Raw genomic sequence first — 65,822 nt, forward strand, 5'->3', positions numbered from 1 at the left:
GTTTAGAACCACCTATCGAAGGTGTTGTCATGGTAACATATGGAAGTGGCAATATACCTGATTCCAGAACAGACCTGATTACAGCCATCAGAGAAGCCGTGCAGAGGGGCGTGGTCATAGTAACGTGTTGCCCTTGTCGTGGAGGCCCGCATGATGTTTCCATGCAGTTAGTTGAACAGGTACTGTACCATCATTAGGGAGATTAAGAGTCACGTTTACAGCAAACGGCAAACGTCAGATTCAAGTTGACAATTTCTCAGAATAGAAAATAAGCAGATAAAAACAGCTCAGAATAATTCTTATGGATAAAACTGGCGTGAAGCTACTTATTTTTGTGGTAGAAGTAATAAACAGTTAACGAAAATTAAGGGGAAACTTGGTCACGTGGTGCAAATTCACGTTTGCCATTTGGGAAAAAGGTGAATCTCAATCTCTCTATTGTGTATGATGAAACCGCTGTCCTCAACTGGATAAGCACCGGTCTGCCGAACGGAGGCCACTGGTTCAAATCCTGGCCGAACCGACACTCAGGGTCTTACTGAGGAGTAAGTACTGCCTTTGTAATGAGGCCTTCCAAAGGGTAGAAGCTACAGGCGACATGGCCCCGAGAACTGGCGAATATCCTCTCAAAACGCACCAACAATCGACAGAAAGGGAGGAAAGAATTTTGACAGCGACAATCCATTTTTAAGTAGTGAAACTGACATCTGTTCACTTTTGCATTTGGCTCATTTTCGGCTGCGAAATAATAAACTTTCCTCCGTTATTTCCAAACATTTTATCTTTGGACCGTTTTCTAATGATGGTATTGTTCAAGAACGGTCCATCGAGGAAGACAGGCTAAAATAGCAATAATTCCTTCTAGGCGCTATATCTGCCTATCTATACTTATGCTGAGCCCACAGCGACATTTTCGGCCTAGCTAAAATGCGATATGTCTCAGAAAAGACCGAAAAAGCGACAGTACACCTTCCCTTGGAAGGCCTCTGTAATGACATCTGCAAACGGTAAAACTTTCTAGGCTTCTCGGATAAAGACGAAAACCGCAGGTCCCGTCTCACAGTCCTTGCAAATGTAATAAATTCTGTCGGACGTTAACGAACCCACACACGTTTAGTTAAGAGTGGAGGACTTAATCCCCAGTGTAGTGGTCTATCTCAATTTTACACTCACATTAGGGGGCATCATTACTCATTACTTCATTAACCCGTCTGTCTTGTAAGTTATCCATGAAAGTGCTGATCTCGAAGAGACCAAACATCTTGCAATCCCCTACTACCTCTGTAATATTGACACCTCCAAAATGCGCATACTGGGTTCTGTTCTTTGGTCGGTGTCCGTATTAAGAAGGTTTGACTGTGTGTAGTTTTTTGGTTTTACTATTTTTAAGGAAAAATCTCTTAAAACCGCTAATATCTCACTTGTGTTTGCCTTACATTTCAGGGTCTCATCGATATCGGTGTCGTTCCAGGAGGAGATATAACAGCTGAATCTGCATTAACTAAACTTTCGTTTGTTCTCGGAAAAGAGGGATTAACTTTGGATGAAAGAAGAAAAGTAAGTTGTGTTTACTGATGGGACAAGCTATACTAACTCATACAATGTAAGGGGACGTTCGAATTGTTTCAATTGAATGCTTTACTTGTTTACTAGTTCAACCTTTTCTTAGACCAATCGAATAATAAGACAATGAGGGGGGCAATGAGCGTGACCGCAATGATGATTAAAGGTGGAGGAGCTCAGAATGATCTTCTCTGCATGGCAGTGTAGCAAATGACCTTAAACACTGGCACTAGATAGAGCGATTTTCGTATGACCTTGAAATGAAAACGCGCTAGCAAAACAGAAACAACAAACACATGGAAATAGAGCGATTTGATTGGTTTATCGAACGGATACAAATGCGCGTGGCTTTTGGTTGGTTAAACGAACGCTCGGGTGAAAAAACTTCATGTCCGAGAACTTTCTAGAAATCAACCGATACTTCGCTTTGACGTCATACTGCAACACGATTGGCCAATCGAACAATGCCTTCTCCATATTAGGGTTTTCTTTGGCGGGAAAACGAACAGGCCATGTTTTGATCTTTTCATCCATTCGCTGATAAAACAAATAACGAACTCTTACCGAAACCATTTTTTAAGGTAATACGAAAATCGCTCTGTGGAAAGCGAGGGATTTTTAGTCACCCAGGAAAAGCGAAATGTTGTCTCCAGCTTTCTTTGGCGGCTTTAGCACAGAGAGATGATTAACAATTACTTGGTGAGTTTGAACACGCTAGCGAGAATTACACAAATAGTCGTTTCAGTTACGAATTAGTAAGTAATCTTTCTTAAATAAATGTTCTCGAGGACAAAACGTTTATGTTGCGGAAAGCTTATTCAGTGAAGTACAGCGCAGTAGTTTGTTGATCATTACTGTGCATAAACGGGAAGTTAGCTATTACGGGTATTTATTATATGGCTACAATAGTACGCGCGCTCTTATTGGTTGCTGAGCGGGCAAGATTTTCTTGTAATAACCGGGAATTTCTTAAGTTTTTGCACGGTTCCACGACTCTTTTGATTTGTAAGTAATTGAAAGAAAACTACTAGCATACCGAAACTTCTTTAGTACGACCGCTAAAAAGGCCATATAATAAACAGTGGCGGATCTAGGGGAGGGGCCCGGGGGACCCGGGCCTCCCCCTTATTTTTAGACCCAAAAAAAAAATTTTTTTTCGAGACCGCCCCCCCCCCCCCTTCTCTCAGGATCTGGATGACCGCCTCCCCCCCCCCGCCCCCTATCTGAAGGTCTGGATCCGTCACCGATAAATAACTTATTTATCTCATCCGTTCGGCCATTACAGTGAAATCTCAGACCTCGCTAAAGGCAAGACCTCGGTTTGAGATTTTCCTGTAATGAACTCACTCTCGGTTAATAAGTGCTATTTCTTTTCTCCTTTGCAGCTTATGAGAGCGAATCTCCGAGGAGAAATTTCAACCATGAGTCTCTAAGAGGCCGGGCTGGTTAGAAACAAAGAACTAGTACTCACAACTATGAATGTGTCACAACAGAGTTTATTTGGAATTTCCATCGTTGATTCTTACCTAACATGCGGAAATATTTAATAAACTAATTTTAAAAAGATTTAAAAAATCGCAGGCGATAGTGTGGTTCTGGTAACACTAACTTAAAAAACATTATTTTACTATTCCTAGCCTGTGACCAAGCCTGGCATGGGTGGGGGAGGGTAGACTCAGACGTAAGAAACAAGAAGTTCCCCACCCCGACTCCTCTTTAGTTTCCACTGAGGCTATAATACTTCAACAGTGTTTTCGCCAGAAAATGCTCACTTTTTCAAATTTAAGCAGCTGTGTCAGACGTGTTGGCGCCATTCTAAACCTTGAAGTATACGGCAGAGCTTGAGCGTAACAGGCGTTTAAAAGAAACTTCGAAGAGAGAAATCAGTGCTCTGCAGTTGAACGGGGATATACCCCTTAGCTTCTTCCTCCCGTTTAAAGGCCTGCTTGGTAGGCTACCCATTGTGAGTTAACCCTGAGTATTTAGAATGTTTCATCTCACTTCAAGGTTCGCCAAAGTCTGCAGGAGAGTCGGTCTATGACTTCAAAATACATTATAAGCTCGTCAAAAAGAAAAATAAAACACAACAAAAAACAAAACAAGAGAAAAGAAACCTACGCAATTTGTACTCCCGGACCTGTTGCCATTTTTATATTTTCCCCAAATCTTCTTACTCATTTTGTTTTACAGTATCTCTAGTAGTGTATAATTTAACAAAATCGCAAAAAAAAATTGTAATAACATTCCTATTTATGTCAGTTTACTGCCCCTCATGAACGAGTAAGTATGAACACGAGCATGCGCAACTATCATTAGCGATCGACCCCATCCTCCCCGTCACCTAACAATTTTCCTTGGGTATTAATGGAGCCTTTTTACATGACGTCACGGCGGCCATATTGGTGTTCGAAGGCAATGAAACGTCGGCCATGTTGGTGTTTCAAACCAGTCCTGTGAGAGTTGACTTTTCTTATGTTAATGCTTTCTCTTGCTTCAATAAATTTGCATAGATGCCGGTCACGTGAGTGAAAACGCACTATTCCTTCTAGATACATAAAGTGAACTTTTTAGTCACTAAATTAAAATCGATAACCAACTTCCCCCAATTTAAAAAACTGTCACTTCAGCTTCATTGATGTGTTGTGGGTGTCCTCCGTGAATACTTCACCTTGAGTATGTCACCCACTTCGTCGATGGCTTCTAGCGCCTAAAAAACAACCAGATAATCCTTACACAACTCAACAAATCAAAAGGAAATCGCATCTATAGTACACACGCTTAGGCTAAGGCATGCAGACAACTGCAATTAAAAATGATTTAAAACAAAACAGGGGCGAAGCTAGGATTTTCCAGAGGTACCCACAATTGTCGAAATACCTCTAACCCCCTCTCCCCTTACAACAGCGTGTTTATGCTTTATATATGTACGCGCTTTTCCCGCCTTTTTTCTAAATATATCGATCCACAAAAAAGATCAAGGCGTTTCTCCTCTGAAAACCGAAATTCCGGTGTAAAAAAGGAAAAGTCTGTTGTTTTAGGAAAAAATATTTCATAAAAACGAATCAAAAATGTTGTGATTTATAATCTATTTGCTTTTTTCCACATAACTCGGTTTGTTAATCTATATATATATATTTTTTGGCATGCAAGTGCGTACCTTGCAAAGAGACCTTAACTTACCCTGTCTAACATTTCCCGCGAGTGTGATGCTGAGAGACAGATTCTCGCCCGGCCTTCCAACGATTACTACAGCTATGTTTCTTTTCAACAATTCCCGAGAGAAGGCGCTAAAAGAGAGTATAGATGAATTGTGAGTGACAACACTTGGGACAGATGCAAAAACACGTACCTTCACATATACGCATGCAAAAGTGCAGAAAGACATTAAGCAATATTTTAATAAGACAAAGAATCAATCCTCTATAAATTTAACTTGACTTACACGCATTTTGCCGGCAAGTAAAGAAGAATGGGTACCACTGCTGAGGCTTCATGGCCATACACGATAAATCCCATGTCTTTCAATCTCTGTCTAAGGTACCTGTTAAACAGCGGCGTGTAAGAGCGAGGTTCAGATAAAGCATTTATATTCTTTAGAAATTTAATTTTAACTAACTCTTTTATTTATCTTTATACTCAATCAAAAGTCATATATTTATCTCCACCACTATTAGTTCCACCACTTTTGCTAATCTCAAAAAGTGTGTTCGGGACCTTCCTTCTTTCTCATACCCCTGAAACTGCCGAAAGTGTATTATTAGGGTCTGATAGAATGGTATCTCGAAAAACATGGGTCTCGCAGAATTTTGGCCCCATCTTGAAATCTCGGAAGCTTTTTCCTAGGTCTCGAAGTCTCGTTTTCTGATGATTTTTGCGTCTCCGAGCCTCGAATTTTTTTCTTGCCGACAGGTCTCAGTTTTGTCAATTTTCTTTCCGTTTGCTAATTGGCCTTCAGAAGTCGAATTTTTCAGAGTTCACGAGTACTATACAGCTTATCGAACTGAGGTGGTACATTAAAACCTGCAGTAAAATAAGACAAAGCAGAATATTGGTGGGCTTCCGATAGCTATTTTTCTACTATTATCTCGGATGTTTGGGCGCTTAGAGTCTCGGGCTCGGAATTGTTAAAAAAGCAGAAGTCTGGGTCTCGAATTTTGAAACCAGGGTCTCTCAGTCTCGCAGAATCTCGTATTTACCATCCTACACCCCTTCTATTGTATTTTTTGCCCCCTGTAGTCTTAAAATATATTTCAATCAATGACCAAATCATGGTGGGACCTTCTTGTACAGGAAGCCTTTGGCCTTCTGAGGTCTTCTCACCACTCACTGTTTTGATCCTTCTATATTACCTAGGGGAGGGGTAGGTGGGAAGTTTCCCAGAATCCTAAATTGATTCACCTATTTTATGAAAGTGTTTTTGTTCAACTTAAACTGTATTATTATTCAAGATTAAGACTATATCTTGTATTGTAATTATGGTACTATGAATTTTATTTCTCAAATTGAATGTAATGCTTTAATCTTACGTAAGAAGTGGTGGTGCAAAATAAATAAATAAAACAAACTCTAGCTTAGTCTAACTTCCAAATTGTTTTAATTTAAGGAGAGAAATTTTGCTCGCAGAGATGAAAGAAGAGTCCCTTAGTTAGTCACCTTTAATGACTAAATATCTTGAGCAAGTTAAGTAATCTAGTTTCCAATATTTAATGATTTTGATTTAGTTTTCAATGTTTACCATGAAATTTTATCCAAATTTTCACGTCATTTGCTTACCTGCTATTCTCTGCCAGGGCCATAATCCTTTGTCTACCTATGATTGAAAAACAAAAAAGTTCATAGCAACAATTATCCTTTAAACGTACATAAACAGAACAAAAATGGACACTCGTCTCAATCAACATTCAAGAAGGAGAAGGGATGGCCTAAAAAAACAGCTTACATTTTGTGACGCTGGTAAAGTGTTTTCCCCGCGAAATGCAAAAACGACGTCTGACAATTAAACGACTGCAGAAATTTCATACTGATGACGTGTCACAACCAAAATCTGGGCAAGTTCTTCTGATTGGTCGAGCGAGGGAAATTGTTCTTCAACCAATCAGATGAACTCCCCAGACCCGGGTAGTGACACGTCATCATTATGGAATTTCTGCGTGCGTTCCTCTGACGTCATTTGGCGGGAAAACAACCTTGGTGACGTCGCGAAGTGTCGATTCTTTTCTCAGGCTACAGAAGGAACAGCGCTAAGCTCGATTGAGGCTGATTATCGATTCCAGTGCTCTGTAGCCTGCTACAGTAGCAAGCTCTCCATTTATGGCAAGCGAAGGAAGTCGCGACAGAACGCGCGAGTGAGCAAGGGCAAGACTCGCAACGGGCAGACTCCCCTAAATGGAGAGCTTGCTCGTAGGCTAAGTGCTCTGTATTCAAATCCAGAATTTAATTGGAATGAACGTCATTCTATAAACAGTATTTAGGACTGCATGGAAGGATCTACATACCTCTATTCGTTCCGTCCTCTCCCATGATAATTTTCATTGACTTTATAATTTGCATCGCCACTGGTGGGGACATGAAGGATGCGTATGTAGCACTATGGGATTTTCCACGGATATGGTTTATTATGTCCTAGTACAAAAGAGTTATCATATGCTGGTGGTAAGAAAGGAGTTGAACAATTTAAAAACAAAAACAGACTCGAGGGGGACGCTTGGTTGTTGCGATAAAATAAAAATATTCAAAAAAGTAAACATTGGGGCATCAGAAAATAGTAAACAGCAATAATTATAAACTAAATGCAACTATATCATCAACTATATATACTGCCCGCGACCGGGATTACAATTGAAGAGGAAAGAGTCCAAATAACCTATCAAAACGCACACCTTTCCGCCAGTAACGTCGTGGCAAAACCGTTACATACGACCACACCTCAGGGGCACACAACGAGAATATAGTTCAAAACTACTTAAACATAGCCTATTGAACGTATTTTAGTATATAAACGGTCGATATAGGCATGCTTTTATCCCCTAAAAATTTTTCATCTGTTCGAATTTCCTAGCTGAAAGTCTAGTGATCTGAAAAGTATAGGGATCACAACTTACCTTTTCGAAAATTTCAGCCAGAAAAAAGGCTCCCAAAAATTCTAGGTGACCTTTTTACGGTAAAAATCCCGATAAAAATGGGCAATTATACCATTTTGGGTGGTTCGAAAATCCTAGGAGAGGTAGGCAAAAAAGAAATTTAACAACAAATGTTCCGAAAATTCTAGACCTCAAATCGTCAGTTCCGAACAGATTTTTTCCAAAAATTGTCGTTGGGTACCCTAAAACCTAAAGCGACCTCATCTTGAGCAATCGGGACCCGGTTCCTGAAAGGCCTATTAGCGTTAATCCAGGATTATGTTTTTTTCCGTTTTTGTATTTTACAGTCCAATGCGCTGCTTAGGGTAACATTTTGTGTTATCATTACTGTACCTTGTAGTAAAGACTCAACAGTATTTTGTAACCTCGAATTGCATGTTCGTGCTTGATATTTGGCTTAATCCTGGGTTAGATTTAACCACCTTTCGAGGAAGCGGGCCCAGGTCAATATCCAGATTTTAATAGAACTATCCACTGACGAGTCACAACTCACTTAGGCTCTAATAATGACTTTCACACAGGCTTTCAAAACGTGAGCCACGCCGTTTACCAATAGTGATTTTCAGGACAACACTCGCCAAGACGATCATATTTTAGCTGTTTATGACACGCTCCTGGGTTCAAACCATTCACCATGGACGGATTTACACGTTAGCCGAGTGGACGGTGGCCAAACTTTCTTCCGTGAAATGTTGTATTATTTTTAGAGAATTCTTGGTAAAATAAATAGTATCTATATATAAATAGTCTCTATATAAATGCCATATGTCCCCGCCGCCCCTTTCTGAACTTTCTGGATCCGCCCCCTGTTTACAAGATTGTTTTTGTTACATAGAGAAGCCATCATTACGCAGGGCCACCAGGGCTCTTACCTCAGACGCCGCAATGTACCCCCCTGCAGCACCAAAACTCTTAGTAAATGTACCCATCATGATCTCGACATCCTCAGGATCCACTCCAAAGTAATCAGTCACACCTCTTCCACGAGGACCTATTGCACCAATGCTGTGGGCCTCGTCCAAGTAAAGATACGCTTTGTATTTCTTTTTAAGGGCAACAACTTCTGGGAGCTTGACTAATGAACCTTCCATGCTAAAAAATAAAATAAAATGTTCCACTGACAAAAAATCAGAAATCCATCACTCTTAATTTCCCATTTTGGTTATTCTTCTTTCAAGAAACGATCTTCTTATTACAAGAATTAGGTTAATTGCCATTCTTGTGATAAGAATTGAACTTCTTGTAAGGAGATCAAGCAGGAAAGATTTCTTCTCAAAAGAATGCATTACATTCGAATCTGTTGAGAAGAACCACTCTTTTATGAAGTCTTAAAAAAAGATTAAAAATTCTTATCTCCAGAATGAGAATTCTTATTACCAGGTCATGCATGAGAGAGTTCTTCTGGAAGGAATTACTTTTGTCTTAATCTTCTGAGAAGATTAACCATTTCAGAAATCACAGAAGAAGAATGAGAATCCTTGTGATAAGAATGAGGATTCTTCTTACCAAACCGGCATCTTCTGAATTTTTTTTTTTTTGGAAGAAAAAATGATTACATCTACATATTTTGAATCTCATTTGATGAAAGAAAAATAGCTCCTGTGTGTCGTGAGTCCACGGTCCTAGCCATACCTTCTCCGATTTTTGCTGAGGGGAGGGGGGGTGGGGGGCTGTACACAGGCTAGGTCTGTCCCCGCTTTTTAAACTTTTCGAACGGTAAAGCACATTTCAATTCGGCTTTTGATTATTTACTAACAAAAAACAGTCCAGGTGGAAGAATCAAAGTTAATATTAGGTGTCTCTGAACGACGGGAGGACGGGTCATCGTGATCGAGCCGATCGCGCCCTGGGCACGAATGCACCGTAAATCCGCTGACTTTAAAATTTGTTACGTGGTCTTCAGTCTTGCTCGATTAACGGTCAAGTGTCCAAGTTTCTGTACTGGCAATCTCCTAAAGTGAGTGATTTTTTAATTCCCACCGATTTTGAAGCTAACCTACTTCGAAGTCCAGTTGTTCGTGGTCAGTGGCTTCTGAAGAATGTGTTTCTGATGAGATTGTTCACGTTTAAAAGGTAAGCTTACCTGCATGTTTTGGCGCGCGATCGATCTGAGAACAATAACGCTCCCAAAGTAGAAGCTCTACGCGTTCAGTGTCATTTTGGATCACAAGAAAGCACTTTTTATAGCATAAGTTACCGTATTTAAACACTATTTTCTGTTTTTTTTTTTTCACGCGCTGTGTCAAATGCAGCGCTCAATATTAGAAAATAGTGTTAATGGGCCAACCTTGCGAACATCGATTGAGAGAGAATTGAAGTATATCTTCTTCTCTTTTCTTCAAAGTTCACACCAGGGCATAAGCATAAGCGCAAGCACATGTGTAAGCAAGTAGAAACTGTGGTGACATAAGCATAAGCATAAGCACAAGAAAAACAAACAAGTTCGTTCTTCTTGAATTGTGCTTGTGCTTATGTTGTAAAACAGGGTTGGCATAAAACACAAGCGTGAGCTAAGCACAAACCCGTGGACCTGAAAAAGGTCACATTGACCCAGACCTTATGCGAACATATCAAAAGCAATATGGCAGATGCTTCGTTCGCCGTCTTGTTTATCATCGGGTTGAGGAGAGCTGGTATCAAGAAGTGAGTCAAATATGCCATTCTACACGTGTGTATGTCCTTATGCTTATGCTTATACGCTAGTGAAAACCAGCCTGTAGAGAATGGGCCCTGTTATTGGTAAAGTCAGACATTTTAACCCATCGTGGGTTGTAAGTTGCAATAATGTTCTGACCAAGTAAACCCTAACATCAAAATGCACTTCCTCCACACTGGCCTTTTATGATTGACTGAGCAGTGTTACAATAAGGGAAGAAAATATTTCTGGGAAAATAAACTTTTTGACCCTGGGGCAAGGTTTTATCCAGAAGGGAGTCCAGGCACTCTTTGGACACCCACATTGGTAAGATTATATATTCAAGGAAAGTTCTCTTAATCTCAAAATTTTATGAGAAAACATACCTCCTGGATGCCCAGTTTGCAATGTTGGCCAAAAGCTTGCTTAGGGTGAAAGGGTTAAGTGAAGAGGTCATGCATAAGAGATTGTTTAATTAGCTCTTATTAACCAAGGGGGGGATCTGTATGGGAGAATCTTGACTGAGGTCGCCATTACAGACCGAACGTAGTGAGGTCTGTACCAGCGACTGAGGTCAAGATTCTCCCATACAGACCAACCTAGCTCGGTTAATAAGATGTTTATTATATGGCCAAACAAGAAAGCAAAGGAACAAAAACATCAATTTCGACTTCATGTTTGCTCATAGCTTCCTGGGCATGACTCAAATTAATTTTGCCAACATTTGCCTATTTTCTTTACCTGCTTCCTCGTGAAGGTCCACTGATTCTTCCATTTAGTATTATTCACAGGAACAAGCCAATTTTTTCATATTCTTTGTTTGTTACTTTTTGAGGACAACTGTTATAACAAGATCAGTCTAGATGCCAGTCTAGATGGGAAAATCTAGGCCGCAGTCAAGATCGAATTCAGCCAATTAATTCTTGAATTTCTTTGTTTCCAGTCCTTTTGAGACATGGCCATATACTAAAGACCAAGTAATAAAGGTGTCAAGCTATTATTAGGGTTGATTGTGGATGGAAATTTCAATAAGAAAACCTCAGCCACAATTTCATACAAACATACACATCTTTCTACATTTAACTAGTGGTATTTTTTTACTTTTACCTTTTGCTATTACAGTACATGGTGTAGGTGTCAGGTCAAAGATCCATTGTAGGAGAAGAAGAAGAAAAAAGAGAAGTACACCATATCGTAATGGTGTAGCAAAGCTTCTTACTTAAGCAGTTAGTTGAAACTAGTAATGCCTTAAATTGCATCTTGGGTTCCCATGACTATAGGCAACAATCTGTGATAAGACTGGTTGACATACACTGTAGAACAATATTAATAATATTTGCCACACTTTAATGCAATACCCCCTTTTTCCAATTCAGTGTTGTTTATTAGCACAAAAAGTGCAAGTTTGGTCTGGGAGAAAAGAGATCAAAGAGAAGGAATAGGGGGGTACAATAGTTGGTATGCCTGTGTCCATAATTTTGCTACGTTTTTGTAATAATTTCATATTGCAACTTGACAACTATTTTATCACAGATTGTAGCAGTCAGGGTGGTAAGTTACATTTTCAGCGTGCAAAGAAAGGTTTGTCTGATAGCTTGGGGCTAGTGGATTTTGCCATCGGGCTAGTGATTTTGTTCTTAACTTGCCCTACAGGCAAGTGCTGTTTTTTTGGGAAATTCAAATTACAAGAGGATTGTAATCAATCCTGCTAATCAAAAAGGGTTTTGAGGCTAGTTGAAATGACTTGTGGGCTAGTACATGTCAGCCACCACTTGCCCAATTGGAAGGCTGTAAGACTGACTTTCTTTGCACTCTGATTTTGTTAATGTTTGTTAGGTATATATAATTTTGGCAGTTGTTTCTTGATAAGTTGGTTTTAATTTCCATGCTTTGGCCAGTCTTGATTTTGAAGAGTCCTTACATTTCAGTGGATGCCACTGAATTCAATAAATCATTGACAAGTCTAAATTTGCGCAAGGGTCCATCCTTGAATTTTTACCAAACTGGATATGATAAAATTAAGGTTAGGTGTTTTGAGTACAGATTTGATTATTTCTTTTTCCCTAAATTCTGTTGTTTAGCCTTTTACAAAAGGTAGCACAATAATGCTTGTGTACTAATCTACAAGCAAAGTGACCAGTAAAGCTCTTTGTACGTGTATCATTTCCATACTCTTGTGCATGTCGCACAGATTTTTCATGGACAGAGCTCAGGACAGGGCTGTGACAGTCATTTTGTGGATTACAACTTGTATTCAGCCAGCAGCCTTTTTGCTAAATGTTATGTCTTATAGAAAGTATGCCTCTTGTGTAAAATGGAAACGTTTAATATTGGGCAGAATTAATGATGACTTAGTTGCATTAATGAAAAAGATGTAATGATATCAATATTCTACATTTATGTATATATGTTGTTCTATGCGTACAACCAAGAAATGAAATGTTAAATTGTTTAGTATAATAATGTCAATTTGGTTGTATTAAAAATTTAATGTGAAAGATGTAATAATATCAATATCCTTCATATTCAATTACGTAAATCGTTTCACTCTCTTGCATTTTTTGAATTATTTGGAACGTTCTGAATAAATATTGTCTCACTTGACAATGTTTCTGTTTACCTGTGAAAGAGGCTAATTCTACACATGTTACTTAATTTCTCCTTAGTTAGAATTAATATCTTGGGAGAAGAACAAGAATCCTTTTAACGAGAACCTTTGAAAAAACGAGATTTTTCTCATTGGAATAATCAGTATTCGAGGAAGAACAAGGATTACCCAGATTCTTTTCAGACGGAAAGTAAATCTTGGGAGGGGAACAAGAATTCTCCCAACAAGATCATATAAAAGATGAGATTCTCGTCAAATAAATATTTAATCTTGAGGGAAGAACAGTGATTCTTTTATCAAGATCGCTTGAAAAATTATGTCCTGCCCAGAAGAATATTCATTCTTGGGATGCACAGAACGATTCTTCCGAGAAGATTCCTTAAGACTGAGATTCTTCTCAAAAGAACTTTCTGTCTCGCAAAAAGAAAAAGAATTCTTCCGAAAAGGACTAAGCAAAACTAGTTTCTTCTGAAAAGAATTCTTAATCTTGGAGAAAGAACTAGGATTCTTCCGAGAAGATCCTTTAAGACTGAGATTCTTCTCAAAAGAACCTTCTGTCTCGCGAAAAGAAAAAGAATTCTTCCGAAAAGAACCAACCAAAACGAGTTTCTTCTTAAAAGAATTCTTAATCTTGGGGGAAGAACTAGGATTCTTGTCTCGAGAATCATATTTCTTCTGCACAGAATTATAATTCTCCTCTGGGGACGAAGAATCCGAAGATCTAAATTCTTCTTAACAGCAACAAAATTCTTCCCGTAAGGATATATTTTCTGTTGAGGAGAATTAAAACTAAGAGTGCATTACCTGGGATCCTGAATCCATAGCGTGGAATCCATAATCCAAGACTGTCTTGGATTTTCTTACATGGTGCGATTCTTTTATCATCTCATTGATATGAATTGTTTGTCATGATTCAGAATATCTTAGCTCTGCAAGACCTTTTCTTATGCCGTATGTGATGGGCGCCTCACCCGTCTGCGCATAATTTTTACACCTGTTTGGTCAAGGGCCTTCCTTGGTCTCAACAGGGTTTAATCCTAGACGTATCTCTAATTTAAGATGCTGAAAGAGACATCCCAGATTTGAGACAGACGAAGCAACTTTCCTTTAGACTTACCTATAAATTCCTTCAACAATTATTAAAATCTTTTTCCACGCTCTGTGCGTCTTTGGTTGTCCTTGGACAACAGCTTCCCTTAGGGTCTTCTCTAAGCACTTCATATCTGCGAAAAGTATTGAAGACAAAGAAAATATAAACAACGACGTTGCCTGAACAATGAACGCGGGGGAGTAGGGTTGTTTAATATCATTAATCCATCCATTTCAACTCACTTAAGTTGCACCTTCCCCTTTTAACCAACCAGGAAGCAAAGCAGACTTCAGCTATTGAGTCTGGGTAATTGTGCCCAACCTTTGCAAAGGGTACCCTCCCTTGCAGCCATTTTTGTCTCGTCACGCAACGCTCCTCCCCTCCCCTTGGGGAGGATCTTTGCGCGACGAGACAAAAACGGCTGCGTGGGAGACATTGCAAAAGGCTGAAACAGGCTACAGCGGACATAGCGCTCCCCCCTCTCCACGCTTTTAAGGTGTTGTAACGCGCGGAAGGACGGTTTACTGGTGTTAAACATAAGATAACATGGGTATTTAATAGTGAAAAAAAAGGGAAAAATGCTACAGCTCCAAGTGCTTTGAAAGCTTACTCCTGGAACCGAGCGCAGGAGAATAGAAAATTTTCTACTCCTGATCCCTCCCCTCCCCCCCCCCCCCCCCCCCCCCAGCCAGAAGGGGACCCATTTTAGTTTACTAAGTAATGCAAAGATATGCAAGTGTGGTTTAGCCAAGTATGTGATAAAACAGTCGAAACAGCGCGCAGACATCAGACCAGTTACTTTAGCGTTAAAGAGGTGCTGCGTAAGTCGTTAGGGAGTGTTAGTACCTACAACGGCGACGGAAGCCGCCAGAACCTCACACAAAAAGTTAATTCGCGCTCCTTCAGGCTACTTCTCCCTTATTCTGTTTTGTTCAATTTGTCAAATGCTGGATACATTTCGATGCGTTTAAGCCTTCGGTCCATACTAACCCGCTGAGTGTTTTTAGCGAAAACGCATCGATCGATGATCTTGAAAGTAAATCAAATCAAAATTCCTATATATATCGTATTAGTGTGGACGGACGAAAACGTATCAAAATGAAAACGTTGACCGAAAATATCACAGGCGCGTGCGTTTGTAGCATGCGCATGGCGTTCAACTTACGTCACAACAAAGAGTTCTATAGTTTTTGAACGTTTTAGTGTGGACAGTCGAAAACGCATCAAAACGGTAATCTGAACGCGAGTCGATCGATGCGTTTTTGATGAAGAACGAAAACGCAAACTTTTGAAAACGCATTACTGTGCAGAAGGCCTAAGTTCAGAAAAAAAGAAAATTAAATCGTTTTCACGTGTTCAAGTCCTTCATAAAAACGTGAAATTAGGAAGTTTCACGTCGCGGTAGGGCAACGACGGCAAAGAAATGTACAAAAAGAGCGTGACGCACATGAAGAAGATGTTGTTTTGTTAATATGAACCTCTTGCTTTTTCGCCGTTTTCGTTGCCGTCGCCGTTGCTAAAGCTCTTTATCGACCCATTTATGGCGCTTTACTTAATACTCTTATCGAATGTTATACACCAGATATAGTTATTAAATTCATTTTACCATTATGTTTGAAGACTTTAATTTTAGCTCCTGAAAGTCTCGCTCCTAAAATGAGGGAGGTGTGGTTGAGCTCGTCACTGATGATCAAATCTCCTTTCCCCACCAGGGCGGGTATATTTGCGGAGTTGGTGGCGAATCCCATTCCAAACACCATAGCTGCTGGTTTACTGACAAACCGTGCAACCAGGTCTTCCAGCTCGTTGTGAATAGTGAGAGTGCCTGATAATAAGAATTTAAATATCACACAGATTACAATACAGAAGGCAAAAGAGAAGGCAGGGGAAGTTAAAATGGGAACTGTATATGTCCTCTGTTGGGGACACGTTTCCCATGTTAATGACCACGTTACCTATTTAGAATGACGCTATCAACATGCCCGCAAAACGTGACTCGCACGTGAACATTTTAAATAGGCACCAAGACCTACTCTGGCAACTTAAGGCGCCTTAAACCAGATAACTTTAGGCGACTTTAGGCGGCTTTAGGAACATTTGCGAAAAACATTATGCGATCTAAAGGCGACGTAATACCCCAGATTAGGCCTGATGCCACGAGGTTAAATGCTGAGTACAATTAGACCGACTAGCCAACGAAAGGTATCGTGACTGACTAGAGGAACCTTCGGGGTATTCTCATCAAGTTTCCAAAGTGTCCCTCTCACTCCACAGGCTGGCAATGTGACGTGAATGAGATAAGAAAAGGATCTTACTTGTCATCATATATCTTTTACAAAGTCGAACAAAGATATCAGAAAGGGAGAAAAGCAAGCATTTACAGAGCGAAAAGATTGCTAGACAATCGGGAATAGATGCTAAAAGAAAAGTCCCATATTTATTTTTTTAATGTAAATTATTCGCTCACCATATTCATTTCTTGGGCTACAACCCGCAACACCGTATCTGCAAACCGCCTGCTCGGCGGCTTCTGAACATGGCCCAGAATTCTCGGCGAACCCAAGATAGTTGTACGACGCAAGATTCAACGCCCTAGTCTTCGTTCCAGGGTAACTGTGAATTTAAAGAAAAAAGAACGTCATTGAGCATAAGACGAAAATCTTGGCACTTATTTGCGAGTGCTTGTGAATATTTTTTCCACTGCCAAGTGACAGAAACTCATGAGCATAATTTGGAAATCTAGGAACATAATTTAGGTACTTATACATTAATTTCTGCATAATTTGCCACTTTTAGGAGCACAATCGGCCGAGGCCTAACTGCTGACGTTTTGACACACTAGCTCCCTTAATGGAGCACGGCAAACTCTCGCATTGCGGAAAGCTTGATCGTTATTACAGACACGCTATATCGACAGCAGATTACAGATTTTTGACTCAAAAAAAATTCCTGTAATTACGTACTCCCACTTGCGAAGCTACCGGTTGGGGTACTCCCTATGATGGCCTATACGGGGAAAGGGTAGAAAAATCTGTCATTTTGGTATTTAAAAGGCCCCTAATTATATTAAGGCCCCTTAAAAGGCCCCTAATTAAAAAAATATTTCGAACAGACGCACCTTACAGTGGTATCATTTCAATTAATATTAAGGGCTACATGTAATGAAAAGAAGACTTAATGTTAGTAGGTATGTGAAATGGGCACTATGGAAGGAATACGAAAGGGATACCATTTTTTGCCAAAAGTGGTCTCTAAAAGGATAAGGGGTTGGAACTCGAGGTAAAGCCTTACTATATAAAAGTTATTGAGTACCCCCCGGGCAAAGCTACGTACACCTTGTTTCTACTCTAAATCTTGTTCTAACGGACACCGAGCAGCATCTTTCAACATTAAGAAACAACTTGAAAAAGATATTCATCCGTCTTTTATCATCACATCCAGTTGTCTTTTTGGCTTGATTTACGATTCCCATGTTGCGCATCAATCGATCTGGTTACAGATATGAATGCATGCCTCCCTAATGCAAATGTTCTCTAAGCAAATTCTACTAAGGCCCTACTATTTTTACGGACTCTCGCTTTCCCAACTCCAGAAACTATAACGGATTGATTGGTTGGGTTGCCTTGAATACTATCAACCAATCATAACTTAAACGCTTGTCCACCCAAACGTTCCCAGAAATCACTGCAGCCAAAGCTTAATGTATTCTCCCTCGAGTTTCTGAGATGGGGAATTGAGCACACCGATTCGCGATCGTGGAGCTGAGGGTGTCCGAAATAATTGACTGTATAGTAAAGTAAGCGATCGCAATCAAAAGGGCCAAAAAGGTCCATCCCAAAGTACAGTACCCGTCCTTTTTGCCCAACCAAGCCCAGTTTCAGCGCGAGGTTCAAGAGCCTGTTAACAAGCTCCTGGGTAACGTACCTGAAGGTCCAGTTCCAGTCCTCTGATTCCCTGTCAAGCAGGTCTATCTCTCCACCTGGAACGCTACAAATCGGTCTGTTAAAGCAGTCTCTAGCACGAGTATACATGTTCCGGGTGTAGAAACTCTCAAAATCAGAGTAGAGTGGTACAAAACCCTAAGGAAACGAAAGAGAGGAAAAATAAATGAGCGGCATTATTTAGAAAACAACTCTCGGTCGTTCACATTAGATGGGTTAATTCTGCTGAAGCCGTTACGATACCGATGGGCCTCAAAACTGAGGGCCTCCAAAAAAAGGGAAGGGGGATGGTTGATGTTCCCTTGCTTCCTACGGTAGTTAAAGTTTCCCCCTTGATTTTCATAATACAATATTCAACGGTTCCCTTGTTCCTTAAAAGAAAATTATCAACATGTTCTTTTATTTTCCGAGACCGCTGGAAGGTCCTGAAAGTCATTTCAGCTTAATTGTTCTTCCTCTCCTTCACTCACCCAGTCAGTAAAGATCATTACTGAACGAGTACTTTCCGATATGCCCAGTTTATCGACTTTATCCGCCCAAGAATTAAAACCAGTCCTCCGGTCCGTTTGCACTCCTTCAAATCAGTAGTTATGATAATGTATGTTTTACAACAACTCTAAAACACTTTTTTTCCCTACTTTTTTATCCTGATTATTTCTTTCACGCAATTTCCGTCATTTTTCTTTTAATTTTAGAAAAAAAAATTTCTATACTTATCTCCGACAATTATAGTACTTTTTAAATATCTAACCTTAAAAGTCTAAAAAAGACTGAAAAATGTGAAAATTAAAAGCAAGAAAATGTGAGAAGCAAGTTCATATATTTTTGATAACTAGATTTAATCAGAAATATTACCTTTTCACATTGTTTCCAGTCTTTTTTGGACTTTTAGGTTTAGATATTCAAAAAGTAATACAGTTGTCGGAGATAAGTCTAGAAATTTTTTTTCTAAAATCAGAAAAAATGACGGAAATTCCGTGACAGAAATAATCAGGATAATTTGGTACTAAAGGGGGAAAATCGGTTGACGGAAAAATAAAAACAGAAAAATGAGGAAAACAAGTGTTTTAGAGTTGTTGTAGAACAGACATTAGGGAGCTTTAGCATCGACGAAGGCGACAGCAGCGAAAAGGTCACTTTTAAAATGAATTCGCGTTTTTTCAAACTTTGTCGCGTTTATTCCAATTCACTGAAAATGTGAAATGTGAACGAATTTCCTTGGAGTTGATTTCTGGGGGACCGGACTCAAGCTTAGGAAGAGAAAAGAAAATTCGTTGTCGCTTGTTTACGTTCTCCATAAATCGTGAAAGTAGGCATTTTCACGTCGTAATCGTGCAGTGACGGCAAAGAAATGTACCAAAAAGTGTGATGCACGTGCAAAAATGCTGTTTTGCAAATCAAACCTTTTGTTTTTTTTGCCGTTCTCGTTGCCGTCGCCGTCGTCGTTGCTAAAGCTCCCTATTAGGGAGTTTAAGACTACGGTTAAACATGCTCAGCCTGCGCATGATCAAAACCACGTGACTGTTCGTTTTTCCCGCGTAGTCCTGCGGCTACGGTGAGTTGTTGAGCTGTTTCGCGTAGTCGCAACTACGGAGAACATTTTGCACGTATTTTGCCGTCTCGGTAATTCAAGAATCTCGTCTTTCCGTGAAAAGGTTTTCAATTCACCTGCTTTAAGTGAGAGGGGAGCGAAATATGTAAGTTGTGTCTAGTTTCTGTTCAGATTTAACGCTTTCAATCCACTCGAACCACTTAAGATTGTGAGTACATGTTTATTTAAAACTAAGCTCATATTTAAATAAGGTTAGCTGTTTATACGCAGAATTCAGATTGACGGCCGAAGAGAAGAGAAATCATGCAGGTAAAAGTTTCAATGTTTGTTCGAACTGATTAGTGTGTCTTTCTACTTCTGTAACCTTTGTTTATGTGAGTCATGTTTGTCACGCATTTGCTGAATGAAAATGATGTAAACACCTTCGAGATAATCAGGGGCACCCAACGACAATTTTCGGAAAATATCTGATCGGAAGACGATTTGAGATCTAAAATTTTCGGAACATTTGTTGTAAAATTTCTTGCTTGCCTGCCTCTCCTGGGATTTTCGAACATCTAAAAAGTGGTATAATTGCCAACTTTTAACGGATTTTTAACCTAAAAAGGTCGCCTATAATTTTCGGGAGCCTTTTTGCTGGCTGAAATTTACGAAGAGGTAAGTTTTGATCCCTATAATTTTCGGATCACTAGACTTCCAGCCAGGAAATCCGAACAGATGAAAAATTTTTTGGGGATAAAAAGATGCCTATATCTACCGTTTAAATACTAAAATACGTTTAACAATGCTTTGTTTAAGTGGTTTTGAACTATATTCTCGTTGGGTGCCCCTGGATAATCGAAACTCGGCATTTCAACACTTGAAACTACATCACAAGTAGTCGGAGAAGTCCATCTTTTTAAATCTAATAAATGAGCTATTACTATTAAGTATTCATGGGCGAAAAACACAAAACCTGGGTAACCAAAACTTTGTTCACCAATTTCAGCGGAAGTAATTGCTTCCTTCATTCAAGTATGGCCGGAAGAATATGTTTGTTGTTCTAAAGATAAGATCACATGCAAAACTGACTTGCATTTTTGTGAACTGTGATGAAAACAAGAAAATCTTTGCGTGTTGTTTCCCTCTCCGCCTCTTCTCTCGTAGTCTGCTGTCTGTAGTGCAATCTTAACGTTCTATATTTGCACGACTCAACCCAGTGCTACAAACAAAGGACAACGCTCTTCCAGCCGTAGTTCGTAGTCCGTAGTCTCCGTATCCTAAACTCCCTAATTATTATGACTACTCATAGCGTCTCTAAACATTTCTCTAAAAACATTGTCCTTTTTAATTTTTGAAATCATTTTCATTGTATTCTTTGAGTGATCATCATTTTTACTCACTGTGTTTACATGTAATAAAAAGCAAGCCTTAACCACATAAAGGCCTACGCCATGAAATTGTTCTGTAAGTTAGGGGTTGTGTAAGCCGTGCAAAGACAAATCAATACATGCAAGTCAGGCAACCTTTGGTACCTTAGAAAAGATTTCAGCTCTGTGACCTCAACGGCTTTTCAATTGTTACAGCATGGGTTTAAAGATCAGTAAACACGAACAACAGCAAGTTTAAAAGGCTTAACGCTTTCCAGATTTAAACATCACAACTCATGGTCAAAAACAAGACTAAATCTACAGTCAAGCAGCAAAATCAAACAGTTTGTGGTCGCTCGTTTCTTGATATACCGCTACAATAGTTGTTTTCCTAACATTTTGACTATTTGGTAATTAAGTACTTTCAGTGGATTGTTAATTATATTGATACAACCTCAAAATATATCCTAACAACTAAGTCAACAGAGATCCTCTTAGATACCACATTTACATCTAATCTTCTGAGAAGAAAATATTATGCAAAATTCAACTTATAACGAAATACTGCTTGAAAAAATCTGCTATTGTAAATTGATTTAATCTTGATTTGATGAGGTAATTTGACGTCCGTTAGGTTTTTCTCGTTTGCCGAAGAACCCAACATCAAAAGCATTCAAAAGCATCAAAAGAAAGCTACCGAACTGGGTTTCCTTTTCCGCGCGGCATAATTTCGGGAGATTTTTGTGTACGATTCAGTGACGAACGATCATGAGTCCTCGGGAGTCAATTCAACTGGTTGCTAATAAAGACAGTAAACCACGGAGGATACCAGCAGATTTTGAAAAACTACAATCTGAGAGCCAAAGAAAATGGAAGAACCTGAGCAGATCTTAAGAGAATTTCTAGAGGAAATTTTCACGTAGTATAATTGTTCAAGGTCTTTTAAAATATCATTTATTTAACTCGATCTACTTGTAGATAGTGGTTTAAAAACTTTTTTTGCCATTGGTGTAAGAGTGAACTATCCTTATTTTCGTTTCGCTATAAAAATAACTTGCTGGTAAGTAAAAAGAAAAAAAGCTCTTCGATATCTTGTCGCAGCTGCAAATTGTAAAACGATTCTCACAGCTGAGTCAACAAAGACAAGACTAATGAATTTGAAGTGTTTCCGGTTTAAACGAGCAATAGTTATTAATTATTGATTTGCATATGCATGTTGAAGGAGTGAAAATTTACACAACAACTGAAGCGTTTCTGTTAGTTCAAAAAAATACTTGCATACCATTGAATATCACATACATCAGTCGCTTTTTCCGAACGTAACAGAGATCCATTCAAAAAGCGAAAATCAGGCATTTTCTACCTGTTTTTTTTTTTTTTTTAATAATTATGTTACAAATATTACTAGGACTTTGAAACAAAGTTACGACTTGATATTTTTCTGAATGCTGAACCTAAAAGTGTTACTAGAAACTGAAATACAGAAAATACAGAAGCTGACGGGTTGAAATCAAATACACATCCGCATTGGAATCCGGGGGGACTCCCATATGGAAGGGACGGAAGCTCGTCGCTACATTACTTTGGAGTGGGGAAGAAATTGTAGGTTTAGTTCTCTCTTAGGTTGTTTAGAATAGAAAGCGCATATTGTTATCCAACAGGTTTAGCTTAGGGGTTAAGCGGAAAGAACCCACACCGTTGTCAACTTCTTTAGAACAATTAAAATTACTACAGCACTTATTTGGTTGTCTGTTTTGGTCAGGGGTCTCCTACACAACTCAAATATGGCCAGAGCCCTAAGGTTTTAAAAATAATTCTTATTTTCCGAAGAGTATTCTCGTCCCTAAACCTTCAATTTCCTAGTATACTCAAGCAAAAACATTTCAAACTGATTCTTCGACCGGATACAGTCGAGGTTCTCCTAGCTTGCTGACGGGGTATAAAATTTCTTGAAGACTCTCTAATCGTCCCCTTTTCAATTTATATATGTGTAGCTAAGAGCAATATTCTTTTTGCCAGTGGCCGTTATTCTTTTCACATAAATAATTCTCAATCGATCTGCATAAGGCGTGTTACTAATATTTTTGTGCTGTAAAGCCATCCCCCCTTTTTTCGTTTAGCGTCGAATGCGTTTCCTGATATTGGGTCGGCCGGTCGGATTGAAAAAAAAACCTAAAATCAAAAATCACAGGAAGTCTCGGAATAGGAGGTCCTGGTTCCCCATGATGACGTTAAAAATTAACATTTACATATCATGGATTAACAAAATGCACAATATACTGTAAAAAATGTTCCTGTTTTTGTTCTTGTTTTTCTTTACACTGTTACTATGCTCATTTTTCAGATTAAAAGGATTATTTCAAATGAAAAATGGTTTAACTACGTTGTTACTTCTTTTTTTTTTTTTTGAAATGTCAAAAATTTGGGCCGGTGGAACGATGCTAAACGGAATGAAAAAAGGGGATGGCCTAACGTGTTATGTAAACACCGGTTTGCCAGCGTTTTACTTCCATTGTTCTCGATTAGAATGTACTTACAGCGAATGAGCTCTCAAAATTCACCTCTTTTCTCAAATATAACTACCAACCTTTATTGAAATTATTTCTTACCTCGTTGCCGTTTTCTTTAACTGTCTTGCATTTTTCTAATCCATGTTTACGCAAAAAGTCACGGAAATAACCGAAAATTATATAAAAGAAGTACGCGAGATAGGTCATCACCGCGGCATGGAAAGGAGTTTCTTCGAACTCATCCCGAGATTCGGCGACATAATTTCCATCTTTTTTGCCGTAGCTAAATAATCCATTCGATCCAGGAGCACAACCATTTTTTGAGGAGAGATGCTTTCTCGCGGGGCCAGCTCCACTGACCATGTTTGTTGCTGTTGACTTTTTCCTGGTTGCTCCTGCCAGAGTCACACATAGGGCTAAAAGCGAAGCACTCGACAATATTTATAGTTGTTCGAACAAAATATAAAATCATGTAATGCTAAGCAGCGAAGGCAACGCCGGAGAACGGTGAAAAACAACAATAGGTCTAATTAGCTAAAAAGCAACTTTACACGTGCAGCACACTTTTTTTGTACATTTCTTTGCCGCTGTTTTGCACGACTACAACGTGAAACTTCCAGAAACTTCCCTGTTTACATGAAGTGGGGGACCCGTTCTAGAGGGGTAGGTTTCTTTTGTTTTATGTCCCCCAGAGCGTGAAAACAAAAGAAACCAAACCCACTAGACCGGGGTCCCCCACTCCATGTAAACAGGCCCTAAGTTACACTTTTTTTTCGTTCACTTTTGTTTCACTGCCGCTCATTTTCACCTTGCATTGGTGGCCGCTAGCATTTCTCATTTTGTCACCGCCGTTACAAAATTTTCATGTTGTTCTTCCAACAAAAAAAATGTCTCCTTTGTTTTTTATCTCTCGCTCTAAATCTCTGTCGCCCTTTTTCTCGTTGAACTTCGCTGGCCTGCCGCCTACTTTCTCTTTTTCTCTGTGTTTCTCTTGCTCTATATTCCAAATTTGTGGACATGACAATTAATCTAAACTTAATACTTTAGAAAACACGGATACAGAGACAATTTCCGCTTTCCATTTTCCTCTTCATTGACTCTTTAGTTGTTTCTGCTTTACAAGACGCAGGTGGCTATGCGATTTCCCGTCAAAATAACCTCGAGATTGATTTGGGTTGCCATACCTGTTGATTGAATTTCGTTTACATTGGTATGCCTGTGGTGCGGACGGACGGTCTCTCGGGCAGTGTATGGTCACGTGATTACCAAATTTTCTTGGATGGGTAGTTTACCACATTTTCTTACCCATGGTGCTCCGCTGCGCGCTTCGCGCGAGAGAGCTCCGCTATGAATGAAGCCACTTGGCTTGTCAATCAGTTCAGTCAAGCGCATGAAATGAAATCAATGATATTAGTGAACATGATTACGGAAAAATTCTTTCTACTTATTTCTATCGCTGTGGCTATATGCCCGGAAGCCGGGAAGGGTCTTAAAAAAACTAAATGTCCAGCAGTCAGAATTATTTTGGAATTTTGTTCGAAATCCCTTTTTCTAATCGTCTGAAAGTATTCTATCTTCATTTACAATCGCCAAGCGAGTTACAGCACGTGACTAACGGGCACGTTTTCGCACTGGCTAAATACCCGGCAGTCGATCCGAGAGGCGACTGGAAAGTTAGAAAGCCTGTTATTAAGCCAATGAGTACATACTTGCCTCCATCGATTATTTTTCCAAAGCAATGACGAAGATACAGCGCTTTCATTTTGAATCCTCATTTTGCAAGGCCTCACTGAGGCCTCTTGCCGCTTCCAGCTAAACTCTCGACACAGCTTGAGTCTTAGAAAGCAGGCTCCTCTAATTTTTTTTTTTTTTTTACGAATTCCCCTCAGAGTATTCTATTCTTGCTTAGAATTGGAGAGTAATGGGAAATCAGTGGCGTTTCATAACCGCAAGTTGTTTAGCCGGAATGGCACTCGCGGTCTCGAGTACTGGGGTTGACTCACGGGCACGGTTTCTCCCGTCTAAGTGCTCAGCAGTCCAATTTGTTGTGGGGATTTTCAAAAAGTGGCTCCTTAGCTCCCATGAAAGTATGCCATCGACCTTCATAGCATGCAGCCACGCGAGCACTGAGGGTCCAATTAACAGTTAAACATCTTACTTCCTATGTCTGAGTCTGTTATTCCAGTTAAACCAAATATTCCTTTGCCAGCAGGATGCACAGGTTTGGTTGAACCTGACTCCAGATTAGTTTAGCGATACCATATTTGTGGTGCTTCACAGCTGGAAAGTCTATCTCCAGATTTCACCATCCCAATTCGAGTACTTAATCCTACAAATAAGCCTGTGACTAGTTATCGCCGAACCAACGTGGGATTGTTTACTCCTTCAGCATCCGCTATGTCTGTAATTACTACTGATGACCACGCCCAGACACCGCCCCCTTCGACTGCTGACGCTTCCCCAGTCCACCGTACGAAAAAAGATGGCGGCTGCGCATTTTACCACAATTCCTTTCGAACCTAACACGGCCAATTACACATAAAGTCATATTTTTTGGGGGGGGAGGGGGGGGCGAAATTCGTCTCTGTAATAGCAACATTGCCTATCATAAGTTTGAAGTTTATAAAACGTTTCTGTGCGTTTTTATGAGCAGTTTTATGGTTTTCATGCCCTAAGAACTGTGGGTAAATGTACCAGTCGCCATCTTTTTAGGTACGGTGGATTCCTGTAGATCTCTCCTAAGATTTAGGGCTCCTATTGATAACAGATATACTTTTAAGTATTCTGAAGGGATTACCCTAGTTAAATAAAGGTTACTACTACTACTCTCTTCGACCAATTTAAACGCAGAACAGAAAGTGAAACTGCAGTCCCTTCTATCTTAGTACAGAGATATTTTTGCATTAACTCCAGAGGAACTTGGACGTACTGGACTGGTGAGGCATCGCATTGATACAGGTGATCACCCACTCCTAAGACCACGCCCATACCGTGTTGAAGAACATCAACGCGGTATCATAGAAGAACATATTACAGCAAGAGACTATAAAGGGGACAGAGAGGGCATCCCCCATATACACCCTATTCCATAGGTAATTCGTCTCGAGTTATTTTTAACACCACAGATCTCAAGGAGGATTAGACAACAGCCAATCACATAGCGCGAATGTGTTCCGCGTGGATGACCAACGCTGAGAGCCACTCGTCCTTCACGAAATGACGCAGAACAAAATGGGGGAAGACGCAGAGAGCGATTTTGCTATTCCTTTTGTCGACGAAAACGACTACAGCGAGATTTCTGCGAAAGCTGTGTCAGCGAAACCGAAATAAAAAAAGAATCGCCCTTCCTTTCTTGTATAGAGCAAACAGTACAGCAGGGAAATCCTTAACTCAAAAATATTCTCTCAGGATCATCTATAATTTACAGTTTGAAGAGAGCAATTTCTGGTTTGATGTTTATTTTTTTCAGTCTTTATAGCGATTATTCCTACCCACTTACTTTGTCAATTGTAGGCGAACCCTCCTAAAGCTGAATTTCAAGGGACCATATTCAAGCTCAGAAAGAGAAATAAAATTTCGTCGTTGCTTATTTACGTCCTCCATAAAACGCGAAATTAGGCATTTTCACGTCGTAGTCGTGCAAAAACGAGAAACAAATAAACAAAAAAGTGTGTTGCACGTGCGAAGTTGTTGTTTTGCTAATTAAACCTATTGTTTTTTTGACGTTCTAGCTGTCGTCCACGTCGTTGGATCTTAAACTCCCTAAATTGTACAAACGACCGGTTTCAATAGACCGGCGAAATTTCTCATTTTATTAAAGCACTGAGGTTACGACAACTTCGAGTTAAACTGATTTCACGGGTTGTCAAAGAGTCCAGCGATTCCTTTTTCCCAGGTGAGCGCCGACTTATTTCGCTTCAATATTCAGGAAATTGCTCTCGATCTTTCTACGCTTTCATTGTCTCTCGCCCGACATGTTTTGCACGGCGTTTGGTCATGCGAAACCTCCACGAAACATCCACGCCTCGCGCGAAGTAACTTTATCCCGATTCTAAAAATAACTCGAGACGAATTACCTATGGAATAGGGTGTATATGGGGGATTCCCTCTCTGTCCCCTTTATAGTCTCTTGATTACAGATATCAGCGGGACAGAAAAATGTCAGAAAATAGCATTACTGTTTCCAAAACTTTGTTGCTTTCATTAACATTGATATAATTAGCAATTAATGAATGAGGATATGAAGAATTATGCAGATCGAGGAGGGTGGATAACACCCTCCGAGATCTGCATAATTCTTTTTAGTATATACACACTCAGGGATCTTGGTGATTTAAGGAATCCGATTGGTTCGCTATCTCGGACTATTCAACACTTATTCACCTCCTAGCGAGTGGATAATGTGTGAGCTCGGTGTTTTTCCCATTTTTTTAGAGAACGATCTTTTAAAAGTCAACGAAATCCGAGGGTTGACTTTTTTTAAAAGCAAGAAAAGACTTAGAAGGATTCAAAACGGCGTTTTTCCCATTTACTGTAGCTAAGTTTTGTGCTCGATGGATTGTTTACAACTCCCGTTTATTCGCGTAGAAGAAGCCGTTTCGTGAACCAGGTTATGAGCTCCTGCGTGAACTCTATGTTTCCTTACAAGAAAATTTGGCCCAAAAATCGAAGTTTATTAATTTTATGGCAAACTAATTTGAAAGCAAATGTTTGCAAAAATTCTACGTTTCAAATTAATAGGAAAAAGAACGGTACGGGAAGACGAAGTCTTACTTCGAGCAACCGAACCGCCATTTTTGTAGCACCTCATGCGAAGAAACAAACAAACCCTTTAGGCTATAAACTTGGCGAGTCAACAGAAAAAAGCAAAGCTCTACTTTTCTTCTCAGGTAAGGAAACAATTCAGACTTTAACGGTTCCAGTTTAAGCCATTACGCTGTTGTTTGCTAAGTGGTAAACTTATGAATTGCCATGTTTGAAAATTCTACAAAGATCGGTTTTTAAACTTTCGCGTGATTTGATCGGTCAATCAAATCGTACTTTTTAATGCTTTCCTCTCTGATTTTTTTGAGATCACTTCGTGTGTATATACTAAAACAAGCATTCTTTTCAATCTCGGTGAATAGTGGGAATATTAGGAATATTTACCTCGCCGCTTCGCTCCTCGGTAAATATATTGCCACTATTCACCTCGATTTCAAAGAATAATTGTTAAATATCCTACGAAAACTGAATTCCTTAATTGCTTTATTATTCACTCAAAATAATTCATAGTGCAAAAACAAGCTAAAACATGATTACCTTCGTCGATGTTAAGTTCACCTCGTCAGTGCATGTTTAGAAGATAAAGGGCTGTTCAGGTCTGCAAATATACTCCAAATAGCAGATGTTGTCCGTCGAGTTGTCTTCTTGCTATGTTTTTAGACAATAGTTCGTCGTGAAATCAGTAAAATGTTCCGCCGACTGTTCGGCCATTTTTCTTTTCACAATCATAACAATTCAACCTCGTCCCCAGGTCTTCTCGGTTAACGGTACATTCACCTCCAACTGTGCTGCACTTTTGACGTCATCGGTTGATAATTAATCTCAAAATTCTTCCATATTTGGTCAACAGTAGCTGTTTATGGTGAATTATGCGTGTGCTTTTAGCCAATCAGAAACGGAGAAATATTTTGAATGAATAATAATATCACTTTTCATTTTTCAGTTAACTACTAATTTTTTGGCCAATTATCAGTTAACTACTGTTTTTTTGGCCAAATATCAGATAACTGTTAATCCCATTCGCACCCTCTAAGAATGTTCAATTCCGTATTTTCTAGTGTAGGTAGCCAGCCAAGCTCAAGGACGTCCCTTTCTGAGCAGAAACTATTCAAGACAAAACCAGCAGCAGCATTCTGAACGCGTTGTACTCTTTTCTGCAGATATGCGGGAAGTGGATAAGTCACGGAGACATTAAAGTTAAGTTTGGATAGCACGAGGATTTGAACAAGAGACTTCTTAGTATCTTGTGGTGTCATATTCTTGATCCTTCTTATAGTGCGGCTAGCACTTTATAGCATGATGATGTGACCTCATTTACACGTTCTGTCCATTTAAGGTCCTCAATAAGCCAAGTTACTAACAACTTAAATTTCCCTTCCCTATCAATTAACTGTCTTATGTTTCAAGGTGAGAGGGGGAGTGTATCCGTTAAGATTATGCACTTTATAGACACCTCCTTGATGGTAATAACCGTCTGCTTACCAATAATAAGTTATGGAAAATAGGTTGCATCCAAGAGGATAAATGTTTACTACGCAAAACGGATTCGCAATCCCTTTACCTCATCTTTTTCGAAAGCAGACACACCAAGCAGTTTTGGAAGGAATTTCAATATTACTTTTACACATTGACAAGAGAATTCGTCTTTCTGGCCTTGCAATTACCGGAATATTATATACAAATTGTCCTAAGCTGAATTATTTGATACTGATCGCTAAACTATACTGATGGGGTTGTAGAAGAAATCAGACTCTTCCAAGTATAACTGCCTTTTCATCCAAGGTTAAAATTAAGTATGAAACAGAAAAGGCTATATGCGTTAAAACAAATGAAATGGACAATTTTAATAAGAAGTGGGTTCTGCCTTTGGACTCTATACCCTAGTAACGCGTATACTCCGAACGTTTTTTTTTTGTATAGTTACTTTAGTGTTAAAGTTTAGAGCGGTTTTCACTTGACTGTCGAAAGTAATTGAGGAATTGGTTTGGTTTTGGTTTTACTACGCCCTTTGGTTGGCTAGTGTATTTACTTTGGTTTTGGTTTTACGACAGTCAAGTGAAAACCGCTCTATAATGTAATGTATTGTATTTGTAATGTATTGTAGTGCAATATTATGCAATGCCATGTAACGTTAGTATTGTAACGCTGTGGAGTATTTAATAAAAGTTTGAAATAATGATAAGCTCCAGCCGGTGGTGGGGGGAGGGAAGACTCAGGTACGAGAAACAAGAGGTTCCCCTCTCCGAGTCCCCTTCAGTTTTTACTCACGCTAGGCCAGGGAGGCCTTCATTGAATAACACTTCCACCGTGTTTTCTCCAGGAAAAGCTCACTTTTTCATTTTAGATCTCTAAAGCGGAGAGTCACATATCGAAGAGGTGTTCAAACTATAGCGGATAGCTTTTGTGTCAACATAGCCTCGGAGAGATCTCCTTGCTGTGTATATGTTACCGTGTGAACGAGTAAGGGCCTGTCGACATGGAGGTGAGGGACCCCAGGTAGGTGAGGTAACCCGCTTAGGTGGGGTAACCCGCCTGTCCATATAATCTTTTATTTTAATTTGATCACGTTTACATGATGGGTGGGGTGACCCACCACATGTTACCTCACCTATCTGGGGTCCCCCACCTCCATGTAAACAGGCTCGACGTATGAACACGCGCAATCGCAACCATTATTAGCGATACCCAATCGTCGCCGCCATCCAACAATTTTCCTTGGGTATTTATTTCTTCTAGAAACATTGAGTCGCATTTAACAAAATCGCATAGAAATTCTAAGAGCATTCCTATTTATGTCAGTTTACTGCCGCTGAGAGAGATTGGCTTGCTGTGTATGTTACCGTATGAACGAGTAACTATGAACACGAGCGTGCGCAACTATCATTAGCGATCGACCCCATCCCCCTCGTCGCCCAACCATTTTCCTTGGGTATTAATAGAGCCTTTTTACATGACATCACGGCGGCCATAGTTCCAAGACAACGAAACGTCTGCCATGTTGGGGTTCCAAAGCAGTCCTGTGGGAGTTGACTTTTTTTATGAAAACGCTTTCTTTTGGTCCAATAAATTTGCATAGATGCTGGTCACGTGACTATTCATTTTAGATACATAAAACGAACTTTTAGTCACTAAATTAAATTTTATATCCAGCTTCGCCCAATTTAAAAAACTAAACGTCACTTCAGCTTCATTGATATGTTGTGGGTGTCCTCCGTGAATACTTCACCTTGAGTATGTCACCTACTTCATCGATGGCTTCCAGCGCCTAAAAAACAACCAGATAATCCTTAGACAACACAACAAACCAAAAGGCTAAGGCATGCAGACAACTACAATTACAAATAATTTATGACAAAGCAGGGGCGTAACTAGGATTTTCTAGAGGTACGCACAATTTTCCAGATACCTCTAACCCACCCTCCCCTTACAACAGCATGTTGATGCTTTATATATGTACGCGTTTTTCCCGCCTTTTTTTCTGAATGTATCGATCCACTAATAAATCACGCGTTTCTTCTCCGGAAACCGAAATTTGGGTGTAAAAAGGAAAAGTCTGTTGTTTTAGGAAAAGATTATTTCATAAAAATAAGCAGAATTAAATGAATTAAGAAATGTTGTGCTTTTTAATCTATTTTATTTTTTCCAGAAAATTCGTTTTTTAATCTATATAATTATATATTTTTTGGTATGCACGTGCGTACCGTCCGTACAGTTAGCCACACCCTTGCAAAGAGACCTTAGCTTACCCTGTCTAACATTTCTCTCGAGTGTGATGCTGAGAGACAGATTCTCGCCCGGGCTTCGATTATGGAGGTGGCAGGAAACCCAACTATTACTACAGCTATGTTTCTTTTCAACAATTCCCTAGAGAAGGCGCTGAAAGAGAGTATAGATGGATTGTGAGTGACAACACTTGGGACAGATGCAAAAACATCTTCGCATACGCATGCAAAAGTGCAGAAAGACATTAAGCAACATTTCAATAAGACAAGAAATAAATCTTCTATAAAGTTAAAGCTTGACTTACACGCATTTTGCCGGCAAGTAAAGAAGAATGGGCACCACTGCTGAAGCTTCATGGCCATACACGATAAATCCCATGTCTTTCAATCTTTGTCTAAAGTACCTGTTAAACAGCGGCGTGTAAGAGCGAGGTTCAAATCTAAAGCATTTATATTCTTTAGAAATTTTAACTAAGCTTTTATTTATCTTTGTACTGAATCAAAAGTCATATATCTATCTCCACCACTATTAGTTCCACCACTTTTGCTAATCTCAAAAAGCGTCTTCGGGACCTTCCTTCTTTCTCATACCGTTGAAACTGCCTGTGAAATTGTATCCAAATTTTCATGACATTTTACGCTTACCTGCTATTCTCTGCCAAGGCCGTAATCCTTTGTCTACCTAGTATGATTGAAAACAAAACAATTCATAGCAACAATTATTTGTGGTCAAACGACACTTGCTAAATGTACATGCTTATGCAGACGACACGCATTTAGCCTTTAAGCCGGCTGACTGTGCCTTGACTGCTAACGAAGCTATTTCTGCTATGGAGCTCTGCGTTCGCGAGAGTTAGATGTTGTGTGATAAATTCAAGATTAATGACGATAAGACAAGAGTTATCATTATAGGTGCGCGACAGCAATTGGCAAGGGTTCAAGTTGACTGTCTTACAGTTGGGGATGCTCGTGTACCGACCCTTTGTTTCCGCCGATAAAAATTTAGGAACTTGGATTGACATAGCCTGAATTTCAGACGATTACTTCGAGTCGTTTCTTTGAGGGAGTAAAAACGACTTAAAGTAATCGTCTGAGATTCAGGCTAGGATTGACATTAATCTTAGCCTACAGGATGACTAAAATATAACACATGTAAAGCCGCGTATAACCATCTTAGAAATGTCAGGCGTATAAGAAAATATTTAAGTACCAAAGCAAGACAAACATTGGTTCTTGCACTAACAATAGGACGTATCGATTATTGTAACAGTATTCTATATGGTCTTCCATACATATAACAAAACGTCAACGCCCTCAGATCTCTGCAGCAAGACTAATTTTTAATATACCTAGATTTTCACACATCACTCCAGTTTTACAGTCATTACACTGGCTTCCAGTTAAATTTAGGATAGAATTTTGAGATTATGTTAATTACATTTAAAGAAAACAGCCTACATTTTGCGACGCTACCACGGTGGTTTCCCCGCGAAATGACGTCTGAGAATAAAACGACCACAGAAATTCTATAGTGATGACGTGCCACTACCAAGATCTGGGTAGTTCTTCTGATTGGTCGTGCAGCAAGGGAAATTTTTCTTGAATCGATCAGACATACTCCCCAGAAATGGGTAAGTGACACGTCATCAGTATGGAATTTCTGTGCGCGTTCCCCCTCAGACGTCATTAGGGACATTAAGATCCGACGACGCGAAGGCAACGAAAACGTCGCTTAAAAAGTGAATTTGCGTTCTTTCAGCCTTTATCGCAGTTATTCCTACCCACTTACTTTGTCAAATGTAGGCGAACCCCGGCCTGGAATTTAATTCCTAGGGACCATATCCAAGTTCAAAAAGAGAAATAAAATTTCGTCGTTGCTTTTTTATGTCTTCCATAAAACGCGAAATTATGCATTTTCACGTCGTAGTAGTGCAAAAACCGGCAAAGAAATGTACAAAAAAGCGTGATGTACGTGAAAAGTTATTGTTTTGCTTATAGAAATTATTGTTTGTTTTTTTTGACGTTCTCGTTGCCGTCCGCGTAGTTAGATCTTAAAGTCCCTATTTGGCGGGAAAACCACCTTGGTGGCGTCGCGAAGTGCCGGCTGTTTTCTCAGGCTACAGAAGGAATAGCACTAGGCTCGATTGTAGCTGATTGTCGATTCCAGTGTTCTGTAGCCTGCTACAGAAGCAAGCTCTCCATTTATGGCGAGAGAAGCGAGCCGGGAGGGGAAGACTCCCCGTAATGGAGAGCTTGCTCGGAGGCTAAATGCCCTGTATTCAAATCCAGAATTTAACTGGAATGAACGTCATTCTATAAACAGTATTTGGACTGCATGGAAGGATGTCCATACCTCTATTCGTACCGTCCTCTCCCATGATGATTTTCATTGACTTTATAATTTGCATCGCCACTGGTGGGGACATGAAGGATGCGTATGTAGCACTATGGGATTTTCCACGGATATGGTTTATTATCTCCTAGTACAAAAGAGTTATCGTGTATTGGTGATAAGAAGGGAGTTGAACAATCTATAAACATTTAGTTTTTAGACAAACGCGAGGGGGACGCTTGGTTGTTGCGATAAAATTGGGGGGAGTCAGAAAATAGTAATCAGCAATCATTATAAACTGGATGCAACTATATCAAAAGAGTATACTACGACCGAAATTACAAAAATAAAAGAGTCCAAAAAACGGATCAAAACGCACACCTTTCAGCCAGTAACATTGTGGCAAAACTTACAGACGACCAAACCTAAAGCGACCTATTTGAGCAATCGGGTCAATATCGAGATTTTAATGGAACTATCCACTGACGAGTCACAATTCACTTAGGCTCTAATAATGACTTTCACACAGGCTTTCAAAACGTCAGCCACGTCTACCAATAGTCATATTCAGGACAACACTCGCCAAGACGATCATATTTTAGCTACTTATGACACGCTCCTGGGTTCAAACCATTTACCACAAACGGATTTAGAGGTCGACCGAGAGTGGACCGCGGCGAAACATTTTTCTGTGAAATGTTGTATTATTTTTAGAGAATTCTCGGTAAAAATAAAATTGTATCTATATATAAATAAATAAATGCCATATGTCCCCGCCGCCCCATTCTGAACTTTCTGGATCCGCCCCCTGTTTACAGGATTTTTTATGTTACACTATAGAGAAGCCAACATTACGCAGGGCCACTAGGGCTCTTACCTCAGACGCCGCAATGTACCCCCCTGCTGCACCAAAACTCTTAGTAAATGTACCCATCATGATGTCGACATCTTTAGGGTCCATTCCAAAGTAATCAGTCACGCCTCTTCCACGAGGACCCATGGCACCAATGCTGTGGGCCTCGTCCAAGTAAAGATACGCTTTGTATTTCTTTTTAAGGGCAACTACTTCTGTAAGCTTGGCTAATGAACCTTCCATGCTTAAAAAATAAAATAAAATGAAGATGTAAATTTGGATGTGAATTTGCATGCCTCGTAAGCCAAAACTTGCAGTGTTTGCCACATGACGTGTGTAAGAGGATTGATCGTATATGATTTTCTTTTCTCATGTAAGGTAATGTGGATTCCACAATGCAGCAAATTTTTGCTAAAAGAATCTCAGGGCTTTGAAATCCGGAATTCAGCTAAAGGAATCCCGAATCCGCTAACAATTGGAATCCGGAGACCACGTTCCACTGACAAGAAATCCGGAATTCATAGCGTGAAATCCATAATCCAAGAACTGTCTTGACTTATCTTCCATGGTGCGATTCTATTATCATCTCATTAATATGAATTGATTCTCATAATTCAGAATATCTTAGCAATGCAAGACTTTTTGGATCAGCGGTCGAGGTACCTGTGCAAAAATTTGGTTGTCCTATGAAAAGCTTCACGCAAAAGACAACAGGGGTTAGATTCCAGTGACTAGTGTTGAAATTGTGAATGCGCCAACATTGTGCAGCATCAGACTCCTCCACAGGTACCTCAAGAAATTGCACGAAACGAGCCAAATGACAGAGAAAGGGCGGGGAACTTCAAAGGTAGGGCAGTAACGGTAGGGACTCTCTTGGGTTAATTTCACACCTGTTTCGTCAAGGGCCTTATTTGGCCTTATTTATAGTTCCTCGTCACTTTTCGTCAACGGCCTTACAAAATTTCGTTATTTTCGCAATTTTCGTAACATTCTAGCAAAATTTTGTGAATGTAAATTCCGAAACAGAGTAAACCTGGACATATCTCTAATTACACATGGTGAAAGAGACATCCGAGGTTCGACGCAGACGAAGCAACTTTCCTTTAGACTTACCTATAAACTCCTTCAACAATTATTAAAATCTTTTTCCACGCTCTGTGCGTCCTTGGTTGTCCTTGGACAACAGCTTCCCTTAGGGTCTTCTCTAAACACTTCATATCTTCGAAAAGTATTGAAGACAAAGAAAATATAAAAAACGACGTTGCCTGAGCAATAAACGCGGGGAGTAGGGTTGTTTAATATTAAGCCATCCATTTCAAGTTGCACCCTCCCCCTTTGAACCAATCAGGACGCAAATCAGACTTTAGCAGTTGAGTCTTGTGCTCAACCTGTGCAATGGGTAGCCTCCCTTGCAGCCGTTTTTGTCTCGTAACCCAACGCTCCTCCCCCTCCCCTTGGGGAGGACCTTTGCGCGACGAGACAAAATCGGCTGCTTGGGAAACAATGCAAAAGGCGCAAACAGGCTACAGCGGACATATCGCTCCCTCTCACCGCACTTTTCAGGTGTTGAATACTTGTAAAGCGAGGGAGTTCCGTTTACGGGTGTTAAACATCGGAAAACATGGTATTCAACAGTGAAAAAAAAACGAGAAAAATGCTACAGCTCCAAGTGCTTTAAAAGCGTGCTACTTGAACCGAGCGCAGGAAAATAGGAATATCATTTATTCACAATATTTCTCCGTTTCTGATTGAATCCCACGTATAATTCATCATAACCAGCTACTGTCCACCAAATCTGGAAGAATTTTGCGATATGTGAACTGATGACCTCAATCGTACAGCAAAATCGCCAGATTATTGAACGGTTAACCGAGAAGACCTGGGGACGAGGTTGGGATTTTTGGTAGTAAATACCTATAAAGTACAAGAACGAGAAGTCCGAAGGCGGAACATTTCACTCATTTCACGAGGATGAAATAGGTGAACTATTGGCTAAAAACATAGCAAGAACCGCAAGAAGACAACTCGACCAACGACATCTGCTATTTGGAAAATATTTGCAGAACTAAACAAAGTTAACCTTTATCTCCTAAACGTGCACTATCGAAGATGAACTTAACATTGATGAAGGTAAGCATGTTTTAGCTTGTTTTTAAACTAGGAATTATTTTGAATGAATAATAAGAATGAGGCTGAATATCATCTGAAGAAAAATGTAGATCAAGGAGGGTGTTATCCTCCTCGGCCGCAGAGATGTTGTTTTGCCAATCTAAACCTCTCGCTTTTTAGCAGTTCTCGTTGCCGTCGCCGTTGCTAAAGCTCTTTATCGAACCATCTACGGCGCTTTACTAATTCTTATCGAATGTTATACACCAGACATAGTTATTAAATTCATTTTACCATTATGTTTGAAGACTTTAATTTTAGCTCCTGAAAGTCTCGCTCCTAAGATGAGGGAGGTGTGGTTGAGCTCGTCACTGATGATCAAATCTCCTTTCCCCACCAGGGCGGGTATATTTGCGGAGTTGGTGGCGAATCCCATTCCAAACACCATAGCTGCAGGTTTACCGACAAAACGTGCAACCAGGCCTTTCAGCTCGTTGTGAATGGCGAGAGTGCCTGATAATAAGAATTTAAATATCACACAGATTACAATACAGAAGGCAAAAGAGAAGGCAGGGGAAGTTAAAATGGGAACTGTATATGTCCTCTGTTGGGGACACGTTTCTCATGTTAATGACCACGTTACCTATTTAGAATGACGCTATCAACATGCCCGCAAAACGTGACTCGCACGTGAACATTTTAAATAGGCACCAAGACCTACTCTGGCACCTTAAGGCGCGTTAAAGCAGATAACTTTAGGCGACTTTAGGAACATTTGCGAAAAACATTATGCGATCTAAAGGCGACGTAATACCCCAGATTAGGCCTGATGCCACGAGGTTAAATGCTGAGTACAATTAGACCGACTAGCCAACGAAAGGTATCGTGACTGACTAGAGGAACCTTCGGGGTATTCTCATCAAGTTTCCAAAGTGTCCCTCTCACTCCACAGGCTGGCAATGTGACGTAAATGAGATAAGAAAAGGATTTTACTTGTCATCATACATCTTTTACAAAGTCGAACAAAGATATCAGAAAGGGAGAAAAGCAAGCATTTACAGAGCGAAAAGATTGCTAGACAATCGGGAATAGATGCTAAAAGAAAAGTCCCATATTTATTTTTTTAATGTAAATTATTCGCTCACCATATTCATTTCTTGGGCTACAACCCGCAACACCGCATCTGCGTACCGCCTGGTCAGCGGCTTCTGAACATGGCCCAGAATTCTCGGCGAACCCAAGATAGTTGTATGATGCAAGATTCAACGCCCTGGTCTTCGTTCCAGGGTAACTGTGAATTTAAAGAAAAAGGAACGTCATCGAACATAAGACGAAAATCTTGGCACTTATTTGCGAAATGCTTCTGAAAGTTTTTTTGCACTGCCAAGTAACAGAAACTCGTGAGCATAATTTGGGAATCTAGGGACTTATACATTAATTTCTGCATAATTTGCCACTTTTCAGGAGCACAATCAGCCGAGGCCTAACTGCTGTCGTTTTGCGACACAGTAGCTCCCTTGGTGAAGTATACCGAACTCTCGCATTGCGAAAACCTCGTTATTACAGACACCCCAATAATATGGACCATTACAGATTTTTGACTGAAAAACACTCCTGTAATTACGTACTCCCGCTGGCGAAGTTACGGGTTGGGGTACTCCCTATGATGGCCTATACGGTCAAAGTGTAGAAAAATCTGTCATTTTGGTATTTAAAAGACCCTTAATTGAAATATTTTGAACAGACGCACCTTACAGTCGTATCATTTAATTTAATATTAAGCGCTGCATGTAATGAAAACAAGACTTACTGTTACTAGGTATTTGAAATGGGCACCATTTTTCTATGGAAGGAACACGAAAGGGATACTATTTTTTTGCCAAAAGTGGTATATATAAGGTTACTAAGGGGTTAGAACTCTAGGTAGAGCCTTACCATATAAAATCATGTTAAGTAGCTCCCCAGGCGTAGCTATGTAAAGCTTCTTTCTATTCTCTTTCAACATTAACAAACAACTTGAAAAAGATATTCATCCGTCTTTTATCATCGCATCCAGTTGTCTTTTTGGCTGGATTTACGATTCCTATATTGCGCATCAATCGAGCGGCTTACAACTATGTGCCATGCCTCTCTAATGCAAATGTTCTCTAAGCAAATTCTACTCAGGCCCTATTTTTACTTACGGACTCTCGCGATCGCACTCCCACTTCAGAAACGATAAGGGAATGGGTACAAGCTTACGGCGCAACCATTTCTGGAATCGTTTGGGAGGACAAGCGTTAGTTTTGATTGGTTGGGTTGCCTTGAATACTATCAACCAGTCATAACTAAGCAGGCGTTCCCAGAAATCACTGCAGCTAAAGCTTGCATTCATCCTCCCTTGAGCTTCTGAGGTGGGGAATGGAGCACAACGATTCGCGATCGCAGAGCTGAGGGTGTCCGAAATAATTGACTGTATACGGCAAAAAGTAAGCGATCGCAATCAAAAGCGCCGAAATTAAGGTCCATTCCAAACTAGTCCCAGTACTTTTTGCCCAACTAGGCCCAGTTTCAGCGCGAGGGTCAAGAGCCTGTTAACAAGCTCCTGGGTAACCATACCTGAAGGTCCAGTTCCAGTCCTCTGATTCCCTGTCAAGCAGGTCTATCTCTCCACCTGGAACGCTACAGATCGGTCTGTTAAAGCAGTCTCTAACACGAGTATACATGTTCCGGGTGTAGAAACTCTCAAAATCAGAGTAGAGTGGTACAAAACCCTAACAAAACGAAGGAGAGGAAAAATAAATAAATAAATGCACGACATTATTTAGAAAACCAACTCTCGGCCATTTGCATAAGATAGGTTGATTATGCTGAAACCGATACGATACCGATGCGCCTCAATAGTGAGGGCCGCTCCAAAAGGGGAGAATGGGGATGGCTATTGTTCCCTTGCTTTCTACAATAGTTAAAGTTTCCTCCTTGATTTTCAAGATACAATGTTCAACGGTTCGCCTTGTTTCTTAAAAGGAAATTATCAACATTTTATGTTCTCTTATTCCCCCAGACCTCTGGAAGGTCCTCGAAGTCATTTCAGCTTAATTACTCTTCTTTGCCTTCATTGGTCAGTTAACATCATTAAAACGAGTACTTTCCGATATACCCACCTTATAGACTTTATCCGCCCAAGAATTAGAACATGGATCCGATCTGTTTACACTCTTTCATTGCGTCTTTAAACATTTCTCTAAAAACCTTTCCTTTTTTAAATTTGGAAATCATTTTCATGGCTGGTATTTTTTTTGTGTGTGATCATTGTATTTATACCAACACTGTATGTACATCATAACAAAAGCAAACCTAACAAGCACATCATGAATGCCAGCCTACACCATCAAATTGTTCTGTAATTAGTTAAGGGTCGTGTAGCCGTGCAAAGACGAATCATTAAGTGAAGTGTAAGTCAGGCAAGCGTTGTAAAACCCTTTGGTAACTCAGAAAAGCTCAGTCTTGTGGTCGCTCATTTCTGATATAACGCTATGATAGTTCACGGTTTTTTCTGAGATTTTGACTATTTGGTAATTAGCGGATTGTTTAATAATTTTGGCACAGCTACAAAATATATCCTAACAACATTCAATCTTCTGAGAAGAAAATATTATGCAAGAAAAATTCAACTTATATCGAAATATTGCCTGAAAAAATTTGCTTTTATCAATTGATTGCATAAGTTAATTTGGCGTCCGTTAGGTTTTTCTCGTTTGCCGACGAACGCAACATCAAAAGCATTCAAAACAACAAAAGAAATATACTGTACTGGGTTTCCTTTCCGCTCGGTACAATTTCGGGAGATTTTCGTGTACGATTCAGTGACGAACGATTAGTCCTCGAGAGTGAATTCAACTCGTTGCTAATAGAGACAGTAAACGGCGACGGTAATAATTGGAAAGAGGACAGCAGCAGATTTTGAAAAACTACAATCTGAGAGCCAAAGAGTTAATGGCAGAACCTGAGCAGATCTTAAGAGAATTCTGGACGGAATTCTCAACTCTTTATCAATGATCGTAGTATTATTGTTCAAGGTCTTGCAGATAGTTGTTTAAAAACTTAATTGCCATGGGTGCAAGAGGGAACTATCCTTTTTTTCCTTTTCGCTATGACGATCTTGCTATTAAGTAATTATAAATAGAAAACTGAAAGCTCTTCGATATCTTGCCGCAGCTGCAAATTGTAAAACGATTCTCATAGCTGAGTCAACAACGAGAAGGACTAATGAATTTGAAGTGTTTCAGTTTAAAAGAGCAACAATTGTTAAAAAGTGATTCACATGTTGAAGGATGAGAATTTACACCACAACTTAGAAGTGTTTCTGTTATAGTTAGGTCCGAAAAAATATTTGCATACCATCGAATACCACATACAAAAGCCGCTTTTTCCGAACAAGCCAAAATCAGGCACGGTATTTTTATAGCTGTGATTAAAATAATTATGTTACAAATACTACTAGGACTTTGAAACCACGTTACTAATTGATATTTATGAATGCCGAACCTAAAAGTGTAACTAGAAAAACTACATAAGCGGACGGGTTCAAATCAAATACACAGCTCTAAATAAGGTGAACATGACAGTCACTTCTCATTGGAATCCGAGAGGACTCCCATATGGAAGGGACGGAAGCTCGCCGCCATATTACCATGGGTGGGAGATGAATTGCAGGTTTTGTTCTCTCTTAGATTGTTTAGAATAGAAAGGTAATATTGTCACCCAACAAGTTTAGCTTAGGGTTGTGTAGAAAGAACCCACAAAATTACACTAAACTATACCTGTTTTCCATGAATGCCGTGTATCTAACTTAATTAACTAAAATGAAAAACATACAACAAAAATAACGCCAGAGCCCTCACCAGACTTAAAATGTTTAATTCCTATTTTGCGACGAGTATTCTCGTCCCTTTTAAACGAGAGTCGCTCCCAACCGGGGGTAGGTGACTTTTACGCGCCGGCATAAATTTTAGCGATCACGCCACTTTTCAGACGCACTGTTGCGCACGCGTAAAGTTTCAAAAGTTCAAAGTTTAGAAAAAAAATTTAAATAGTATTGTGAAACAACAACAAATGAAAAGTAGATTTTAGGTACTTCTCTACAAACCACTATTCAAATAATGCAAACCTTCAATTTCCTAGTTTACCCAAGCAAAAATATTTTAAACTGATTCTTCGGCTGATACAATCGAGGTTCTCCTAGCTTGCTGCCGGGTTATAAAATTTCTTGAAGACTCTCTAATCGTCACCTGTTCAAATTATACATGAGTAGCTAAGAGCAATATTCCTTTTTCCAGAGGCCATTATTGCTTTTCACATAAATATTTCTCCATCGATCTGCATAAGGCGTTTTACTAATATTTTTGTGCTGTAACGTGTTATGTAACATAATACCGGTTTGCCAGAGTTTCACTTCCATTGTTCTCGATGTATTCAAAGCGAACGAGCACTCAAAAATCACCTCTTTCCCCAAATATAACTACCAACCTTAATTAAAATTATTTCTCACCTCATTGCCGTTTTCTTTAACTGCCTTGTATTTTTCTAATCCATGGTTACGCGTAAAGTCACGGAAATAACCGAAAATTATTAAAAAGAAATAGGAGAGATAGGTCATCACCGCGGCATGGAAAGGGGTTTCTTCGAACTCATCTCGAGATTCGGCGACATAATTTCCATTTTTTTTCCTGTAGCTAAATAATCCGTTCGATCCAGGAGCACAACCATTTTTTGAGGAGAGTTGCTTTCTCGTGTGGGCAGCTCCAGTGACCATGTTTGTTGCTGTTGCTCGCGCCAGAGTCACGCTACGACAAGACGCTTGGCTTGTCATGAGTTCAGTCAAGCGCATGAAATGAAATCAATATTAGTGTTTCAAAACACGAATACGGTAAAATTCTTCCGACTTATTTCTATGGGCTACTTTTATGGCTGTATGTTTACTTTACGGAACATTTTAATTCCATTTTTTAAAATGAATTGCATTATAAAAAGTCCTAAAGGCAAATATATAAATTGCATCATATCATTGTATTAAGATGGAGGTAAAATAAGGTCTACAAAATAATTTCCACTAATTTCGAAATGATTTGATGGCCTGCATTCTCATCCGCCATTGGGCTCTTGATATAACATTGAAAAAAAGGGCAAAATAAAAGAAGACCCTTCTGGCTCCTTATTCTGTGCTTAACCCGGGAGCTTAAAAGAGCGATGCACGCGTGAACCGGAAGTGAAGCCTATTTCGTTATGATAGGCGTTGACGCTACCACTGAGATTTGTATTGCTTTGTGTATTTACCCTTATAGAGACTAAATAGGGAACCCATGCTCTTATTTGTAAACTGCAAATGAAAATTAAACAATTAATGGTAACAGGACTGAGTGGAGTCAGTTTCTGTGGAGTTCAATTCGGTCTGTAATCATACGATTGATTGACAAAATCGGACGACTGCATAGCGTGAGTCCGATTTGTTTAATCACAGGGCGCCCACACAATATGTTTGTGTAGCCGATTGTTATTTTATAGGAAATGTACTGGATTTACCGTTTGCCTACCTATAGCGATATATCGCACACTATGTATATAAATCAATGAAAAATAAACGTTGAATTACCTTATCTGTGGTATATAGTCGTCCTTTTGCTTTAAAAGCGGTCTAATGAGCGATTTTGAAGGAGTTTGAGTTCGCCGTTGACACCTTCTATTAAGCGGACACTTTGGGAAGGTTCCGAAGGTGTCCTCAATAGAGGTTTCACTGTATTAATTCGGCCTGGGCTGTTTACAATTTTAATATCATAGGTGACGAATTACTCCTTAATTTTGGCGCGAAATTTCAGCGATAATTTGTAATTTCGCATGTGAAATTACAAAATTGTCATGGCAACCTTCCGTACGTATCAGTGTCAAGATGGCGACGAAGTTAATGAAGATGCCAGGGCATAAAAAGACGCCTTAGAAAACCTGAACACACGAAAGAGCGCATCAAGAAGGATTCTACCAGGTATTTTGTCGAAAAATTCTGCACCTAAGCCAAATTTAAGCTCTAAACGTTCGAGAGAGTGGAGTTCTCGATCGATACGATCAAGGATAAACATATCAAAAAGCCAAGATTGCTAACGTAATTCGTCACCTACGATATTAATAGGTAATCAAATGGTATACTCTTGAAATTAGGGAATAATTTCACTTGCGTTTTGTCCAAATCCTAATAATTTCCCTTGCCTAAAGGCTCGGAAAAATTATAAGGATTTGGACAGAACGCACGTGAAATTATCCCCTAATTTTATTCGTCACCATTTGATTACACATACTTATTTTTTCTCTAATATCACGTAGCCTTTCTCTCAAAAGCCACATGAACCAACATGCCAAAAAGTTAACTGATTTAGGGATTACAAGTTTATTGTTTGATTTAAATTACAAATTTATTAATGGGAGCTTCGTTTTTAGCCCTGGCTAAATCTTTATATTATTTATTTTCCATTTGCAGTTTACAAATAAGAGCGTGGGTTCCTTATGGAAACGATCTGTCCGCTGGCAAGACCCTTGCTGATTGCTTTGCAAGTTGAAAGAACATCGTTTGGATTTCATGTAAGAGAATGTATGAGAAGTAGCCCCCCCCCCCCCCCCCCCCCGCAGGCAAACATGCAAAAAGATCACTTCCGGTTTTGACGTGCGAACGCAGCCGTATTTCCGGTTGTCTCCCGAAAAGGGAACTAAAAGCCGAAAACGGCGTCGACTGCAAACATAAGCAATAGCCCAAGGGTGGAAGGTTTTCCTTTTTCCTGTTTGCGATTATGCTTGCGCCCGTATTATGAGTGTAACGTAGTATATAATGAGTGCTAGGCGATCTAGCTCCAGTGGATCAAAGTTCCTGCCGTATTTTGCAACAAAACAAGAAATGTTGGCCACAAAGCTCCTTGTCGTACGCGAGAAAAACCACTGGTACCCAGGGTAGGAGAGAACGTTCGATCCTTATTGCCGTTGGACCTCTATATTTGGACATCGATAAAGAATTGTACACTTCCGGTTTTGAATGAAGGAGTGAATTTGTCGGCCGATTTCGGCTCCACTAAACAGTACAACATGAATCGGAAAAACCATTAGGTTTATGTATCTTGGCTGTTTCGGCCGAGCACCGCAGAAATAACAATACGTGAAACTACAACTTCTATTACATTCAAATATAATGGTAGATAAACTAGAACAGAGCTGAGCGACAGTTCACAAGGAATACTGTCAGAACGGAGGCCAGAAAAACCTACCTGAAAAAAAAAACCCTAGTAGAGGAACAAACTCTGCAGGAAATCTGGGTAGGATCCATGACTCATGCTCCGAAAAGCCTACCCTACGCAGGCTACACGACGAAGGTTATTGCCCACTATTTCATGATTACTAAGCATGTATTCCAAAAAAGCACGGTAGATTCGAAATGATTATTCAAAAACAAACGAAAAATAACTAAAATATGCTAAAACCCTCGCGCAACTCAACTCTGTGACTCAATAAATCAAATAATAAATAAAAAATAACGTGGGCTAGACGAGGTGTCGGCCTAGAATGCTTTCCCACGTGATAAACATAGGGAACTACCTAAACCAGATGAGTCATCGATATGTCAGCGGCGTCTTATGACTTAAATGATCCCTTCGACTTCCACTCACTTGATCGATATCGCAGCGAGGATGGATCATCTGAGGATCTGTACAATCGCTGACAAAAACTGCGAACAAACAGCGAACTGAATGATAGTAGCTGATCAACAGATTTTCGTGGTTATTCTCTTGATGGGGCATTGGTCTTTATCTGTCATGGATATGGAGAGCATTGCTCACGCTACCAGAGGCTTGGAAATACTTTAGCTGAACAAGGCTACCTCGCCTTCAGTCAAGATCACGGTATGTCCCACCCCTCCCTTGTTTAATCTCTTCCGCGATACAGTAACTGCATTTAATCATACTTTCTCGAGAAGAGGGGGGAGGTGGTGGGGGGGGGGGTGTAATCTAAAACTACAAGCTGAGAAATCGGTGTATTGCAGAACCTCGTGAGCCCGGGGAGGGTGGCCCGTAAAATGTTAGGGATGGGAGGGAGGGAGAGAGACATAATACAAAACTGGACCATTATTTTTGGAATTCGGCAATTTATGATGTTATGGTCTCCTGGCGAATAGTGTGATATAGCCCTTCAAGAGCTAATTTTTGACAATAAATCTTTCTGTTAGTTGCTCATGGTCAGAGTGAAGGAGAAAAAGCCCAAATATCAGATTTTTCCTGTTACGTCAGAGATGTTTTTAAACACATTGACCAAGTCACAGCAGACAACACAGGCATACCAATATTTATGTTTGGCCACTCAATAGTATGTACTGTTATAAAAACTTTATTGGAACGCTGCCCCTTTTTTTAAATTTTGTTTTTGTTTTTGTTGTTGTTTGTTTGTTTGTTTTACATTTTTTAAAGGTACGGTATAGATGGTAGGCTCTCGGGTCCACTAACCGCGCTGATCACTGAAATACTAATATATGTTAATAACGAGAAAGACCCCAAGCCCGTCATGCTTTGCGGTTGTTTCGTAATGTCGCGTTCTTGCCAGTTTGTTTTGATAACATAGTAAGCCTGTGAATTTCAGGTTTTCTCATTATTAACTCTTTTCAAGTCTGGCTTCAATGCAGTCAAATCACATATTACGAAAACACAAATACAGTCGAACATCCATATGCGATCACCTCTCGTAAAAGACCACCATCCGTAAGCGACCGCGTTAGCGTGGGGCTCAGTAGCGGTTTAAAGACTTTCCATTGTTTTTAACCTCTTGAAAAGCGACCACTTAACGATTTGTCTGATCTCTTTTTTTCGCTGTGTTTGATTAATGCTACTCAGAGTATACGAAGAACTTCTAAAAGTACCAGCTTGGAACTGAGGAAATAAATCGGTGCAACATATTTTATACTGCTTTAAAGTAGCTGTGCCCGGAAATCTACTCCAAGGAAGCCGTCGTAAGCGACAACCCCCTGTAAGTGGCCTCTAAGTCTCAGCCTTTAGAGTGGCTGCTTACGGAAGGTTTGATTGTACCTTGAAAAGTTCATGTTATGATATTATTAATATTATGCATTATTCTTTATAGGGTGGTACAATAGCTGTTCTTAGTGTTATGTAGAGACCTTATTTCTTTGCGGGTACAATTTTTAGTGCATCAAGCATAAAAGTGGAAGCCAGTCCTTGCACGGTAATTTATTGTTCCACTTGCTACAAATAGTAAACGAAAACACAATGCAAAGACTATTTCTCTTTTCTTAGGGTTCCGTCAACAGGATACAACAAACCCAAAACAGAAAAACACTACGTACCTGAGAAAACAGAAACATAAATCCCAAAACAGAAATAAACACCCCAAAGCGGAAACACATACAAAACAAAAATACAAAATTGAACCACAAAACTGAAAGAGAATTTAAAAATACAAACCTGATGATCAAAAACCGCAAAACAGAAACAAGAAAATAATGTAAAACAATAGTTTCTCATGATTCATCGTCTTTTAATTATCTTAACCCGAGATCAGGCGTTTTTTTTTTTTCAAGGGACGGCATGATCACAGGCTATAATAGATCATTCCGAGTTCAAAAAACTCTCACTTTAAAAACGAGGCTGAAAGTAAGGTAAAACGGGTAACAAATTACTGCAGAAGTGCAAAGTGATGTTGCGCGTGTTATTATCCACAAATCAAACCTGTCTTGTAGCAAATAAGATTCAGTGTTGCAAGTTGCAGGAATACTGAATCCTGATTGGATGAAATTACCCGGGAGTCACGCCATACACAGGAGTTAAATCACTTGCTTCAAAACAAGTTTGCTTTGGGCCGGTAATTAAAACGCGCAACATTGACAGATTTTGATGCAAAAAGTAGAACTTCTCTCTAGTTTTTGCATTCGTGGGTAGTAAAATGCGCAACATCACTTTTCAACTAGTTTTCCAACAATTTGTAAAACAGGTTTCACGATTTTGTTGTCCGAGTTACCATAGCTTTAGAGTGATTTTCGTATGACCATGAAATGAAAACACGCGAACAAAAACAAAAACATCAAACGAACGGAAATAGAGCGACTTGACTGGTTTATCGAACGGATACAAACGCGCGTGGCTTTTGGTTGGTTAAGCGAACGCCCGAGAACTTTCTAGAAATCAAACGATACTTCGCTTTGAAGTCATATAACAACACGATTGGCCAATCGATCAATGCTTTCTCCATATTAGGGTTTTCTTTGGCGGGAAAGCGAAGAGGCCATGTTTTGATCTTTTCATCCCTTGGCTGATAAAACAAATAACGAACACTTCACGAAACCATTTTTCAACGTCATAAAATCTAATGCAAAGTGAGATAAAACAGATTTTAGATGTGAAATATTTTCAGGGGCAGCAATTTTTCATAGTCTGTTGCCTCTCAATTCACATGTTATTTAAACATAAATAACTGATTAATCACGAGTAGAAACGAACTTTTTACAAAGTCCTAGTGGCGGAGGGAAGGGAATGTGATGATTATTTTAATAGGAGATTATTTTATCACGAGTCAAGTTTTTTTTTTGTTCCATAAATAAAAACGCACCCAAAAAACAAGACGAACTTGGCCAATATTCAGCTATCTGGACCTCACGCTTGGTTAAAAGAGACCTTTAGATTCGAGGACGAGAACTACTAGGAGTACGACTTTCGCTCTTCTCAAAAAGAAAAATAGACATCCGGAAAGCTCCATTGTACTTTTGATTCACCAGAAAAGTTAGCACTGTTACCTATTGATGGAGGTTAAGCCCTCTCCCGGCCGAGAATAATAAAACTTAGCTTCTAACATTTGATAACTTGTTTTCGTCACAACGACATTCTCGGCAAAACTCGTAGTAGAATGACGACGGCTATCACGTTTTCCCGCCAAAATGACGCTGGCTCATGCGCGCACTGCTTAGCATTAAGAAAATCTCGTACTCTTAGTCGTCCTCGTCTTAAAAACTAAAGGTCTCAAATAACGTATATAATGCATGTATTTTACAGGCTTGTGTAGGAAGAATAGTATCATGGATAATGCCCTCGTATCAGATCAGGCCACCGATTGATCCATCAGTCTTAAGCCAGGATCCTAGACAGGTGATACAATTCATAACTTTAGAAACGAGTCAGAAACTGGGTCGAGTTAACTATCGCAAAGACTCCTGGGATTGTTATTAAAAACAGCGGAGGAAAGATTGGCCAATAGCTTTCGCAAAGACTTCCGGGATTGTTAACTAGGGACAGAGAAAAAAATTGGCCAATAGCTGACCGGTGCGACCCCAGTAACAATCCCAGAAACAATCGCGGGTCAAATTTCTTCTCCAATAAAATTCCCTTCTCGTTTCTAAAAAGGCGAATAACACAACTGAAAACTGCTCTCTTTTCCTGAGTCAAAGGAGAGAAACTTTCGTGTGCATTTTATCCACGTTTCCGAAGAAAAATTTCCACGACTATCGAACAATGCCGAACATATTCCGGTCATTTCTAGAGGTTGCTGAATGAGGCTGTGTCCAGTCCCTCAAACCGATCGCGAACCTCGACATTTCGTACCATTGACTGGAACATTATGGGTGGAGACTGAATAAAAGTTTTTCAGTTTAATGGTTAATGACAGGTCGTTCGGAATTGTGAGACAGGAATTCATGTTTTCCATCCTTCATGACTGTGCAATGAACTAGTGATATTGGTGGCCGGCGGGTTTGTCGAGGGTTATTCTGTCCTGTTCAATTAATCAGTCCTAAGATTATACCCCCGGTGGGAGAGGGCGGGGGAGCTACTCAACAACGTTTTATATTATATGGTAAGGCACCACCCCATGACCTAACTCCTTACACATTTATCGTTAAAGGAGCTCGTCGTGTTTGTTTAGGGTTGGAGCCTCCCCATAAAAATTTCAGTGTCACTCAATTCTTTGCACAATCCATTTAGTAACCAAAAGTCTTACAGCAAGTCGAATTTTGTTGAGTACCAGGCTCCCTCGCGCCTTCTACTCTCACGCGCTTGACTTGTGGCAAGTCTAGGACTTCAATAACACAATGCACCTTGTTTGTTACTATTGTTTTAGGTTGAAAAGTATGCCAATGATAGCCTAAACTGGCATGAGGGAATGAAAGTGAGATGGGTGGGAGCTATATTAGACGCAATGAATGAAATCCAGGGGAACTTGTCAAGGCTTACAACACCTTATCTACTTGTCCATGGTGATGGAGATCAATTACTGAAGATTGACGGTTCACATTTCTTACATGAGAATTCTCCCAGTAACGACAAGACATTTAAGGTACACGAATGAGCTGCTTTGCTGACAGCAGTGAGCGAACTAATAGCCTCTCTGTTGGTACTTTCGACGAGTAGTTAGGGTGCTTGACGGTATATCATGAGGGCAGAAAGAGGCGGTCTTAAAACGGCGTTTGTTCATGTGGCGATATTGCCCTGCTCGGGGTAGGAGTTGCGGCCGCCTTGTTCTAAGCGTAATCATTGTGAACTTATCCCAACAACACTTGTGATTTGTCTTAACCCTTTTAGCCCCAGGAGTGACAAATATAAATTTTCTCCAATCAATATCAACACATTTTCAAAAGGAAAAGGTTATGAGAATTTATAAAATAATCACCAAAGAGGAAATGCTTTCATCTTTCAATTTTCGTCTCCAAACGGGAGTCTAAAGAATGATATGTTGTTTTCCCTCTTCGGCCAATTTTCCTTCCCGTTCTCATTTTTAAATCTACCTATTATTTCATTATTAACTCAATTGCTTGTAAAACTTGCTTTGTAGGTGGACAAAAATGGACGCCATGAACTTTTGAATGAGGTGGAAGAAACTGCGGGCGTGGTTTACAAGGACATTCTATACTTGATCCAGCAAAAGCTACCCTGAACTGTTTTAGAACTCGTTTGCACGAATCAAGACTAATTTTTAAAACTGCATATCCTTTTACCTGGATTCGTGCTGACGAGGCGTTAAACCACTCCGGAGACCGGTTTCAAAAAGATAGTAGGCTGATTTAGTGCGCAATAAAACGGGAACGACAGATGACGGCGACGCCGCGAGCAAATCAAACAACTGGCTTGACCAGGAGTTGTCCTGGGTTTGACTAATGGCAGAGAAGCAAGTCGGGCACCGGAAGTCGTTTTTAGTCCTTTCCGTGCGCTTTCCCGTCGTCAACTGACGCTCCCGTTCTGTTGCAAAATCATCCTAATGTTTCGGTGAGAGGATTCACTGGTTTCGTGTGTGGACGGAATACCAAACGGAAGACCGATTCATGTGAAAATATAGATATAAATGCGCCATAAAAATATCCGGATTTGTGTGGACGGGGCTTTTCACGATAGTGTCAATCTACAAATACGACCAGAATCATTTCGTTTTTTTTTTTCATTTCTTTCATATTCAGAAGCCTTAATTTGCATTAGAAAGCCAAATTCTCGGAAGGATTCCATAAAAGGCCGTTTTTACGATGGCGTCATTTTACTATACCAGATTTCCTCAGGGTTTTGCTTTCTTGCGAAAGTTAAGGCTTTTGGTTTTTAAATCTCAGTGAGATTAACAAATTTAAATATGAAGGAAAAAATGAAAGGAATTCCTTTACTAGCAAAAACAAGTCATCGCGTAAAAAGGCAATTGGACCCTGTGGCCCAAGTAGCCTTGCAGCAGTTCAGAAGAGACCCCTGTGGGTCGCAGTTCCTTTGTTTTCGGGCTAGGTTCCAAACTTTGTTTGTTCATTGTTTTCCCAACCCATAACGGGATGTATTCCAAGAACTGCAAGGTCGCTCCTTATATCTTTTCAGTGAAGAAAAGTCGCCCCGGGTAGAAGAGCCACTCGCCTACCCTAGCTACCCCTGGCGAGTCAACATTTCCTTACCGAAACTTGGCGTTTAATTACACTAGAAACAAATAGTGGGCTCGGTTAGTGCCCTTTTTTTGATGGTAAGTTCACGCTCCTTGCTAAGCCAACTTTTCGCCAAGTAAACACTTGCCTTACCCAGCCGGATCATTAACTCGGCCAAGACGAGAGAATCAGAGCATGCGCAAGCGCTGTTTTCAGCTCGGGCAAGAGGGTCAACTGTTTCTCATATAATTAACACTTGCTTAAGTTGACTCGGGCTGGGAGGGTGACACCGAGAAAAATTTTCTCGATATAAATGGGCCCTCATTCGCATATTTTCTTGACATAGGTTCAATGAACAAAACAATAACTCTGCCGTATGCATCACACGTTTTTGTAAATTTATTCGCCATCACTACGTTATATAGAGGACATAAGAACCCGAAGACAAATTTATTTTTCTCTATTTGCACTTTGATGTCAGTGCTCCCTAAAAATTCATTTCCACGGAAAATTGCCTACATTTGACCAACTTAGCCAATTAAAATAACCCCCACAAATTTTAAACTACGCCAAATAGTTTTATAAATGACGTTTCGCTAGCGTCGGGCGTATTAAATCTCGAGCAACTGACTTTCAGTCAGAGTCAATCTCTGTATTTTAACGCCATACGTTAGTAGTTATGTCTTACGTTAGGTTGTCTGCTTTGGACTAGAAAAGGTACCAGGACGATCAAGAAACGGACCCCATGTGTTTTTTTTTTTAAATTTTATTTTATTAACAACAAATTAGTATAGGTAATAGCATGATTTGTAGTGATATTTGGCATAAATACCACGAGTGATATTTCGAAATTGTTGCACGTAATTTCACGAGCCGCTAGGCAAGTGAAATTTGAGACAATTTTGAAATATCACGAGTGGTATTACGCCAAATATCACTACAAATCTTGCTATTATTTGTTTACACTACTACCCACAAAAGGTGTGTAATTTTCACATGTAGGTATTTCAAATTAAGCTGAAATACCACTGTCCTAAGCCAATCAAATTGCAGAAATTTCTCATGTAGTAGTATAAACAACATTAATACGCAGCAGAAAGTAAAAGAATAAATAAATAAAAAAGTCAGTAAGTAACAAAACAAATTACAATAAAAATAAAAAGTATTGAAGGGTAATAAATAAATGTATAAAACCTGTCAGTTGCCACACATATTTAATATTGTCTTAGGTGGTTTTGCTTTCCGGTCCACGCGTGAAGACCTTGGCGGGCTAAAATTGACCGGAGACCTCAAAGACGAAATTACCGGTCATCTGGAGCGAAAGGTGACGAAGAGAAGAGATAGCATGGGAACGAGATTGATTTACAGTTTGATGTTCCTAGATAATAATAGCCTGCGATCATGGTCTCCCTGAAAAAACGTAAAACGCCTGTTCAAAAAAAAGACGATGAAACATGAGAAAGTATAGCTTTACACTATTTCCTTGTTTCTGTTTTCGTCTTTTGTGGCTATGGTTTATTTGTATTTTTGGATTCTGTTTCAGTTTAATTTTGCGGTTTAATTTTGTATTTTTTTGTGTGCGTTTCCGGTTGGGGATGCTTATTTCCGTATTGGGATTTGTGTTTCTGTTTCCTGGTAGTGTTTTTCTGTTTTGGGTTTCCGTTTTGTCTTATGTCTTTCTGTTTTGGGTTTGTTCTCTCCTATTTTTGTTGTTGTTGTTGTTTTCTTGTGGTTTTTAGTTTCTATCGGCCACCCTATATATTTGATAGTCCTCTGCATTTAAATCCAACCACTGGAGAACACTTCAAACTCCGTCGAAACTTTCTTCACAGATATCAAATCTTTCAGGTAAGAAATAATCTCCTTTAACTTGGAATTTTCCTGAGCAGATATTTCTGCAAGGTTCATTTTGATTCCTGCTGTAGTTTTTTCCTCTCTTTTTTACTTAGAAATAATTAATAATAATTAGACCGGTTTGCGACCGCGAAGCAAAGTATGTTTGTTTCATGTTAAGCAAAACATCCGACTACAATATTGTTTTGGCCGATTTGTGTTTCTCTCCCTTCGTTGTCTCCTTTGTCCGCGTCTCTCTTCCACTTTCTCCCCCCCCCGCCCCTAAAACCCTCACCCCTACCCCTCCTCACACAAGCAATGCCGGATATTCAGGATAATTTGTGTTAAATGTGGATCTCTCATTACTGTGCAACCCTAACACACTCTCTTAGGCAGAAGCTCTTAACTACATTTTCATTTGGCATCACAGGTTTCAAAAATGATTAGTTTTTGTACTTAATGTAACCTTTCTTTGTTTTCTGAATAATTAGGTGGGATACACAAAGATGACTTTTTGAGTATTTTAATCTTAATTTATAGAAACAGACAGAATAATTCCGGAGATGCGTCAGTTAGATTAAATCTAGGGAGAAAGGAGTGGAAAGTTCTATCGTGTCTTATCTGTCAAATGGGGACATATTCTAAGACTTCAAATGTATTAGCCTACGAAAACATCCGTTTCTCCTCGCTCTTCGCCGCTAGGGACGTTTCGCGCAGAGGAACGTCTGCGACTCAGCGACAATGATTCCATAATGATGACGCAAATCAATGTTTACATAATAAATCCGGTAGTCATGGGGTTCCAAATATAAATCTGTCTAATTTTACGTGTCTTCTGGTCGATTTTGGTAAAGTGTTTTGCTTATCTGCCAACGAGCTCAGCTGAGCTCCAGCAAAACTCAAATGCTTCTTCTAGAGAAGACTATATTTCACAAATATTTACTGTTTTGTTAGAGATTCTTTGCGTTTACATTTGACCTTTGTGGCCTTTTGTCTTTTGTCTGTCATTTGTAAACAATAGCTTAAACAAAGTAACTACTCCGTCGACCAATCAACGCTTCTGACCGGATTCCGGACAGATTTTACGTCATCAGTATGGAATTTCTGTCGCTGAGTCGCAGAAGTTCCTCCGCGCAAAACGTCCCCAGCGGCGAAGAGCGAGGGGAAACGGATGTTTTCGCAGGCTACAAATGTATTAATGAGAACAATTTTTGTTTTTTCTCCACCTCCATGCTCCACTAAAGAAACCCTACTGCAAAGAAACAGTCCACTTTCAATACTTAAATTTCGAAATGGCAGAAAGAATACTACAAGGTATAGCTGAACAAAGAAAGCGTCTTACAAAAGCGCAAATCAATAAAAACACGGCAGAGAAAGCAGATGCCTACTACAATCTAGGCAAGGCTTATTACTTCCTCGAGGACTTCCATGGAGCAATAGAGTACCTCAAGCAATACCTGAGCATCGCTGAGGAAGTCGGTGACAGAGCAGGTGCAGGATGTGCCTATGGCACTCTCGGCTGTGTTTACAGATCCCTCGGTGACTCCCAAACAGCACTAGAGTACCAGAAGAAAAGCCTGAGCATTGCCAAGGAAGTTGGTGACAGAGCAGGTGCAGGACGTGCCTATGGCCATCTCGGCTGTGCTTACCAATCCCTCGGTGACTCCCAACGAGCAATAAAGCACCACAACCAGCACATCAGCATTGCCAAGGAAATTGGTGACAGGGCAGGAGAAGGATGTGGCTATGGCAATCTCGGTGATGCTTATGAATCCCTCAGCGAATTCCAACGAGCAATAGAGTACCACAATCAGCACCTCAGCATTGCCAAGGAAGTTGGTAACAGGGCATGTCAAGGCAAAGCCCTTGCCAAGCTCGGCTTTGCTTATCACAGCCTTAATGAATTCCAAAGAGCAATAGAGTACAACAATAAATACCTCATCATTGCCAAGGAAGTTGGTGACAGGACAGGGCAAGGGCAAGGCTATGGCATTCTCGGCAATATTTATTTACTTCTCGGCGAATACCAACGAGCACTAGAGTACAGCAAAAAAAGCCTCATCATTGCCAAGGAAGATGGTAACAGGGCAATGAAAGGCCAAGCCTATTCCGTTCTCGGCGCTACTTATCTCAAACTTAATGAGTTCGGACAAGCAATGGAGTGCCACAAGAAACAGCTGGGCATTGCCAATGAAGTCGGTGACAGAAGAGGAAAAGGACATGCCTATTTAAACATCGGCGAAGTTCATAATTCCATCGGCGACGTGCCACGAGCAATGGAGTACTACAAGCAATCCCTGAGCAATGCCGAGGAAATCGGTGACAGGGATGGACAAGGACATGCCTATTGCCACCTCGGAGGTTGTTATGCACATCTCCACGACTTCAAGGAAGCAATAGAGTGTTACAAGCAACACCTGAAGATTGCCGAGGAAATCGGTGACAGGAAGGCAGAAGCGTGTGCCCATGTCGGTCTTGGTCGATCTTTTTTGTATTCATATTCCTTGAATGAGGCTTTAGAACATTTTAGATGCAGTGTAAAAGTCTATGACACTATTAGAGCCAGTTCTATCTCGGAAGATGAATTGAAAATAAGTTTCCGTACGCAACATCAATTTGCCTATACTCATTTATGGTACGTTTTAGTAATGCTTGAAAGGAATGATGAGGCCTTATACGCTGCTGAGAGGGGACGGGCACAGGCTTTGCTCGATGCCTTAAAAATAACTTATGGCCTTACATCACCTTCTCGCAGGTCAATTGAATCAGAAGAAGAAGTCGGAAATATTTCAAGGAAGACAACTGCTTTAACAGTTTTTCTGGCCCTTCATTTGAAAACAGTCAATATCTGGGTGTTGGGAAAAGAGGGCAACCCTATTCTTAGGCAAAAGGAGATAGAAACTGGTTGTCAACACAAAGATTCCTTTACTCTCCTTTTAGACACTGTTTTGAAAAACATTAGGGATGGCGTCGGTATTAGGTGCGAAAATCGGTCAATGGATAAGCTGAGTGATGACTAAACTCCCTCAAGTACTCGAGACGACAATCAAACATCGGAGCCATCACAGGAGACCACCGACTTTTTACAGCCATTATATGATGCAGTTCTTGGTCCCATTGAAGACTTGCTTGATGGTGATGAACTAATTGTAGTCCCCGATGGTGCTTTGTGCTTAGCTCCCTGGGCAGCCTTAAGAGAATCGTTAAGAATCCGTATGGTTCCCTCACTGAGAAGTTTGGAAGTCATCACAAATTCGCCATGTGAATACCACAATAAAAGTGGAGCCTTGATTGTCGGAGACCCATGTTTGGAGAAAGTTACAAATAAATGGGGCAACCCCATTTATGAGCAGCGGAAGTACGCAAGAATGGAAGTGGAGATGATTGGAGAAATTCTAGAGAGTCAACCTTTAACAGGTAAAGATGCAACCAAAGAAGCGGTACTTCAGAGAATCGCGTCAGTTGCTTTGGTTCACATCGCAGCCCAGGGAAGGAAGGAGACTGGAGAAATTGTTTTGGCTCCAAACCCCCAATCGGGATCCAAGCCTCCTACGGAGGAGGACTATATTTTGAAAATGTCTGACATACAAGCTGTTAGGCTGAGAGCGAGGCTTGTTGTGCTCAGTTGCCCCCACAGTGGTCAAGGAAAGGTATCGCCTGAGGGTGTGGTCGGTATGGCGCGTGCTTTTTTGTTTGCTGGTGCTCGTTCCGTGCTGGCGGCGCTTTGGGCAATCGATGACGAAGCCACAATGATGTTTATGAAGTCTTTCTACCAACAACTTGGAAGTGGAGAAAGTGCAAGTGTTGCTCTTCAGACGGCCATGAAATGTCTTCGAGACTCCCACGATTTTTCTGCCCCGAGGTACTGGGCTCCATTTGTTCTGATTGGTGATGATGTTAAGATTGAATTGAAGAAAAAACGTTGAGAAAATCGTAAGTAGAGAGTTTTTATTACTTTTTTCTTGCTTTTCCTTATTAAGGGTCCTAGAAATAGAAGGCTGAAGAATGAAAGTCTGAACTATTATTTTCAACTCGAAATGTAAGAACATTGGCAGACTTGATAATTACTGGTAAAAAGAGAAATATATACACAATAAGGATAGGTGTGGTAAGTATGTACCGTTAATGGATTCACACAATCACATGTTATTCCTACCCAGCAAATCGTTTAGAAATCATTCAAACACTAGATAACCCTTAATTTTCTCAATTCTTAATTAATTTAGGGACAATATATATGAAAGATACATTTTGCAATAAGCTGCCTTCGTTTTCTTAGAGTACTGTCTAGCTCTATATGTTGATCAATAATTAACAGCTTCATGAAAAACAAATATGTCTAATATATTATTTGCCATTTTTCACATCATCATTCACCTCAATTGTTACTTTCTTTACAGGGATGAGCTGAAAGTTTGATGTCAACACAACTGCTGAAATAGGGTGTATATATCTGGATTTCCCCAAAGAAAGGAGTTCGTTATTTAATAGAGGAATGTCCGCAATGGGGCATTTGGTAAAAAAGCGTGCTTTCATTTTAGTCATTTTTTCAGAAGATATTGAATAGAGAAATTTAGAGCCACGCCAACGGCGAACGGCAAACCTCAGCAAATTCAAGTTAAGAATTTCTCAAAATAGAAAACATGCAGATAAAATGAATATAGCTCAAAGCAATTCTTATGGGTAAAACTAACTTGAAACTAACAATTTTTGTAGATTTAATTAGCAGCAAACGAGAAGTAAAGGGAACACTTGGTCACGTGGTACAAATCCACGCTTTGCCGTAAACGTAACTCTAAATCTCTCTAATTAATACTCATCAAAAAAACGTTTTTAAATCAGTCACGGCTACACTTGTTAATTTTAATTAATAATATATACACAATAAGGATAGGTGTACCATAGTAACCGACGCTCACTAAACTTGCCTCAAAATGCGCGCGAGGAATAAACGAACAGCTACTCAAAACGTCAGGTGCTGATGTTTTATCGTCTAAAAAAATCTAAGAAACCTCAGAGGGGGGGGGAGAACCCCCCCTTGTACATCCGAGGGTCAAGAATCCCAACGGGACGGAGACGAACCAATTAACTATTTACAAGCGTGGCCGAGGTTTCAGTAGAGTGATTCAGATTTTAATCAGATAACTTTAAAATTTTAAGTATGCACTGTAAGTATTTTGGTCACAATTCAGTGGTTTAAGGTTAAAAGGGTGTGTTACGTTTTCTATGATTGATCCCCGGTTTCTCAGAGCTAGTATTATTTCATAAAAAAATTAATATGTTCATGTCTTGTTGATCCTTCATGTATAAATTGGTGAACAGTACAAAATGCAGACTACAGATCATTGTTTTCAGGGTTAGAAAACAATGGGACTATCAGTGGCTTCATAGCTTAGTTGGTTAGAGCATCGAACCGGTATCGCGAGGTCACGGGTTCAAATCCCGTTGAAGTCCTGAATATTTTTTTCTTCCTTCTTACTCAATTATTGCATAAATTGCGTTCACAACTGCCAGTATCATTCTTCAGTTGATTTCATTTCCGCAGTTCTCATATATGATTTATTTCATATGCATTTGTCAATGGGACTATTGTTGTCACGTTCCCATTTGCATGGTGAAAACAATGTTTTGCACTGAGAGCAGTCTGCATTCTGTACTGATGTTATAAATCGGGACACACATTGTGTCACTTAATTAAAACTGCTTTTAAATTCAAGTAAAATGGGATTTCAGGGGCGAGTTTAACTTATATGGATAAATTATTAGCGTTTCAAACAAAGAGTAAACATTTTGCCTTCCATATTTGGGAATAAATATGCTCGTATTTTTAAGAGTAAGTTTTGGACGATACATTGAATATTCTGCGCAGAGACGACAGCGAGTGACCGCTGGCGAATTGGACCGTCTAAGAATCATTAGAGTGACTTTTGCCTTATTTTAATAACCCTTTTTTGGGAAAAGCGTTGCCAGATAGTCCTTCCTTGCCTGCAAACAAAGGAAAAAGATTTATTTTCCTTCTCTATTAATTTTTCCACCACCACTTCCTTGTAGAGCTGAATCCGCATCTGTCTCTGCACTCGTAGACTATTTGTTCTGCCGTTAAACTAGGTTTAACTCTTAATCTTGTTTCTTAATTAATTACTGCAAGTCATTTTAATCATAGAAAACGTTTTCGTGTACTATTGCGTTAATGGTCCAACAGCTTTAATTGATATCGACTTGAAAGTATCCAAACAGTGGAAGAGATTAAATTAAGATTTTGGACACTCCAATAACTTAATGATGTTTTGTTATAATTGTGCTAGGTTGTAAAAGGTTGGGCTTTTTATCAAATAGATCAGTTCCAAAACACGTATACAGAAACGTTCTGAGGTTTGGCGTTAGGAAATAACAGTAATCGTTCAAGCTATCATCATTCTATCGAGAATCTGACCTATTTTTACTGGTTCTAGATCCCTTTTCTCTAGACCATTGACTTTTAGCCATTACTCAGTTATTTAAAGAAACTGCTCTAATTTAGGGATGTCACCATTAGAAAAAAAGGATAGGAGGTTGGGGGAAGGCAAACGCATTAGTAAGAAAAAAGTCTCCACACGCACCATGATCAAAAAAGCTGTTCGAGAAGGAAAAATAGATTTCCACCTCAGGGGTAAAAAGAAAACTTTCATAGATCTCCCAAGAATTCAACCCAGCCCCTTTACTTTCCTAATGGTTCATCCCTTATACCGCCCCATGTAACGGAATCCGGAATCCGGGAAAAATTTGCATGTGGAATCCGGAATCCTGGGTTTTGGAGTCCGGAGTACAGCTCAAAGAATCCAGAATGTCACTAGCAATTGGAATTGAGAATCCAAGTTCCACTGACAAAGACTGGAATGGAGTACCCGCAATCCGGAATCCGTGACGTGGAATCCAGAATCCCAGACTATCGTGGATTCTCTTACATGGGGCGACTTATAGGTCGGCTTGTTGAACTGCTTCTACTTGCTCCCAACACGTAGCACGATACAATGTTTAGTTTCTGATGTTGCCTTCAGATAAGTAATGTTGTATTAAACCTGAAGAAAACGAGATGTTTACTGTGATTGTTGATCTCTTCATGCCTTAAACCATTTTAAAACAACTTCTCTTTGAATTGGAATAGTCAATATTTGGTTAACAAACCACTCTCCCCTCAGAGGCCTAAAAATGTTCGATTCTAGGAAGTTTTTCACATATTTTAAGGCAAGTGTCTGGTTCTGTCATCATCCCGCTAGGTAAATCGGTTTCAAGCAAGAACACCCAACTTTCATGCAGAAGTTTGATGAAAACAATTTGACCTCGTTTCGCCATACAACGTCATAAGAAGCATAAAGGCACCAAAAACTCATTCCATTATATTTTCAAAGAGTACCATGGTAGTGACCCACAACCGTGTCACGGGTCTCTTGGCAGTCAAATGACACAGTAAAACAAAAACGTGTTCAAACAAATTTTTCGACATCCCGGGACGTTCCTTTTAACACAGCAAAGGAAACTTTTGTCCATATTTATCAAAACTAGAATTTCATCGTTAATCCAAGCAACCTTGCCACTTTCAATTGAAGCAGCACCTATCTAGGTTTCTGTGCAACTCTTCGTCGCAGTGTGAACGGGTAACGGGTATTCGAACCGTGGCGTTAATAAAAGAGTAGAAGGGAGGACTGAAACCGAGAAAAACGGAAGTAAATATTAAGCGGAAGTTAGGATTGGGAATTATTTCGCCAATCCCTCTCGGGCCAACTACTCCAGACTCGTACCCAGTCGCTATTTATTTATCCCCGCGCGCCTCAATCTTCTCTCCAATCTCCAATCTTCTTTTATCCCAAAAACACATAAACAGTGAATGGTGGGATTGTAAACATGTATAGATTTTCCTCTGGGCATGGGCAAAGTCAAGTTTCAGTAGACACCTGGTCAATCGTGAAGCACGCACTACTGTAAATTTTAAGTATATTTCCAAACATGGTCATGTTCACCAGTGCCTATATTGAACACCTATTGAATGAGAATTTGTGATATCCGGAATAATCAAAGGTCTAGGTGTTGCCAGCCAAGCCGAAGGCTGAGGCTTATAACACTTACCGGGACCTAGATTATTCCGGGTATTACAAAAAGTTAAACTAATCACACATTGTTTTGAAGAAAATAACAACACACCGTCGCACGGAACATAGTTTGACATTGCTCTTGGAAATCATGCATTGTGCGTGCAAACTGCAGACAAGTCAGTTATCTGCCAGCAGATAATTAACTAATCTGTAGGTTGCGCTTATTTTTAAAATAAACTGTAGGCTCTTAGCCAATGAGAAGGCACTCACTAAGTACAACGTCTAATAATTTTGGTTATATGTATATAAATTTATTTCAAAAAAGATATCTTGCAAACGGACTTGCAAGGAAAAGAAAAATTCATGCACAGAGTTATTAGCCATTATAATAACTTAAGGATGGTTGAGGACATAAGCATGGATGGGAAAGACAAACTTGAAAAATTTAGCCAAAAAATTCAAGAGGCAGAAAACATGACGTGGCTAAGCTAGTCCTTGATTAAACCCCTCGCCAGTAGAAATGGGTGTGGGGAAGTAGCCTAGTCAAAAGAAGGGAGCCGCAAGGCAGCACGGGAGGTAACCATGACCGGTGGGGGGGAACCAACACCGTCAAGGGTGATATCACTTCATGGGTGATAGATTACTCCTTAATTTTGGCACGAAATTTCAGCGTTAATTTATAATTTCACTTGTGACATTACAAAATTGCCATGGCAACGTTCCATACGTCTCAATGCCAAGATGGCGTAGAAAATTCAAAATGTTATGAATGAAGATGTCAGTGCAGGGCATTTAAAGACGCTTTAGAAAACCTGAACACACGAAAGAGCACATCAAGAACTATTCTAATAAGTATTTTGTCGCAATAACTTAAGCCAAATTTTAAGCTCTAAACCTTCCAGTGTGTGGAGTTCCCGATAAGATAAATAAAATATGCCACATAAAATCACTCTTCCTAAGCTAACTTATTCTAAGAATTAGTCAATAGGGCTGTGGATACTTTTGACCACATCTAGTGAGGACGTCACATTTAGACTCGGAAGGACAAGTAAGGATGCCACGCTGCACCATTCTCTACAAGAACAAACAATTAACTAGAAATACGTGTATCACAGAACCTCGCGAAGCTCGGGGGGAACCCATAAGGGGTGGGATGACAGGAGAGAAATTAAGTAAATCATGTAACTGGGGAGGGTGGATCTAATATTGGAAGCTGAGATGTACTTAATCTCCTGTGGATTAAATTTGAACCTAGTGCTCTGAGATTTAAATGGGGTTGCTGTTGTTAGCAAATGCTGCATAGGTCCCATCCCCCATGTTCACTCCATTTGACCCTCCTAAATGTGTGTAATTATGGTCAAAAGGAAATGGGGGTGATAGTGGATAACTGCCAGCTAGTATTCAGTTGCATTTGCTTAATAAAAGCTCACCCTTAAGTGCAATAATTATTTGTGAAATGTGTCAGTAGAAGTGAGTGGATGGCAATTCTAGGACATAATGCTGCACTAAAAACAACAACTAAATGCTGCTAATTGGAGAAAAAATTTATTGTTCGGCGAACTACAGCTATAAAAGTGTTTGCACTTTTTTTGGTACATAATCACACTTGACAACTATTGTTTGTAACAGTAAAGTGCAAACATAATCACTGAAATAGAAAATTACAAGTAGCAATTGTCATTAAGGATGCAGTTCATAAGAATTACTAAAGTGATCATGATTTATGATTATTGTACGTGTGGGCATTCACCTTAAAGAACTGAATCCTTGTAAAAAGTACCAATTTTTTACCAGTTAGGCAAGTGTTCATAGTTACTCGTGTACATGTATAAGAAACAAATCCCTATGCAAGAGTGAATTTGTATGAAATGTTGAAGGTCATCAGTTTCTCCATTGGTCTCAATTCTAAACATGCAAGAGCTTGTTGAGACAGTGCCAGAGCCATAGATTTTTAATTTCCCAGACTGAGACGAGGCAAATGAACACTTTCCCTGTATTACACACATTTCTGGTGAATGTAAAGCTAAGTGCAGGATGGATTGATCTTATGGAAAACCCTACATAAATATAGATCTGCTTGCATGTCGTTTAATTTCTTGAAACAGTCTTCATCTGCCAATGGAACAGATGTTTTATTTCTGTGAATATGTCACCTCTGTCTGACTTCTTTGAAAGAGTGAAATTTTATGAGTGACCTGTTAAATTTTCCCTAACAGCGAAAGGAATTAACGTTCCTGGCATGGCAACCATGTCACACACTAATATTCTGAGGATATCCGAAATACTATGTTATTTTCGAATAATATAGGAACAAAAATACAGGGGGGCAGCAATAACAAATTTTTGTCACGTTTGACTTAAAAGACACAGCTGGGTTTATGTATAAGGCTGCTATACATACATTTATTTTACTTGTGAAGGAAATTGAATGAAAATTGTAAGCTTAAACGAAAAATTTTGCCCAGTAAGGATTTTGTTTACAAAATGTAACGCTTCCCTACATGTCACACATTATCGGTGTTGTAAACTGTTCATTGTAAAATAAAGCTTACTGTAAAATGGTGAAAAGGCTGATCTGCTGTCCTCAGTCCGTTGCAAAGATACTCCTCGTGTCGATTTTACAGATGGTATAATTCTTGCTTCCTATCGTTGCATCGAAGAAGATAATTTTGCCTGTAAACTTGCCTCTCCTTGCGAATTCTATTGACCGAATACTGAAACGTCGGCAGTCGGTGTTCCCTCTCTTCGTCGGCTTCTTTTGCAGTGTAACTGTAGTATTTTGTTGCTAACTCTTTACATACAGTATTCGTGGTCGCTGTATAACCTCTGTCTCTAGTTGACAGTGTTTGTCTTCGATGTGCCGTTACTCGCGCTGAATTTAAAGTCGACGTCCTCTCTTGCGGAGTTTTGTTTGTAAATCTTTCCCAGCGAGGATTCTCAGCCACTTGTTGAATCCACCGTTGTTGAGTTTGCTGTTCTGTTTTATTTACCTGAGATATTGGGTGCTGACTCCTCGACCGTAAACATTGTTATAATTCACAGATGAAAAAACCCGTCTTCAAGAAGAAAACCCATAGCTTTGTGGTCGATGGCAATCGGTTGCCTGGAAACCCATAATGCACTTTGACGTCACTACTGGATGACGTCAAGGCGGACACCAACCAAACTCGATAGATTTATAGCCAAGAGGAAAATCACGCTGGCCTTGCGATGCTTGAGTGATACACGCGCGCTTCGCGCGCGACGAGATTATAAACCTCGCGGCTCGGCGCTTCGCGAGGAAAAATAACGTGGGCTAGACGAGATGTCGGCCTAGAATGCTTTCCCACGTGAAAAGTATGGGGAATCTACCTAAACCAGATGAGTCATTGATATGTCAGCGTCTTATGACTTAAATGATCCCTTCGACTTCCGCTCACTTGATCGATGTCGCAGCGAGGATGGATCATCCGAGGATCGGTAAAATCGCTCACAAAAATCCAGCGAACTGAATGATAGTAGCTGATCTATTGTTACGATAGCGAAATCAGTCGGTAGGTGGTGGGCAAAAATATGGTCATCCGAAGAATACAAAAATTGAAGAAAATAAACTAAATCTTCGTATTAAAAGAAATTAGAGATTTTAATACATCTTGCAGTTAATTAATCATTTACTGTGCTCGGAAGGATTCTAAATGATTTATAGCACAAAATTTAAAGTCTCTTGATCATTGATAAAACAAATAACAACAGATTTTCGTGGTTATTTTCTCGATAGAGCATTCGTCTTTATCTGTCATGGATATGGAGAGCATTGCTCACGCTACCAGAGGCTTGGAATACTTTAGCTGAACAAGGCTACCTCGCCTTCAGTCAAGATCACAAATAT

At 39.8% G+C, this 65,822-nt stretch overlaps 2 protein-coding genes and 2 pseudogenes across 4 annotated transcripts in view; 2 read left to right on the forward strand and 2 right to left on the reverse strand.

The window, feature by feature from the left end:
- Positions 1–3,143, forward strand: part of LOC140944987 (L-asparaginase-like) — a 255,222-nt gene extending 252,079 nt beyond the window's left edge. For all 3 annotated transcript variants that reach the window (XM_073394103.1, XM_073394104.1, XM_073394105.1), the window contains exons 8-10: positions 1–179; positions 1,444–1,557; positions 2,949–3,143. The exon at positions 1–179 is cut by the window's left edge and continues 10 nt beyond it. In XM_073394103.1, coding sequence (XP_073250204.1) covers positions 1–179; positions 1,444–1,557; positions 2,949–2,996 — 341 coding nt within the window. In that variant the 3' untranslated portion in view covers positions 2,997–3,143. The remainder of the gene's footprint in view (positions 180–1,443; positions 1,558–2,948) is intronic.
- On the reverse strand, positions 3,037–23,751 carry LOC140944477 (serine palmitoyltransferase 2-like; annotated as a pseudogene).
- Positions 23,752–31,339: 7,588 nt separating this feature from the next.
- Positions 31,340–43,066, reverse strand: LOC140944478 (serine palmitoyltransferase 2-like). Its single transcript, XM_073393617.1, has 11 exons — positions 42,696–43,066; positions 39,764–39,918; positions 38,311–38,456; positions 37,460–37,678; positions 36,173–36,278; positions 35,084–35,303; positions 34,228–34,354; positions 32,520–32,556; positions 32,180–32,278; positions 31,899–32,028; positions 31,340–31,417 (listed from the first exon to the last, which is right to left on the reverse strand). Exons 1-11 carry the CDS (start codon positions 43,032–43,034, stop codon positions 31,340–31,342), a joined length of 1,656 nt encoding a protein of 551 aa, XP_073249718.1. The 5' UTR covers positions 43,035–43,066.
- Positions 43,067–43,097: 31 nt separating this feature from the next.
- Positions 43,098–51,136, forward strand: LOC140944479 (monoglyceride lipase-like; annotated as a pseudogene).
- Positions 51,137–65,822: the final 14,686 nt, after the last annotated feature.

This window comes from Porites lutea, chromosome 7 (assembly GCF_958299795.1).
Source record: "Porites lutea chromosome 7, jaPorLute2.1, whole genome shotgun sequence".
Classification (NCBI taxonomy): Eukaryota; Metazoa; Cnidaria; class Anthozoa; order Scleractinia; family Poritidae; genus Porites; species Porites lutea.

Excerpts from the sequence above, each read along its gene's own strand:
- LOC140944478 (XM_073393617.1), bottom strand. The coding sequence starts at position 43,034 with ATGCGCTTGACTGAACTCATGACAAGCCAAGCGTCTTGTCGTAGCGTG. Across the intron at positions 38,457-39,763 it reads GACTGGAACTGGACCTTCAG|TTACCCTGGAACGAAGACCA; the intron begins GTATGGTTACCC and ends TTAAATTCACAG. Across the intron at positions 37,679-38,310 it reads TAGCCCAAGAAATGAATATG|GCACTCTCGCCATTCACAAC; the intron begins GTGAGCGAATAA and ends TCTTATTATCAG.